At 46.5% G+C, this 72,089-nt stretch overlaps 1 protein-coding gene across 1 annotated transcript; it reads left to right on the top strand.

Annotated features, from left to right (window-relative positions):
- The first annotated feature begins 29,302 nt into the window (after positions 1-29,302).
- On the top strand, positions 29,303-36,243 carry FSHB (follicle stimulating hormone subunit beta). Its single transcript, XM_083165466.1, has 3 exons — positions 29,303-29,385; positions 32,814-32,973; positions 34,983-36,243. Exons 2-3 carry the CDS (start codon positions 32,815-32,817, stop codon positions 35,205-35,207), a joined length of 384 nt encoding a protein of 127 aa, XP_083021592.1. The 5' UTR covers positions 29,303-29,385; position 32,814; the 3' UTR covers positions 35,208-36,243.
- Positions 36,244-72,089: the final 35,846 nt, after the last annotated feature.

Raw genomic sequence — 72,089 nt, forward strand, 5'->3', positions numbered from 1 at the left:
ATATAACCTGCAATGATCAGTCACATTCCCGGCTTGGATGGAAAAGTGGGACCATAAAGGTTGCTGGAGTCCAATTTGTAATCCAAAAGGTATTGTTGGAGGTGACCCAGCCCTATAGAGGACTTGCAAACATGAGGGGATCCTCGTTAAAGTGCGCCTGTGCTTTGGGAGAGATAAAGTGCTCCAGATGCGGGAATGAGATGTAGTAAAGTCCAGACCAATATACAAGTGAGGTGCAGTGAGTCCAAGACAGGTCCCAAAAGGATCACCCACGCGTTTCGCTGTCACTCAAAGGACAGCTTTTTCAAGGTGCACCTTAAAAAAGCTGTCCTTTGATAGCGAAACGCATTGGCGATCCATTTTTTTAAATAGTGTACTTGGTGCTATCATTAAAAAAACGAGCGCTGCAACATCTTTTTTTGCTCACGCATATGTAAGGTTGCCTCAGAGCAACCTTTTGGATGCGTGTCTGCTCCAGTGATGTCAACTGCCCGCCCCCCGCCTGTCCATAATGAGCTCATTAGCATGAAACGCTGGGCGTTCCCATATGGTAATGAGGCAGCCCGCCACGCCTGCAAGGTTACTTTCTGTTCACTGTGGCCGCACGCAACAAGCGCATGTACGTGCGCAGAAATGCACTTGCGTATAGAAGAAACATCGGTCCCCGTGCGAACGAGCCCCTTGTGCGAATGGACCTGAATCAAGTCCTTAGTATATTTCTATGTATATAAAACATCTTTCTTTTGTGTGCAGTGATAATTCTCACTCGCCCTGTGAAGCGGAAAAGATATCTTTGATATTCTTTATTTAAACTGTCAGTTTTCAATGGGTGCTATCCTAGTGTCATTTAAAGGAAAGCATGTGTGAAAAACATCGTCAGGGGAACCCAAGATAGAGGTCGTGAATCTAAGCTTATGCACTGTTAAAATGCGCCTTGTTTTTGAATCCGATGGCTCAGTAAGTCTCCAGTCATATTGCCCAGGGGCCTGCTGAGTGTGTTCACACTTCCATAACAAGAGAAATGGCTGACTCATCGTGTCTGGAAATGTGATACAGCGCTGCAAGTATATTGCATGGAAAACACATATTTCTGTGAGGGGTAGCGGGAGATTTATTCCCTGTTGGAAAATAATCAGTGCTTTCAAAACAGAAGTATTATTTTCGGGGATTTGACTTATTTCTCATCTCCTGGCAATTTTACTTATGGCCTGATTCAGACCCTGTTCACCAGGTAGCGTATATTTGCAGCTACCACGCCACCGCACCGAACGCCCACCCTCCCGTTGGCTCCTGTGAGGGTGTATGGGCGTTCAGCAGCTTTCCCATACACACAACACAATGCAACTATATATCTCTAGATGTATTGGGCATCGGCTGTGTTGCACCGCCGGTGTGATATATCAGTGGAACCCCAATGTATCGGTCAGTGTGTATGCACCTCTAATTTTAGTACCCATTACAATTATTTCAATCACAGATCATTTTGATTGCCTCAGGATACAGCACAGCTCAGTTTTACTGTGAGTTTTATAATGGGTGTGGACATCTGTTCTGGGCAGGAGTTTTTTGTCATATCCAAGGGCAACAAATGTGAACAGACCTCTCTGTTGGATTTAAAGTGCAATGGGTGACTTTAAACATGACTTTGTCCAAGCAAAATCAATATATTATTTTACTGAAATAAATCCTGATACTTCATATAGGACGTCTGTAGGAAAATCTGTTTTATAGAAACAATAAGCCAAATGTAATAGGGTGTGAGAAGCAGAAAGTGAGAGATTTCCCATTTCCCACTGAGGTCATGGGTTCGATTCCCACCATGGCCCTAACTGTGTAGAGTTTGTATATTCTCCCCGTACTTGTGTGGGTTTACTCCGGGTACTCCAGCTTCCTCCCACAATCCCCAAAAATATACAGGTAGGTTAATTGGCTCCCGATAACATTAATCGTGTGTGTGATTGTGTGATTCCACTGGGGCAAGGACATAAACAGTGAAAAAAATAAATAGTGCAGGCTTGCCTACCCAGAATGGCTGGGAGCCTTCCGAAATTCGGGTCTGCCTCCTGGCCCCCTCAGGAAGGTAGGCAAGTCTCCAGCTTTCTGTTCAAACCCCCGTTTCCCCCCCCCCCCTCCTTGCCCGCTAGTTTAATTACCGCAAATCGCTGGTCTGTGGTGAGGGGGCAGGGCTTAAATGACGCAATCGCGGCAGTTCACATTATTTAAGCCCCGCCCCCTCTCCGCGGCCAGCGAATCACAGAGTTTTCCGGCATAGGGGGCAGGGCCAAGTGATGTCAGTCTTGCCCCCGCCCCCCCCCATACTCACACGCCAGGCCGTTCGCAGCAGGGAGGAAGGGATGGGGGCCGGACAGGGGCGCTGGGCCATGGGAATGGCCAGAATTTTATGAGCATCCCAATGTAAGCGCTGGGTGTTCCCATGTGTAAGCGGACAGGCCGCTTCCTGTCACATGACATCACCCGCCCGCCGTGTCTTCGCCCCGGCAACCGCTAATAAAAGTCAGTTGAGATTGACTTTTATTTGCGAAGGCAGGAGAATCATTCGATGGTCGGCCAACCATCAAATGACGATGTGCGGGGATGTTTCTTCGACGTTAGACAACCCCTCTCATGGTTTTGAGGGGAAACAACTTACTGAGCCAACCAGAATCAGGCGCATGCGACTGTATAATGCTGAATACAGGATAGATGGCGCCATGGCGTGCCGCCCATAGTACAGACTAAAACTATGTAGAGACGCAGACACAATGGTATGTCTGTGCGAGACCTGAGCGCACCAGTCACATCACCGTTATTACTCAGGATGTAAAATATTGTGGTAAGTATAAATGACAGCCCTTCTTGTACATGGGAATCTCTGCTGTGAAATCGTACTGGAAAGACTTCCCAGAGTGTTAATGACTTTAGCAGTGTCCCAATTATTTATCGACGGCTGTTGGTTCCCTCCGCAGACCAGTGGCAGTCGCTGCTTATTCTACCTTGGATGAGTAATGGCGATGCCCGCAGCAATGTGCCTACCTAAGTAACGCTCAATACTTCTTGTCAGATTTCACTAAAAGATGCACAAACTGCAGCCGTGGCTTTATTCCTAGATTCAAACGCACAGAAGTTGTAACAGAAGCAGACAATAAATAGTGAAGCTAGTAGCGATAGTTTGTGTAGCATAACAAATCCAAAAAGGCCCAGAAATGGCCGCACGCATGTGGACATATGTATACCAGGGTTGCCTACCCTCCCGGATTGCTGCCCCCCCCCCCCCCCCCCCCCACGATCTCGCTGCATTTAAATGCCGCAATCCGCTGGTCTCAGAGGAGGGGGCGGAGCTAAAATGTCACAATTGCATCATTTTAGCCCCGCCCCTCCCCTGGCAGAAGGAGGGGGTGCGGGGGGCCCCATTAAATATGGGAGGCTTGCCCACCCTTCCCGGGCCATTCCGCGAGGGTAGGTATTTGTTCATCTGGCCCTGATCCTTGGAGCGACTAGCACAGTGATAAAATTCTAGCAATCTCGACCAACCTTTCCTTCCATGATTCAAATGGTAACCTATTGCTTTCCTTCGCAGGTGGCCAACATCGGCCCGCTGGGTAGAACAATCTTTATGAAGCTTTGTTAATTAATAAAAAAAAAAAAAAAAAGTTAAATGGCAAATATAATAGCTCTTGTAATTTCCAGACAATAAAAAGGCAAAAGACAAACTGGTCTTTTTATCACCACAAGGAAATAATAGAATGTAATCTAGACTCTGTTGATCCTCCATTAACAGTCATTCATTGTTACACAAGCCGGCCTTAAAGACTGATATTAGGCAGAATATTTTAAGTGCCATATATAATTTAATGATCGTACTCTCAAGGGTAACGCTTTGTGAACTTTGGAAAGACTGAAGCTGGAGTTTCGCTAATAGAATTGTTTTGTTCTCAGCAGATTATACAGTATGTGATCTTTTTTTGACAACGCATCAAGCACTTGCCCTAAGCTATCATTAGTGCGTCTATGTAAACATTTGTGAAGCTAAATCGTGGCGCGGTAAAATATGCGATGCCTCACAGGAACAATCAGGCGCATCTCTCTCACGTTTCGCTGGCTGCATTGATTTATTTGGAACGGTGGTCAGCGGAACAGCGCTTACCACGTCTGTCAGGGCAGCTGGTGGCTTCTGCAAAGACAAAGCGGTTCCTCTCCCTTCAAGCCATTGTATTTATTCCATAGTCCGTTGTTTAGCTCACACGTTAAGATCTTCCAGGGCGAAAATGCAGACGTTAACGATGGATTTAGTGGGCGATTCACATCTGATCACTGAGGTCCTGTCACAGTTGGGGAACTAGTTTGGATCGTGTGGTGCACAGGAATTACTTTAGGACCAGACAGAGTAGGGTTAAAGCGAGCTGGCTTTATTATAGATGGTTTCATAAAGGAAATCAGATCTTCTTATTCAAATAATGGCTTTGACATAAGATACGTAAAGAAAAGTCCCAAATACTGTCTTTGAGCAAAAGTCTTTGAAAATAATAAATACAATAATTCTTGTATCACTCACGAGAGAGCCGATAATACTGAGGGAGAGCCAACGTACGGGAAGAAAGGGTTGATGATGAGATGGTAATGGCAGAAGACAAAAGATGATGCTGGTAGAAGAAATCCGGGACAAGACACAGGAAGAGATGGATGATGGAGCCAGAAGATATGTAGAAGACTGTGACTGGATAACCTTGAAGAACTGTATATCCCAGAAGACGGTGCAACAGGCTGGCGGGATACGGGGTGGTCAGGAGCCCCATGGGTAATCTCCACGAGATCCACGGGTGATGCCCTGGAAGGCAGCGAGAGGTCAGGAATCCTGGAGTCAGTAAACAGGGAGGACTGAAGAGTAGGCTGCAGAAGACAGGAGTAAGCCAAGAGTCTCCAACTGCACAAGGCTAGGAAACCTTTGCACTGACACCAGTTCACCAAGACAGATCCCCTAAATACATAGTGGGCGGCTGTCATTGGTTAATCAGGGCAGAGAGGGAGGAAACCTTTAACCTGGCGTCCAATCTGCATTTTGCCCACAACCAAGATGGCGGCGCCGACCTCCCGGTGCCGCCCCAGTCTGAACTCCCCCAGCACTCTCAGGGAACCGCCCCTGTAAGCCACACTTCCCAGCAGACCCGGACCCAGCAGGATGCCCGCTCCGGAGCCCCAGAACGGACAGGCGGCGGCGGGCACGGAGGGGTGAGTATCGGACCCGCCGTGTGCCGCCGCGGCCGTCCATGACAAGTCCGAGTTGGCCCCCAGTCCCGATTGGTGCATGCGTTAATATGCGCCAGGGGAGTAAACGCTCTTGCCGATGTTCACACCGTTCGCTCAATGGTGGGCGGGAAGGGGGGTGTGCATGGGGCAGACGCAGTGGACCGCCATCATTTTATGTGTGTGCACCCCACAAAAAGGTCATGGAAACCCTGAGCGTGCCCATGCAAATGCAGACGTGCCCATGCATCTTCGGGACGGGCGGCTGACGTCACACGATGTCAGCGCCAACCCCGAATTCAGGCAGATAGCGGTCGCTAGAGAAGTCAGTCCAGGCTGAATTTTCTTAGCGAAGGCAGAAGAGATAATTCGATGGTGAGCGACTATCACATTTTTTCTACTTGCGGCCGCATGGGAGGGGATTCGATTGGCGGGGGGCGTTCAGCGGAGTGGCATTCAGGGCTGCCACTAGGAATTTTGAGGCCCGGGACTGATTTTTAATCTGGGCCACCCTCACTTACCGCCCAGCTCCCCACTCACTTACCAGCCAATCAGAGCTTGCGTACTGTTAACTAATCAGAGCAGCTGCCTGTGGTACGCGAGCTCTGATTGGCTGCCGGCGCCTGAAGGTGAAAAAACATCCGGGACTCTGCAGGGCACAGCGGAGGCAGTGGTGGGGGGTGCGGTGGTGAAATCAGTTGCCCGGGCCCTTCCCTCTCTCTCAGAGAGGCCAGACCTGGGACAGCTTTACATTCTTAGGGGTCTAAGAGCCTTGGAGAGAGATAAAGTACATTAGTTCCCAACTGCCATAAGGCTCTGATAACATGCTCATATAGGCCCTTATTCTGATCCGTGCGGCCGGAGCCGATTATGCGGCCAGGACCGTGCGTGCGAAACCCTGCCTTCCATACGGATCGCCAACTCCGTCCGTATGCGGTAAGAAGCTGGCCGAACGGACCGCACGTGTATTTTTCACGGAATACGCCTCCTCCATCTAAGGGAACTTCCCCCATCATTCGATGGTCGCAGACCATCGAATGCAGGACCGAGTGCTCCACCAGCAGCCGCAACCTCAGACCACACGGACATTTTTCCGTGCAAAAGCAGGGATCTGGGCGGGCAGCTGACATCCGGCGATGTCATATGTCCGCCCCCTACACGTGCGTCACGGCCGCATTACCATACGTACGCCCAGCGTTTTCATGGCAACTCCCATGAAACGCGGGGCGTATGCATATGGTAATGAGCCCAAATAGCCCTTCACGCCCCTCTCCACCCCCTGTTCGGAGTGTTCACATATCATGCGGGATTTGGCCGTACGCCCCGCTCGCACATGCGCAGAGACGCCTCTGCACATGCGCAGACACAAAACATCGGCGGGCCGAACGCACGCGGATATATCCGCACCGATCAGAATAAGGGCCATAGTCATGGTCCCACACCTACTATACAATACTGAGATCCCCTTCAGTGCCGTGGTTGTGGCTGCAATGAAATGATTCAGTGCAAACATATAGAAAGCAAATGTCTGGACACTGCTGATGTACAACAGATATGGTTCACTCGCAAAACCAAATTCTCTCTCTTGTACTTCAAGCTGATATCTATATTGCAGTGTAAAAATAAAGCAACAATATTTACGACGCGCTAGAAACCATGTATAAAAATATGAATTTATTATGTAGAAACTCACTCAAAATCTGAGGAAGCCGCCGAGTCCCAACGGAGGCGGGGAAACGCGTCATTTGAGCAGATATATTTCTTTCATCTCTCCGCAAATTTTGGACGCTCCACTACCCATCACTGTGCAGCTGTTTTTCAACCCAGCGAACAGAACATCCCTAAAGGGAAAGAGCCCGGGCTCCCTACTATAAAAAGCCAGGACCACTACCTCTATTGACCGGCTTTTCCAGCTAAAGGTACAGGGTGGACGTCCCTACACTATAATAATTTTTATATATATTTTTTAATTCTTACAAAGACTATTTTTGTTTTTTTTTACTTTCGTCTGGCCAGATGTAATCAAAGAATCCTCTATCTGAGTGAAGTTCAAAATAAACACTCTCCCATTTTCCACTATACTGGGACAGATATTGAGGTCCTGGTTCCAAAACATCCAGGCGTGATACTTAGGTCTTTTATAATATTTTGATGTTACATATTTATGTCTTAGATGTATACACGTATAATGTTTTATAATTAGAGTATACTGTGTTCTATCACTGGCCAGTGAGTTTCTACATAATAAATTCATATTTTTATACATGGTTTCTAGCGCGTCGTAAATATTGTTGTTTTTTTCTGTGGTCTGTATCTTGGGGAGATAGGCATTTCCCTTTTTACACGCTGCTGGAACCTGCTGGGGCATTGTATGTCTATATAATTTTTGAGATATATATGCGCAGCAGTGTATATGGTCTACACCTAAACCTTCTAAATAAGAGATAGTGTGTCTGTTGGGATAGCGCTGATATTTTTCTGTAAAAATAAAGCAGCCAGTATTTACCCTGCACAGAAACAAAATAAAGCTATGTACACACACTTCGTTTTGCTTTAGATTCGATGTTAGATTCGATTTTCCATTAGATCTGGCATTAGATCTTCCCATTCAATTTGGCATTAGATCTGTACTTTTGCATTAGATATCGGTTTCGATATTGAAATCTATTTACATTCGATATTTCCTTTGCTGCACAGTCTATTTTTCTTTTTGATTTTGTGAAAATGGCAGCACGAATCAAATGCAGATCGAAAGTGTCCTAAAAACCATTCGATGTGGATTCGATTTTGCTTCTATAAGCAGAATCGAATCGAAAACAGGGAAAAATCGAAGCGTGTGTACACAGCTTAACTCCCACAACTCGTACCTGGCTTGTACATTATTGGGGGAGGGGGGCTGCCTCTGGCCGCAATGGGGGTACCGTGATTCAGGGACCCCCCTGTCACTGCAGCCACTGCCTCCTCTCCCCCCGTCCCCGGCGCCTTCGGTTTGATGACAGACGCCGGGACTGGTGCATGCGCAGTACAAACAGCTGTACTGCGCATGCTCCCAGCTTCTATGGGCTGCTTGTGCAAGAGTTACAGGCACTGGGACCAGTGCGTAAGCAGTACCGATATAGGTAGTGCGCATGCGCCGTTTTTGCATGGCAGCCCGCACAAAGGTGTCCCGGAGGGAGGGAACACCTCCCAATGGGACTGCCTTGGTGACTGGCAGGTCGGACTTCCAATAGGAAGTCACTGCCAGTCACAGTGAAGCCAGTGCAGTCTCACAGACTGCATCTGGCTTCACTGCAGTGGCGGATTTTACCTGGGGGGCTGCAGCCCATAGGTAAAATCCGCCACTGCATACCTCCCAACTTGTAGCTTCTGTGATGAGGGTCAAAATTAGGGGGTGTGGCTTGCTGTGGGAGGGGGCATGGCCTATAATTGCATCATCCCACGAGGTCACACCCCCGTTTTGCCACCGTGGGGGCATGAACCTCTAGCCGTGACCCAACCCCTCTGACTGCGGGAATAGGTGCTGTGCGCATGCACACAGCGCCTATTACCTTTGGCCAGCAACTGACATGGGGGACTCCCAACTTCTCCCCCCGCCGCGGGACACTGCCGAACCGGGACGTTCCCGCGGTAATTGGGACGGTTGGGAGGGATGGGGACCCTCCGCCAAGGGAGTGGTCACGGGAGACTGGTCACATTCCAGGAGACTTGTCACGTTTCCGGGGGCCAGGAGGGGGACCTGATTTCTAGAACCCCCCCCATCCATTGCGGGAGGGTAGGCAACCCAGATATAATCTAAAACACCAACTGGCTTGGAACGTCCATGGACTTCCTGTTCCTCATCAGTTGGAGTGTCACACGTTGCTTATCTCTGCTGCAACGCTAACTGATCTGCAGGAAATGAGACAAGCCCGGTATCTACACACGCATAAAATATGACATCACTTAATGGAAATGCCATTTATAAACCACATGCATTTATTGTGACACATTAAATATGACATTTGCAGCAGAAGTGAATTGATTATATGTTTAAAGCCTATTTGTGGTTAGATCGATGAGATTGATTTACTTAGCAACAATTTCCTTTTTTTCTGTCACTCTTACAGCTACTTCAGTATTGTGTTTCACAGACAAAGCAATAAACCCACATAGACTGTGTGTCTGTGAATCTACAACACTGACGCAAAGTGCCAGAACCTATGTAGTAATGATACAGAATCCTGTCCCACCCATGTGGCCCCACCAGGAGGAGGTCATACTCACCGAGAATAAGACATCATTGGATCTAGTTCATTTTGGTTATTACAATTTGGCAAATTTGCCCCATAGCCGCAAAACAATCAAGCGTATTGACCATCCAGCCAATCAGAGCCAGCCTTGGCAAGCCAATCATAGTCCTGTGCCAATGCCCCACCTCCTCCCTCCAGCTTATATTAGCCACCCAGGCAGGAACAGCTCATTACATCAAGACGAAGAAACGATGTTCCACCAGAAGGAAGAAAGAAGGCAGAGAAGAAGAGAGAGAGAGAGAGAATGAGGAAGTCCCAGTTCTACTTAAAGAGATGACACTTGTCCGCTGGTTGCACATTTTGAGGTCAAGCCTCTACGGGATCAAGAGATGATATGGCATTGGTGAAATGGTGGACCAGAAAGGGGAATTTCTGTTCCTTGAGAGGAAGGGCCTCAAAAAGTTCACATCATGGGAATATGTCCAAAACCCATCATTACAGGCTCCCCATGGAATGATTTTAACACTGGGCACAAGTCATCGAAGGCTCATAGTAGACAGTGGCTTACTCGGCGGTGCGATGGAAAATTCATTTCCGGCACCCTCACCTAAAATCCTCAGGCATTCATAGTGTTTTCCCGGGCACTTCCAGCGTTTGCCTAGGCACACCTGCATTTTTCTTAGCACTCCTACTAATCGTCCAGTTTCCGCCCTCAAACACCTACTTCCTATAAATCGCCCAGCAAACAGCTTGCGAATAGAAAAAGTAGCAGGATTTTTTCGCAGCCGTACGCAAGAGCAGTCTATCGATAATTGTGCAATCAGGTCTGAATTACCCTCTCTAACTGAAGCAGTTGGGATCATTTTTAGTTGTGCGAACACTTTAATCACAACAAATCGAACATCAACCTCCAACCGGAGCACACGTTTCAGCTTTATGCAGAAGTATTGAGTAGTTCTACTAATAGTCCACCTGAGAAAGCCTCACATTTGCCGTAAGAGGTTGTAATGGACAGATATAAATGCATTAGATTGGCGCAGGAATGTTCAGTCTCCAGTAATGGACATGTCTTCATATTTACACAGCCTAGAAGTATTTAATGCCATTAATCTACTTTTAAATAGTTCAATAAAATATTTTTGTCCGTTTCAGGATTAGTTTTAGGTGACAGAAAAACTTAGGGGTCTGTTTTTGCAACAATAAAAGTCCTGTTTCACAATGTACTAGAGAAAACACGGCCTTCCACTGCGTCCTGGTATTCAGGACGAGGGTTACTATAGTGATGTCTGGGATTTCCCCAGTGGTGCCCTGTTTTATATAACTATCGCTTTCCCATACACTGGGAGAGAAAATGGAAACTTCGTTATTCCATTTTACTTCACACTTTTATTTTGCCATCTGGAGTTACAGAAATATGTTGAGGCATCCCTCAGTTAGGTGAGAGGAGCAGTAAGGCATCCCTCAGTTGGGGGAGAGGAGCAGTGAGGCCTCCCTCAGCTTGGGGAGAGGAGCAGTGAGGCATCCCGCAGCTGGGGGAGAGGAGCAGTGAGGCCTCCCTCAGCTTGGGGAGAGGAGCAGTGGGGCATCCCTCAGCTTGGGGAGAAGAGCAGTGAGGCATCCCTCAGTTGGGGGAGAGGAGCAGTGAGGCCTACCTCAGCTTGGGGAGAGGAGCAGTGAGGCATCCCGCAGCTGGGGGAGAAGAGCAGTGAGGCCTCCCTCAGCTTGGGGAGAGGAGCAGTGAGGCATCCCTCAGCTGGGGGAGAAGAGCAGTGAGGCATGCCATACCAGGGGGAAAGGAGTGACGAGGCTTCCCTCAGCTGAGGTAGAGGAACAGTGAGGTGTCCCTCTGCAGGGTGAGAGAAGCAGTGAGGCGTCCCTCAGCAGGAGAGAAGCAGTGAGGCCTCCCTCAGCAGGAGAGGAGCTGTAGACTGTCTTGTAAAGTCCCCAACAGCGGACTCCTAAGTTCTTTGTGTACGTGTTTCAAATTACTATTCCCTGTTTATTTTTGTGAGATTTCTCTGTACTGTATTTTTTGTTCATTTGAAATTTATTTTTTTATATATATAATCATACCTTGGATTATTTAATTCTAGCGTATTCTCCGTGTCTCTTAACAAATCTACGAGCCTGTGAGGCCAAACTCTACATAAGTAAATTTTGCCATTATTGACCCTGGATGGAGGTAGCTGCAAATGACTATCTGATATTTATATTGATGTTGTGAATTCTTTTGCTGGTGGCAGTTACCCGGTTTTCATTAACCGTCTGTGCTGTGGTTCACCACTATATTCTGGTGGCCATTCTCAGATTGAGGTATCTGGAGAATTGGCGGGCTAGTAATCACATCCACACTCAGGGAGGGGGTCATTCAGGTTTATTCGCAAAGCCAACTTAACGCCGCCCGCATGAGCGTTTGCATTCGCAGCCTTGCATGCAGGGCCGAAATCATGCGATGGTCAACCACCATCGAATGAATTCTCAAGGGTTCGCAAATCAAAGTCACTCTCTGGTACTGAACAGGCCGGGCAGCTGACATCCGCTGCCCACTCCCAGCACCCGCATCACGGCGCCTTCAGCATGAGAATGCTCAGCTTTTGCATGGGAACACCGCATGAACCGCTGGGTGTTCCCATGGGCGCAACCCGTGCCCGCAGGCCCATGCCCCCCACCCTTACTGCTCTGTGCGAACGGGCCAGCAACTATACAAGACCCTGTTTGACTGCACCTTGGACCCAGGTAAATCCCTGGTGAGCCCCATTTATACAGAACCTGGGTCTGGGCTGCATGTCATTCACAGACACTCCCTGGAGACGGATCTCTGCATAAACAGCCAATCAGCAGCTTCTAAGCACGGCGAAAAGGGGGCACGGCCTAATGGAATGGAGGCATGGCATCACAAAAGGGGGCATGGTATTACACATTATACCACACACCGTAATGCCCATTGCACATTTTAGCAAACTTCGTAATACCCATTACACATAAAGCCACACGCCGTAATACCCATTACACATAAAGCCACACATGATGCCCATTACATACTGTATAACAAACCGTAATGCCCATTACACATTGTGCCACACATCATGATCCCATTACATACTGTATAACACCGTAATGTCCATTACATATTTGACACATAAGTGCAACTTACCTACATCATACCCTCCAACATGACCCATTCCATCAGGTACAAAATGCTCTGTTCTTGGACTTCCCTGCCAGTGGCAGTTGCAGAAGTGTGGCTGCAGCACAGTCCAATATTCAAATAGGGGAGCCACACCTACTGCCACGTCACACATCACTGTCCTGGACTTACTGGCAGTTGATGTGACCCCCCTCTTTGTATTTTGGACTGTGCTGGAGTCCAACCTCTGTAACTGCCACTGGCAGGGAAGTTCAGGAACAGAGCTTTTTGTACCTAATGGAATGCGTCATGTTAGAGGGTATGCTACATGCTCATTGCCAGGGGCTTCATGATCGATGCCAAGGGGCTTCATGCTCAATGCTAAAGGGAACTGAAATTGCTCATTGCCAAGGGGGACTGAAATTGCTCATTGCCAAGGGGGACTGAAATTGCTCGTTGCCAAGGGGGACTGAAATTGCTCATTGCCAAGGGGAGGGTGAAATCCTGCTGCAGCCCGCTTTGACAGCTGGGCAGAGAGAGCAGTGCACTGCCCAGCTGTATAGTTAAAGCAGGTCTGTCCACTGCTATTTTCAAGTCTCCTGCTGCTCCAATACGAGCTCGCAGTCCAGCAGCCACCAATGCCACTCCTGATTGGCTGCTGGGCCGCAATCGCCTATTGGCTTGTGGTCCAGCAGGAGACTTGAAAATAGCGGTGGACAGACCTGCTTTGTGTCCTGACTCCTGCGCCGCCCGGCCATGGCTCACACAGCTGATATTAGGAGCCATGGCCAGGCGGCGCAGGAGTCAGAACACAGCAGCAGTCGGGGGAGCGGGTGAGCTGGGTAGAGCAGGAGTCAGGACACAGCAGCAGGCGGGTGAGCTGGGTGGGCGGCAGAGTTTGTGGTGCACGGCTCCAGCGCCAGGTGAACTTTCGCTGCCTGGAGCTCGTGCTCCGCCGGCTCTGCCCTCGTTACGCTCCTGGTGTCAGATTGCCAGGTCACTCTACCAGGGTTATGTTCCCAAGGACCTTTTTCCACCAAGCTGTGACCTGGATAAACTGAGCAATAATTCAGGTTGTTGAAGCAGTGGAAAAGGGGTATTACTGATTCAGAATAATGCCGTAAGTTACAGTCAAGACCGGCGAGAGATCTATCCGGCTCAGATACATTTGTTGTGAATTTGGGGATCCAATCCGAGTTCTTTGCTGTTGCAGCGCCTGCTTAAGGGGACTTGGTATATCGTCTTGCAGATGTGACTGGGCCTTGGCAGCCTTGGCCCCAAAGAGGACCAGGCCAGTGTATTTTATGCCAGTGCTCACCCCACATGACCAAATTTACCCCATTCCGATGGTGGAGGGGGTCTGCACTTGCGCATGCCCCAATTTGCACTTGTGCACACCCCTTGTTCAAACACCTTCAGCGAGAACCACACTTGCTGAGGTAGGTAGAGGAGGGAGGGGGGGCGGGCAAGGTCAGACACCAGCCTGGAGCAGCATTTCATGAGCGTCTTCATAAAAACACTTAAGAGCTGTCCTTTGCAATCTGGCCGGCGATGTGCATTGGGTCCCAGTGGCTCCCCCCTTCCTCCCTTACCCGGCTGGAAGATGCTCCTGTTTCGGGGTGGGCTCTCCTCCTCCTCCCTGCACCCGGAAGAGGATTTACAGTGCAGGGAGGAGGCGGCTACTGGTCACTGTGCTGCCCGGAGACAGGTGAGGGGGTTCGGCGTGGGTCTGTTCAGGGTGGTGGTGGGTCGCGGTAGAAGCCCATAGGCTTCTATGGGGCATTACCAGCTTTTGCTGGTGATGCCCCCCATCATGGTAACCATGGTCTTTAGTGCATCCCACAATGCAGTAAAAAACACGAAAACTGGGTTTTTACTGCATTTTTTTGTTTAGAGAATCCCTCTGTGAATCAGGCCCCTTGTAGGTAAATCATACTGAACCCCAAGAGGTACATGTGGCTATTGTTAATGCAGTCTAGATGGTTTTACCGTGCTCTGGATAAACCGATGTACTTAGATTAATATGAATAAACGATTAGCTTGCATTATTTCTGAGTACAAACTTAGCGGAGATACAATTCTCCTAAGCAGTCAGAACTTTGCACTATCCATGTCACTGAGCAGGAGAATACAAACCTTTTACTCCGTCCATTTATTCCATTATATCAATCCAATAATTTAGATATCTCTGAAACTGTCCGTCTTCGGGTACTAAGAGCCAGAGTACACATCCTGAATGTAAAATTTTAATATGCCTCCAGCCAGAGGAAGGCAAGGCAATGCCTGTCTCTACTTATTCATCGTCTGCCATTATTGCGCTGTGGATAAGTGTCTCATGAATACCGGTGGTGTTTTCCTGTAAAAACAAGCTGTGGTTTATTTGTTTCTTGGAAACCATTGCGGTCTCCTTCTTGCTGTAACGCCGCGGTGAGAACCATTGCTCCAAAGTACAGGATCAAGTCAAGAGGAACGAACTGGGGCTAATAACCTAGTGAGGCCCAATTAGCGTTCTAGATCTATTTCACTGACTGAAGTAACGAGTTCTCAGCAAACTGTGCGTGTAACTAATCCTCGCATTTCTGTATATCAGCTGCAGCATGAACATCGCCGCCCCCGCCGTCGCTCCCTGACACCTGTCGGTGCAGCACTCTGCCGGATCCGATACTGGCGTTTAGTGTGTATGGGGCTTAAAAGGCAACATTTAAGCTTAACTTTACAGAGAATTACTGCGTAACTAAAGGCTCCCATTCACTTGTGTGACTCGCACCTTGGAGATTATTCTGGTTGACTCACAAGGCTGCGAATTTTCGAGTCCACAAGACGCCACCCACATGGCACCCGCTTTCCCCCTCGCACGCCGCGATCCCCCAAGCATGCAAATGGATGTTTTGCATAAACATCCACTCGCAGCCTTGCGTGTGGGGACAAAATAATTCGATGGTCGGCGACTCTGCGGTGTCTCAGATCTGCAGGAGCCCTGTGCTGCCCGCCCACCCACACCCGCGTCATTGGTGAATTACCATGTGAATGCCCAGAATTACCATGTGAACGCCCATGAAACGCTGGGTGTTCTCATGGGTGAATCCCTTGGCCCCATGCCCCTCGCCCGCACTGTTGTGTGTGAGCGCCTGGTGAATAATCTATTCACAGTGGCCGCTCATACACAGTGGCTGCACATGCGCGGTCGCAAAAAATCGCTCCCCTGCGAGTACACGCAGGGAAATGTGTTCATCGGAATAGGGCCCTGATTCCACTTGAACTGCCGGGGACCCTCCAGGTTGGCAGGATCACATGCGATATATCCTATGCAGTCCTTTTGCATGTGAAATATATCGCATGTGATTCCATGATCCAATGAGTTTTTGGATCTCTGCGGGATCCGAGAAATCTTACCTCAAGCCCTTGCTATCTCCGGCACTGATCCAATGTGCGCAGGATTGCGCATCGAAGCTGAATCGGATGTAAGGCACATGCGATTTTTTCACCGTATTTCTTGGTGCGATGCATCAGATGTAGGTGAAATGTGCCCACATCGGACAAGTTTATGGCAGGGTCGCTTCATTTTAGCCCTGCCCACCGCTGTGTAATGCCTGAAATACCAGCATTGCACAGCGGGGGCGGGGCTAAATGAGTTGCCCTCCTGTAGCTCCACCCCTTTTCAATCCCATTGGTGGCTGGCGGCCCTGCCTCACTGAGCTGGCTGCCAGCAAGTAGACAAGTATGGTTTATGGCCAGCTATAAGAGCTATAGGAGCCAGTGAAGGAGGTTCCCGTAACAGCACAGGACAAAGAACAAGGTAATGTCGACACATAAAATAGGTCGACATGGCCAGGTCGGAAGGTTAACACAAGCATTACGTTGACAATGAGAAGCTCGACAGTCAAAAAATTTTTTTTAGCCGACTTGTGCTGACAGGGGCACTTCATACCCTACCATCCACAAGGTGTGAAGGGAAAGTTAAATAGCGTGCCAAGCGCAGCAAGGCACTGTGCCCGAAGCATGGCAAGCGCAGCAAGCCATACGTGGTGATGCGGTATACTGATACGGTGTCCATGTCGACTTACGCCGAAATTGGGGAAAAAAAACTCATGTCCACCTTCCCATTGCTGACCTAATGCTTGTGTTCACCTTCCGACCCTGTCAACCTTAGCCATGTCTACCTATTTCAGGTGTCGACATAAACCCTGTCGACCTTTAGTGTTCGACCCTATGACCCATATCCATGGAAACATGGGAAATAGAGCTCTGGACCTCAGGGCTGCTAGGCAGTAAATAAATAACTCACCCAAATCTAATTCTCTCTGCACATCTGTTACATCTGCCCCACCTGCAGTGCACATGGTTCTGTCCATTAGAGAAGGAATTTGCCTTTGTGATACCGCTTTCAGATCGCACTCTAGACAAAGGTAATTGCCGTGTCCTTGTGGCCCCACCTCGGGTCGAGCAACACGGGAGTTCAACCCTGGTAATGACCAGGGTTAAACACGGCTCTGACCCGTGACAAGTGCAGTGTGAACGGACGCCTGGGTTGAGCGACCCGGGTCCCATTCACATTATGGAGGAGACAGCACTGTCAACTCCAAGTGCTGCCTCCTCCCAAGCCCCCGGTGATACGCCGCCGCTCAGCTCCACCCCTTGTGACATCACCGACCTGGCAATAAGCCCGGTCGGACGCGGAGCTTTCAGACCGCGAATGCCGTGTTGCTCTGTGGATGGGACCCATGTCCTATTCCCGGGTGTGACCCAGCATTTGCGGTCTGAAAATGGTATGAGTGAACCAGACCACTGACAACTGTGTAATGATATTGAACAATTGTAATTTTATTGGTTACATTGGATTTGAAAAACAGGATGTAAACTCATCAGCTTCGTTATAATATAAGGGTCACCTGTTTGGCAGAAAGTTGCAGAGGTGTAAAGAAATGAGCAATAGCCTGGACAGCCGTGTAAATTCTGTTGCCGTCTGCAGTTGTCCCGTTAAATGCACAGGTAGCCTCTGTACTTGATCACCATTAAAATCCAATCATAGTTGCTGATGAATTGCCACTTTATTTCACATACTGTACATGGCTCAGAATATAAATTTGCAATGCGCTGATTTTTTTTTTTAATAACCTGAGCCTGATTGCTAATTAGAGCCTTAGAGCAGAATGACCAATGTTAATTCACAGCTCAAATAATAAGATACGAAATGCATAGAAGTCAAAAGGACAGAAATGTTTTTAACAATGGCAACTAATTAACTATTTACATTTCCGGAAATGTGATAATACTTTAATAGTCATGTACAACAGCCTACATTTGACTCACGTTAGGCAAACACTACAGCATGAAGAAGGCAGCAAATTAACTAAGATCTGTGTTTTCGGCCGATCCGCGGTGCAAATGGATACGATCGGGATCGGCCATTATCGGCCAAATGAAGCATATGGCAAATTTATTAAGCTGCCGTATACTCCTGATTCAGATTTTCTGATGTCGAAGCAGTTAGAATTTGGCGGCCATATTTAACGGACGCTAAATACGTACGATGCGACAGCATTGCACGGATCACCTAGATATGTGCGCTGCTGCCCTGTGTAAAAATAGAAAAGTAAAATAGTTTTAAAAAACAGCGTGCAGTCTCCTCACCCGGCTATAACCAGCCCTGGCTAATTGAGCCGGTCCTGGTTGCAGAAATACAGGGGGGGGGGGGTTTGGGGTCCCCTTGTATTTCTATAACCAGCACTAGGCTCATGGGCAGATCCGACGTAGTTCCCAAAATATGGGGGACAAACTGAGCACGGGTCCCCTGTATTTTGTAAACCAGGCCGAAACAGCCAGCTCCCGCCCGTCCAAAGCATCCACCCGGGGCTGGCCAGCACAGGCCGGGACCCTGGGGGAGTGGGGACCACCCCAATAAAGGGGTCCCCTCTCCAGGGCACCCCCAGTCCAGACTGAAGGCTGTCTTCGGTGTCCCTGGGCAGTGGGCACCGGACTAATAGCCATAAAGTGTAAAAATAAAATTAATAAACTATTGGGTTATGTTGTGGAACTACAAGTCCCCACAAGCCTCCCCCACATGCAGGGACTTGAAGAACCACAAGTCCGAGCATGCAGGGCATAAAGGGGCCTGCTGAGTCTTGTAATAGTAGCCCATCCTAATGTCTCTCAGAAATATACAGTACTGCTCAGTGTTGCCCATCTTAATGTCTCTCAGCAATATATTGCTCAGCTTAGCCCATCTTAATGTCTCTCAGCAATATACAGTACTGCTCAGTGTAGCCCATCTTAATGTCTCTCAGCAATATACAGTACTGCTCAGTGTAGCCCATCTTAATGTCTCTCAGAAATATACAGTACTTCTGGCTCAGTGTAGCCCATCTTAATATCTCTCAGCAATATACAGTACTGCGCAGTGTAGCCCATCTTAATGTCTCTCAGAAATATACAGCACTGCTCAGTGTAGCCCATCTTAATGTCTCTCAGAAATATACAGTACTGCGCAGTGTAGCCCATCTTAATGTCTCAGCAATATACAGTACTGCTCAGTGTAGCCCATCTTAATGTCTTTCAGAAATATACAGTACTGCTCAGTGTAGCCCATCTTAATGTCTCTCAGCAATATACAGTACTGCTCAGTGTAGCCCATCTTAATGTCTCTCAGCAATATACAGTACTGCTCAGTGTAGCCCATCTTAATGTCTCTCAGAAATGTACAGTACTGCTCAGTGTAGCCCATCTTAATGTCTCTCATAAATGTACAGTACTGCTCAGTGTAGCCCATCTTAATGTCTCTCAGCAATATACAGTACTGCTCAGTGTAGCCCATCTTAATATCTCTCATAAATGTACAGTACTGCTCAGTGTAGCCCATCTTAATGTCTCTCAGCAATATACAGTACTGCTCAGTGTAGCCCATCTTAATGTCTCTCAGCGATATATTGCTCAGTGTACCGTTTTCATCAGCGACCAGCGATTTTGCAAACTATTCTGTCTCATTCTGTCTCTACCTCATTTTGGTCGCTGGTGCACAGGTGTAGTCAGGTGGTGCACAGGTGTAGTCAGGTGGTGCACAGGTGTAGTCATGTACGGCACAGTGCATTGTGCACCAGCTACCAGTGATTATTAGCTATAATCGGAGGAGCATGCTCCTGCGACCAGCGACCATTATCCTCTTGAGTGGTGGGTTTTTCTGGGGCAGGACAAACCCACCACAGAACTTAGGGGCAGCCACTCCCCTGTTGCCTACCCCTCACCACCTATTCTCACCTCCATCCAGTGCTGACTCCCCACCCCGGATCGCGGGGGTTTCCCTGTCGCTGTCCCCTCTGCCAATCACAACAATGACCAGGCGGCAGGCTCAGGGATGTTTGGGGCACCTTGGGGGGACTCGGGAGTTCGGGCGCCCGAGTCCCCCCAAGGTGCCCCAAACATCCCAAGCTACCCTGAACTTTGTCAAGCAGGGCTTGCTGTCTGCTCACTGCCACAAATGGCGGCAGCGGTAGCACTGAGCCCCGGCATACGCCGGGGTGGGTGAGATGGCACTGGCCGGAGCCCGGAGGTGACAACATGGGGGAGGGGGAGCGACGGGGGGGGGGTGCCCTTGGTGGTGGTGCACAGCTGGAGGCACCACTGGCGCACACATATCAATCAGTGGCATGCCCAGAATTTTTTCGGGGGCGAGAACGCACAGGCAGCACAGATTAGCCCGAGAAATTTCCAGGCATACTACCAAAGTGGTTAAGGGCGGGCTGCAGGAGCGCCCTCCTAGCGATTTATCTCCCACAACACAAAAACACACTGGCGATATGGTCACTCAGCGATCCTTTGGCCAGCAATAATGGCTTAAACGGCCCCGTGTACAGAACTTTTATGTACAATTGGCATCAGCACAGGTGATGGCAATCATAAATAAAGCGGGAAGTCATAGAATACAGCATTGTGCCCCTCCTGGAGAGGGTCATGTTGTGTGGTACAGTATGAGCTTATACTACCCAAAAAAACAGGACTGTCTTGCAAAAATCAGGACATTTGGGAGGTATGCGTATAGTGTATATCATTTCAAGGTGCTCATACTATAGTGACTTGGTATTATATGAATATAAACACCTGAGCAGTAATAATCAGCTCTTAATGAATCTCTTTTCCTGTCTACGTGTTCACTTTGCTCCCCCCTCCCCTGAGAGGTGCTCTCCTGGGTGCCTCACAAGCAAAGACTTCAGGTTTTCTAACCTTTCTCAGTGGCTGGGACTGTTCCCTCAGTTACCTGAGCAGATCCAGGTGGTCACACGGGAGCTGCTGCTAGTTACCTGGCCTCCAGATCAGCCCCTGCACACGTTGCGTAGTATTAACCCTTTGTATAATCTAATGGACAGCAGCACATACCACTGATCATGCTAAAACAAATGACAGTCGATATGATTCTCCTTACTGAACAAAACAATCAGACTGCACAGATCATTGTGGTTATAGCGTCCCAAAGATATCTGATTGCAGGCACAGCAGAAAACAATACTGTAACATATAGGCAGGAGGAATTTCTTTGCATTCAATTTTTTTAATAGAGGGGGCGATGTATGAAATCTTCAAGAGCAATAAAATGGAGAGATTAAGGGCTTACCCTGATCGCAGGATAAATTTGTTCTATAAATGGACAAAAACCATGCTGCGCTACAGGTGGGGCAGATGTAACATGTGCAGAGAGAGTTAGATTGGGTATAGAGATATTTTGTTTCTGTACATGGTAAATACTGGCTGCTTTATTATTAAGGCCCCCATACGACTTGTCCGAAGGCTGAGGCCTGTGTGCCCGCTGCCCGGCTTTCCCCCTGCCCGGCGCCGGGGGGAGGACGAAGTGATAAAATGGAGAGTGATAAACAGCCAGCCAATCTGCTCCTGCCTGACATTATTCAAACCCAGCCTGTGCCATGGCAGGTAGGAGCTGATTGGCTGGCTGTTTATCACTCTCCAGTTTATCACTTTTGAAGATAGTGCATCTCTGCCTCTATCTGTTATCTTCTAGAAGGTGATAAATAAATAAGAAGTAGATTCTGATTGGTTGCCCATAGCAACATCCCATCTTCAATAGAACTCCCATCTTAGGAAATGTATCCCATAACGTCAACAACACACTGTCATTTCTGGTCCGTCAAAAGTCGACATTTGAAATATGGCATATTCAGAATTCTCGTGGTTAGGTGCTAGTCGGAGGGTAGGGGATGGAGATTAGGGATAGGATGTGTGTGGAAGTCATGATTAGTAAACCAGGGGAGGTTAGGGTTTTGCCTGTAGGTCAGGGTTAGGCTGCAGGGGAAGGTGAGGGTTAGGATTTTGCCTGTAGGTCAGGGTTAGGCTGCAGGGGAAGGTGAGGGTTAGGCTGCGGGGGAAGGTGAGGGTTTGGGTAAGGCAGAACAAGATCCGGCCATCGCTGACCGGATTTCTAGTGTTACACAATGCGGAGCTGGCGAATTGTGTGTACATATACATTGATAGGTAGAGAATGTTGTCAGGCTGCTCTTATTGGGTGTAATTCACAATCCGAGTGACTCCTGCTCGAATGCCCCTAGAGTTGTGGAGCCCTGGTCAGCTGGCCAGTGTGCCTATACCTTAACATGGCCCTGCCACTTGGAACTATAGTTTTCATTAAGAGAACAAGGTTATATGAATGTCAAAATAACTTTTTCTATCACAGTAATGTGAGCGTACAGACTAAAAAAAAAAAAAAAAAAAAAAAAGACTTTTAACCCTTTCAGTGGTGTTTTTTTTTTTTTGGGAGCGCTCCCTAAAAATACAAAAAAATAAAAAAACACAGTGTTTCCCGAGGCCGCGCTGCTGAGCCCCTGGAAATCCAGCAGTGTGCTTCGTGACGTTAGCAAGGTCATGTCGCACACAGCCAGGGGAAGGAGGCAAGGCCGGGCAGCGGGTGAAGCTGAGCGCAGCGCTGATCTCAGCGCTCAGCGACGCAGCCTGGCAGGAGGGAGCGCAGGCATTGGCATGCCTGAGAATTTTCCCGGTTTGCCAGTCTGCTCAGTCGAGCATAGCCCAGAACATTCTCTGGAATACCAGCGAAGGGGTTAATATTGTATTTGATTTTTTTATTTATTTTTTTCAAAATTAATTGTTTGGCTTTAAAAAAAAAAGTCTATAAAATGGCTGTAACAAGGACAGGCAGAGACAACCTGTAATACATGTACATTGGCAGCATAATAACCAATATACTCATTAAAAATGTATAAGATTAGTCGTAATTTATTACATTTTATTCTTTACCCCCAAACTATCATGGACACTGCTTGTTTAAACAATGATGACTTTGTTAGGTAAATGCCTTTCAATATTTATAATTATCTAATGGTTTGTTTCTATTGATCTGCAGAAAAGACTGCTGTAGAAAATAATCAGATAGAACTTGTGTGACTCATTATCTCCCACTAGTGGTCACTGGGTTCTACTACATTTCATACAATGCTGGATAGAACAGCAGCTGAGAAGCCTGTAAGTCCAGATGTTGCTTACACACATTGGGGGTCTATTCCAAAGTGCGTAACAAAGTGACGTACAGTGCAAATTCAGCTCTTGGTCTGAAGAAGAAGGCATGGGCTTGCTGGAGGGGCCCGGCGGGGGCCCTGGTCCGCAGACCCCCCGTGCCGTCCCATCCCTCCTGGGCAGCAGCAGCACATACCTACAGCATGTGCGGCAGGGGCGGATCCAGGATAAAATGACAGGGGGGCACCATGATAAAAGAGGGTTTAGGTGGGGGAGGGGCGGTGTTAGTGGTGCCAGTGTACATGCTAAGAGAGCGGCAGAGAGAGGGTGGCAATGGGATTATAAATAGGCCCTGGCATTTAAAGTGCACAGGCCCACCATGGCAACAAAAGAGAAGGATGTAGTTGTGCGTGCGCCGAAGGCTCGCTCTGGAAAAGGGGGTGTGGCCACTCAACAGGGGGCATGTCCTTGAGTGTAGTGTACCACATCATATACAACTTCTACACATTATGCAACAAAATACTAGACCCCATTATACTTGCCCCTTACAGCAGGGGTGGATTTAGGAGTGAGGGCGCTCGTAGGCACAACAATAATGCCCCCCCCCCCTGCCTAATTGTATTATTTTTATTGATTATTTATAAGCCCTCATTTGATATAATAGAATAAGTAAGTAGGACAGATTACAGGGACAGTATCTGCATTCCCTATCCATGTACACTCTATACAAGATGGAATATGGAACAGTACAGTGGATATTGTGCAGTTACTGGTACATTTCAGGCTGACAGCAGCAACAGAAGCATCCAAGTGCCGCCCCCAAACATGTGCCGCCCCTAGGCATGTGCCTCACGTGCCTAATGGGAAATTCGGCACTGCCTTACACATGATGCCAAATGGAATGAGCCAAAATTCAAACAATGCCACATGGATTGAGCCAAAATTCACATAATGCCAAATGGATTGAGCCAAAATTCACATAATGCCAAATGGATTGAGCCAAAATTCACATAATGCCACATGGATTGAGCCAAAATTCACATAATGCCACATGGATTGTGTCAAAATTCACATAATGCCACACGGATTGAGCCACAATTCACATAATGCCACACAGATTGAGACAAAATTCACATAATGCCACATTGATTGAGCCACAATTCACATAATGCCACACAGATTGAGACAAAATTCACAATACGCTTCATAAACAGGGACATTGTCCACCAAAGGCTCGCATTAAACATTTACACCATAATGTCCATTGCACGTTAAGTTACACGCCATTATGTCCATTATGTATTATGCCAAACACCATAATGCCTATTAAAAATTATGCTACATACAGTAAGTGCTGCTTATCTACATGCTCATTGCCAAGGGTTCCATGCTCATTGCCAGAGGTTCCATGCTCGTTGCCATGTGGGATTACATGCTCATTGCCAACGGGGAATACATGCTCGTGGTAAATGGGGGACAGCCACCGCCAGGCAGAAGTGATAGCCACTGACAGGGGCAGAGCCTGGCTGTATTCCGAGCACTGCAGGTCCCAGCTATTTGAAATAATACCCATTTCACACCAGTAAATGCGTTCCCAGGTTGGCCCCTTTTACACCAGCCTAGTCCCTGCATTTTCTGGTGTGAGGGGCAGAGAAAACCACCCCTCCCCCCCTTTAACCAGTTATCTCATTTAACCGGCTATATCTTCGGAACTAACTGACCCATTTACATGAGACAAGTATCATATTGAAGAACTTTTGAGTGGGCTTTGAATGATTTTGGTCCAGTGAAACTGGAATGTTTGGTTTTAGAGTAATCTGCCCTCAAAGAACATGAACATCCATGAAATTACATTTCAAAGATAAAAAAAAAATCGATTTACATGCTACAGTATATCTCTGGAACCGATTGACCGATATGGACCATCCTGGTATCATATTGAAGGCCCAGTGATTTGAAATTGAATGACTTCAACCACAAGCTCCTGTGATGCCAGGGGGGGAACTGGCAGCCGTCGGAACCGGGTGGGGGTCGGAATTGACGGGTCCCATATTATCCTATGGGGAAAAAATGTTACAGCTTTGCCAGGCGATATCTCCGGTTCCTGGGGGGCTAGAGACATGGGACTGGGCTCGTTGGAAAGCTCTGGTCCTCATCTACAAAATGAATGACAGGGGGGGCATGTGCCCAGGTGCCCCCCCCCCCTGAATCCGCCATACAATCTTATACAATCTTTCATCGCAAAGGGGGGCAAAAATCGCGTCGCATCGCATGCCATCGGGTGCATGGCATGCTATGCAATGCGATTAAAACATCGCGCAATGGAGATCGGGGGCGCCGACAAAATACACAAGTACCGCATGTGCTATCACTGACAGCGTGAGAGCCCATGCTGAGCCTGCTGTATGTGTGTGCTGCTGCAGCTGAGGGGGGGGGGACAATACCAACAACCCCCCCTTGACTTTAGACTGTTTTTTCACCCCCTAAACATGTTGGGGGCATGGCCTAATCGTGTGGTCCTGTCTTCTGCAATTAAGCCACACCCCCAAAATTTTGCCAGGGCCCAGCATACCTATTGGCTGCCCTGGTTACCCAGCAAAGAAAGATGGGTACTTATATGTTAGTTGGGCGCCAACTTAGCTATTTGCTTAGTTTTACGCGTCCCCTCGCGGGGCTCACTATGCTCGCCACACTATATAAAATCAACTCCATGCCGACATGTTTAGTGGGGGTATGAGCTAAGTAACTATAGTGGGCACCCAACTAACATATAAGTACCCAAAGATGCTGTCCTATCTGTAAATAAAAAGCAGAAATCTAAGGGGCCCAATTATCAAGCAATATTTGCGGCTAAAACACACGTTTTCGGGGTTTAGCCGCAAATACTAAGTATCACCTAAATGTATTAAAGGGGACCGCAGCAGGAATCTCCTATCCCTGCTGCGATCCCCCCCTGCAGTGTTGCCGGCCACATCCCCCATAGGTTTCTATGGGGGATGCGAAGCTGCCCCATGTATCAACATCGGGCAGCCCGGCATCGCAGCCCTGGGCTATCGCCATTCTAATGTTGCGATAGCCCGTTGTAGCCTATGGCTACATATGTGGTACCCGGCAGAGAGTCCCTCTTATTAAAACGCGGAGGATTAACTCCGCAGCGTGGCGGGGGTTAACTGCCCTCCCCGCGGCTGCCGCTGCTGCTGAGACCAGGGGCGGGACTTACCCTGGAGATGAAAGAAGGAGCCCGGCCAGGATTGGAGGAAGCCGAAAAGGAGAGGGGTCAGAGGTCACCGGCGGGCGCGTGAATAGGCTGGACGGGGAGAGAGGAGCGGCAGCCAGAGCAGTGTCTGGCAGCAGAGGTGGAGAGTCAGGCTGCTGGACGGGAGCAGCGTCGGCAGGAGAGGAAGCACAGCGGCGGCAGAAGCTGGGCAGGGGGACGCGACAGAGACGGAGCGGTGATGGACAGCTCCTGTCTCAGCGTCCGGCGGCACATAGGACCCGCGCCCCGCAGTGCCACGCTACCAGATACCCTGGCCTCCGTCATCTACAGGATAGCCAGTGGGGGCCAGCGTCCAACTGTGAACACAGCAGCAGCAGCAGCTCAAGGGCAGTGACAGCCGGAGTGGAGAGAGCTGACAAGCCAGCATCCCAGGCAGCCCAGAGACACGTGAGTCGGCCAGTGTGGCCTTATACAAAATATTCCTAAGGGGAGAGCCATTGTGGTGCCCTTCTAATTACGTGCACCCGGACCCTGATTATACACACCCCCCCCCCCCAGCCGAGTAGACCTCACCAGGACCTGCCCTCATCTACCTACGCAGGGCAGGACTCCTTTAGCCCTCACTGAGCCCCGTCATACATATGACATTGACAAACAGCCACTCAGGCCCCTTCCCGACTACCAGGGGAATTGTGCCTCTGAACTGCCACTTAGGGTATAGTGACGCCACCCAGAATTGCCCCAGACAACTATACTACCTAGGCTATTGATCCGTAGGAAGGCCTACTTGGTGGTAACCCAGGCTACTAATCCGTAGGAAGGCCTGCCCAAGGTAATATCCCGGCTACTGATCCGTAGGAAGGCCGGGCGGTCTATTAGAGATGTTCCACAGGGAAAGTGTACATTTATTCCTGTTTACCGGCCGAGTCATAGACTTCGGTTCTGTAATGATCATTGGGTACCGGTACCATTGGTCCATGTGGGGTTAGGTACCTTGCATTATGTATTAGTAGTATAAGTTGAAATATAGGGGTCCGTTTAGTACGTTAACAGAAATGAGGATGTTGATTAGTCCCGTATAGGCTATTATTTGTAGCGTATCCAATGTATGCAAGATTGATACATTTATTGTTGTAAGATCACCTTGTTTATTTGTTTTACTGCAGCGATTTGTACGGCTGTCCGTGGGGAAGCTGTAGTCGTGATGTTTGCCTGTGCTGAGTGGCGAGTAATAAAATGTATCTCATTTAATTGCATTTGCTCCCTCGACTCTTTGTCCACTATTGCTGTCTAATCCCCTGGATGAGAAGTCACCCCCCAACCGTGCGGGTACCACACATATCGTGCTGCCCGAGCGGCAGTGCGGTCAGCGGGGTCGCGGGGGAGTCAGCGCATAACCGCGCATGCGCAGACCCCCCGGCTTCCGGGTCAGGGCTTCGCAGGGACAGGCTGTCCCTGCGCCCTGCCAGATGATACATGGGGGTGAAATGATCGCATTTTACAATGCGATCCTGGGCGGTAGTATTCTGCCCAGATCACATTGTAAATGTGATCATGACAAATGTGCCCCTAAAACTGATAAATAGCCCCCCCCCCCTGTTAAAATCCACCACATCCTCAGCGTTGGTGAAGCCAGCGGCAGTAACTGGCAGTTACTTCCTTTGGGAAGTCCTAACTGATTTTTGGGTACGTTCCTGTGTCCCGCCCGGGCATACACAATGTCCCCAGCAGTGCCATATATACGCATAATGCCACCAATAATGCCATATATACACATAATGCCACCAGCAATGCCAGTTACACAATGCCCCCAGAACCCGCAGTAATGTCAGAAACACAATGCCCCCCGCAGTGCCAGATAAACAATGTCCCCCAGCCAGTGGTGCAAGTCTAATAAAATACCCAGCAGTACTGTGTGCCAAAATAATGGGGGTAGCCACATGCCACATGGGGTGCTGCCAATGAAAATGGGGGTGTGATACACAATAGTGCAGTGCCAGATATACATATGCCCCCAATAGTGCCAGATACACATATGCCCCCAATAGTGCTAGATACACATATGCCCCCACAGTGCCAGGTATGCCCCCACAGTGCCACTGTGCCATGTATGCCCCCCACAGTGCCAGAAACAAATATGTCCCCAATGTGTCAGAATTTCCCGCCGCTTCCCTTCGAAGGGGAGGGCAGCTCATCGCTCGTCTCTCCTTCCCCTCACTGTGTCCCTGTGACTGGGCAGTCAGCCAATCAAAGTTCGTAGGCCGGCTCCTGATTGAATGCCGGCCCGTGAGCTCTGATTGGCTGACGGCCCAGTCACAGGGACAAAGTGAGGGGAAGGAGAGATGCGTGATGTGCTCTCCTCCCATCACCTCAGAAGGGAAGCAGTGGCCGCGTCACTTCGCCCATTGGAGGAGGAGACAGACAGCATTTTGGAAAAGAGCTTCCGGGCCAAAAATAACCCTTGTCGTATACTTTGACTCTGAATTACCTACTATTATGTGGTTCTTCAAATCGTATTACTAATACCCTTTGGTGTGCTGGGACCCCCCCAATAAGGACAATTCATGGTCCAGCAACCAGCCAGGAGCTACAGTATGGGCAGGAGCGGTTTAAGGGCCTGTTTCAGACCTGTTCGCGTGAAATCGGCAGCACAGTACAGTTTACTGCGCATTCTCCACTGCGCTTGCACAGCGCCATTTTCCCTGTGACTTTTGTCTGCAGCTCTGGCCAACACAGGACCCTGGAGAGGTAAGTATAATTACAAGGCGTTCATAGGTGGCCCCGGGAGGGCCGGTGTGTCTAACAACAGGTTTACTTAGCGCAAATTTCAGGATAGAGACGTTTCAAATAAAATGCAGAGAAAACAACACAGAGAAATATGACCCCAGTCCTGTTCCGCGGCTACAATATCTATTTAATGTGACTTGCGTAGGCTGCAAATGTCTGTGTCTTTCCCAAGGTCGCAGTGTCTAGTCAGTCTCTAATCCTTCCAACAGCCAATCCCGGATCTGTTACAGTTCCTGGTACATCCTCAAGGTGAGAGTCTTGTATAAAAGTGATTCCCCCATTCTCAGTGCCCAGGAGCTGCTGGCGCAAGACTGAAGGTAATGTAGCAACTCTGCTTTACTTCCCGTGATGTATCCACCCGTGTCAGGAAGTGATACAATTATCTTCTGGTGCTGTCCCTTAGGGTTAGTTCTATTGAAGATGGGATGTTGCTTTGGGCAACCAATCAGAATGGACTTCTTATTGATTTAGCACCTTCTAGAACAGGCATTCCGAACCACGGTCCTTAAGGCGCGCAACTGTCCAGGTTCTAGTGCAGGCATGTCTAAACTGTGGCCCTCCAGCTGTCAGGAAACCACACATCCCAGCATGCCTTGCCATAGATTTAGCATTCCCTTATAGCAAAACTGAGGCAAGGCATGATGGGACTTGTAGTTCCACCTGGAGGGCCATAGTCTGGACATGCCTGTTCTAGTGATATCCCTGCTGCAGCACAGGTGACTTAATTAGTACTTCAACTGGTTTTAATTTATAAACCTGTGCTGAAGCAGGGATATCATGAAAACCTGCCATGTTAAGCCCCGTACACATGGGGCGACCCAGCCTCTGTGCTGAGCGACGGGCTTAAGCAGGATCGCTCAGCAGACGTTGTGGCACACCTGTGATGTGTGCTGAGCGATCTGTGCAGCGCAGGCGGTGTCTATTGTTTATAGGCAAAGCCCAGTGACCTAGCAGTAAAGGCCAGCACTGTCTTTCCCTGTAGATGATGGCGACGTGCAGGACCGGACATGGTCATCACCTGGAGCTATACACACAGAGCGATCAGTGCTTCAGATCACTTAGAAATGGGGTGAAAATTGTCCCTTAAGTGTGCCTTGAGGACCGAGGTTAGGAACACCTGTTCTGGAAGATAATATATGCAATCTGATGGGTTGCGCATAGCAACCCATCAGATTCTAATTCTTGTTTATTTAGCACCTTCTAGGAGATTATAGAAGAGATTCTGATTGTTGCTATGGGCATCATAGCAGCTTCAATCGATCTCCCATCTTAGTATATTTACCCCTTAATATGGTGCCTGAGACTACATCACATTACGGTATACAGTATTTACTAATATACTTATAAAAAAGGAATAGAGGAGTTTCCAACGGCGACCAATCATATTGTAGTTATCAGGTTTTTGGTACATTTCAAAGAATGATAATGGTTACATAAGGGCAACACCAAAACTATTCATCTTTAAAAGTCTTAGTTAACTCTTGGTGAACTACCGGAGGGCAGCACAGCAGCTGATACACATTGAGATAAAGCAGTGGTTCCCAACCCTGGTCCTCAGGGACCCCTATAGTTCACATACTCCAATCCACGCCATGTATCACCATCTGTCATATCACCAACTGTCATATCACCATCTGTCATATCACCAACTGTCATATCACCAACTGTCATATCACCATCTGTCATATCACCAGCTGTCATATCACCAACTGTCATATCACCAACTATCATATCACCATCTGTCATATCACCATCTGTCATATCACCATCTGTCATATCACCGTCATATCACCATCTGTCATATCACCAACTGTCATATCACCATCTGTCATTTCACCAACTGTCATATCACCAACTGTCATATCACCAACTGTCATATGACCAACTATCATATCACCAACTGTCATATCACCAACTGTCATATTTTAAAAATCCACAGGTGACCTGGAAACATGAACTGTTATGCTGCGTTCTCATTGCCGCCCCTGCAAAATCCCGGGTTTTTGTTTCCATGTTTTTGGTGGGGCACAGAGCATCTCAGCTCTACAGACCCCATTCATACTGCACCTTAGACCCGGGAAATTCCCATGTCTGCCCCGTTCACACTGATTCCCCTGGTATGCCTGCCATCAAGTGTGTGGTATCTAAGAGCAGCTTTGATTGGCTGTTTAAAAAGCAGCTTTGAGCAATGCAATGAACTTGCTTTTTTGCATTTTGTGAGAAAAACCCAGGTCTGTGCTGTTCACACTGCCATACACCCGTGTATTGCCCAGGAAAAACCCTGCAAAAAAACTGTGTGTAATTCCCAGGGCATAACCGCCGGGAATTTCACAAAGACCCTTTCACACTGAGACAGGACACAGGAAATTACTGCTTGCCCTGGCAAATACACAGGTTTTTGCGGCAGTGAGAACGGGGTATTAGGGGGTAATTGAGGACCAGGGTTGGGAACCACTGAGCTTAAGGGTGAGAGGAGCAATGTTTCCCCTGCTGCTTTAGGCAGCAGCATAATGGGGGTTATTCTGATTCACTCAGAAAGGCACAATCCTTCTCTAATGAACAAAACCAGGTGCAGTGCAGGTGGGGCTGATGTAGTATGTGTTATATTTGGGTGTTTTATTGTTTCTGTGCAGGGTAAATACTGGCTGCTTTATTTTTACACTGCAATATAGATATCAGTTTGATGTACACCCCCACCCAAATCTAACTCTCTCTGCACATGTTACATCAGCCCCACCTGCAGTGCACATGGTTTTGTCCATTAGAGGGTGATTGTGCCTTTCCGGGTGAATCAGAATAACCCCCAATATCCTTGTGAATGAAAGATCCAAGTAGTATTAACCTCTGTACAAAACAATTTTTTTTACAGAACTCCGAACTAATAATGCGTTATACTGTATAACTCCCTTCCTGTCTATTAGGGAACCTGTTGATGTTGCTACAGTACCTGTGTCAATGTTTCATGTTTATAATATGCAGGGGCATAACTAGATAGTTGAAGGCCCCAGAGCAAAAGTTTGTAAGGGCCCCTATGTTCCAACTAATGGTGAAAAATGTATACAGTATAGCATATATATCTTACACAGTAAAGATGGGCCCCTTCAGCTCTGGGCACCATAGAAGCTGCACCCCTTGCACCTATGGTAGTTTCGCCCTTGTTTCAGTGGCGTAACTATAGTCCCGCAGCTCCCGTGGTGGTGGGGAGGCGTTGAGAGGGTGTGGGCGCCGGTGGGGCTGCGGAGCTATTGTTAACCACTGCCTTCTACCCCTGCCGCTGGCAATTCTGTCTGCGCCGGGTCCCGGCTCTCCTGTCTACTGCTGCTAATGTGAGTGACACTCAGAAAATGGCTGCCCCCATACTGAAGACAGTTTTTGAGGATGCTAGAGGAGGCAGCGGCCTGCTCTATGGGAACAGCCATTTTCCGAGTGTCACTTCTCATTAGTTGCAGTAGCCGGGAGAGCAGGGACTCGGATGAGGAAGGAGGTAACGGCCGAACGGGGGGCACAGGGGGGATGGGGGGGTCAGAGTGTGTGTTTGTTTACCCTAGAATGGGGGTGGGGGCACTGCCAACATTTTCGGCAGGGGGGGCGCAGAATTAAGAGTTACGCCACTGCCTTGTTTATATGTGGCCACTTGCGTTTTCAGCTGTCGTGGATGCGTATTCCACAAAGTATTTTGTTAGGTAGGAAATGTTGCGTCATTTTTGTTTCATTCACTAGAACTATGTTGTGCCGTTTGTTACAGAATGGAGAAGTTCTTGGTGTACGTTCTGGTTCTGTGCTGGAAGATAATACCGTGCGCTACCTGTGAGCTCTCTAATATAACCATTGTGTTAGAGAAGGAGGAATGTGGAACCTGCATGTCAGTAAATGTAACGTGGTGCTCCGGGTACTGCCACACAAAGGTGAGTCTGCCAAACCCAATTGTTTTACTGCAGCAACTGAGGGGGTGATTCAGACTCTGTGTTGGCTGAATTCGCTACCCCTGGCGTTTTTCTGGATTTGCCCGTATGTGTGAATGTGCTAGCGCCGGGAGCGACGCCTTTGGCGAGTTTCACACTGTTTGGGGTGTTTGCTCCAGGATGGGCGGACAGGGGGTGGACACAGGTGTTTCGATGACTGCTTGGGGTGGATGACACCATTTCGGCCATCTCCATCCAGGTTAGAAGCAAAAGTCATTCGATGGTGTGCGATGGTGTGCGACCGTTGAATGAGTTCTCCTCTGTGCGAGTAGATGCAGGGATTTGGTTGGCGGGGGGGGGGGTGTATTCATCTGTGCAGAGTTTACCTGTTCTCTAGGCAGCGTATAAACACTGCCTGGCAAACTGGTCTGAATCAGTCCTTTAATGAGTAAGCAACTGAATTGTTCTGGGAGCCTCTGACTGGCAGCTGCCCTCTGGTCCAGTGAACTGATTGAGGGCCCATATGCCCACACTACAACAAACCTGGTAGAAGAACTGCTACCACTGAGCCATGGGCAACATCTCATGGTCCTTATTCTGGTTTACTCACACAGGCAAATTCCTTCTCAAACGGACAAAACCATGGGCCTTATTCTAGTTCACTCTTTCTGACAAAATCCTTCTTAGATGGACAAAACCATGTGCACTGCAGGGGGGCAGATGTAACATGTGCAAAGAGAATTAGATTTGGGTGGGGTTTACTTCAAAGTGAGATCTATATTGCAGTGTAAAAATAATGCAGCCAGTATTTACCCTGCACAGAAACAAAAGAACTCACCCAAATCTAAATCTGTCTGCACATGTTACATCTGCCCCACCTGCAGTGCATATGTTTGGTCAATTTGAGAGGGAAATTGCCTTTGCGAGCCCATGCCCTTTACTTTCTTGTTGTGGCGGAAGCTGTAGTAATTTATACTGATGATTTTGTGGTAATAATTTGAGGTGCTGGCCAAGAGGAGGGGGGGGGGGGGTTTCCACCAATAGGAGGGGGTTCCACCAAGAGGAGGGGGGTTTCCAGGCAACAGACCCCTCCCTCCCGCACCTATGATATGTGACTCACCGCAGTTTGCATGGGCAGATCCAGATACAACTATTTAGTATTGTTCCGACTACGGCACTATGAAGTTTCTGTGACACGTTCCTTAGCAGAGCCTCAAAAATGTACACTGCTGGATTTGTCCCAGCAGGGCTGCCACTAGGAATTTGGCTACCGGGACTGATTTCCAGTCTGGGCCCCTCCAGCCCCCACTTCCCCATCTACCCCTCCCTTCACTTACTGCCCAACACCTGCTGCAGGTCCCGAAGCACAGGCTTCTTCAGTGACGGATGCCAGCGGCCAATTAAAATGCAGCACCGGCTGGTGAGCCAATCAGAGCCCGTGTTCCGGCTGCCACTCTGATTGGTAACCGTACACAAGCTCTGATTGGCTCAAAAGCCTGTGCAGCATTTTAATTGGCCGCCGGTGTCCTGCATTACAGAAGAAGGCAGCACAGCGGAGGCAGATGAGCTGCCTGGGCACTTCCAGAGGCCTGGGCCCAGGAAAGCTGTACCCACAGCACTCCCCTGTAGGCGGCCCTGTGTACCAGCATTGGGTATGGGTCATACACCTCTGGGTATGGGTCATAGGGTGGACAATTCGAAGATCAACATACATTAGGTCGACACATGAACTTGGTCGACGTGGCTAAGTTTGACAGGGTCGGAAGGTCAACCCAAGCATCAGATCAACAAATGGGAAGGTCGACAATCAAAAGGTCAAAATGCATTGGGTTGACCACTGGAGGTCGACAAGGGCCTAAATTGGATTGACCCAATGACCCAGACCGCTACTATTCTATATAAGGACCACAAAATATTCCATTCTCCTTTCAGTTGTGCAGAGATGAACCTCACGTCATATTGATGCCTGTATACAGTATATTATAGCTATTTATGCTCCTTGTTTTTTATAGGATCCAAACATGATGTACCCGCACAAATCAGAGAAGCAGGCAGTGTGCACCTACACAGACGTTACCTATGAAACGGTTAAACTCCCCGGATGCGCTGACAATATAAATCCCTTCTACACTTATCCGGTGGCGGTGGATTGTCACTGCGGACGGTGTGATTCTGAAACAACTGATTGTACAGTCAGGGGCTTAGGACCTGCTTACTGTTCTCTCAGCCAAGACTGAATATTGAAGATTATGGGATTATAATAAGACCTGTAAAACCGCAACGTTTGTATATAAATAAATAAAACCCACATACCTAAAGCTGTATAATAATAATGCATAGGTGGGGATGGTGTACAGTGTACCGTCACCTTTCTGCATGTGTTCTCGTCACCTTACAGGGATCTAGAACTCCCGGTATGAAACGTCTCACTTCTGTCTGTATTCAGTCATTGTCTGAGGTTTATCCAGCAAATGTACTGTATATAAAGTATATATGTTATTACCAGGGCCACATCTAGGGGGTTCATTTACTAAGGCTTCTAAAAATGTAAAGAGGAGCAACCAATCAAATTAGGTCTCTCATTTATCTTTAGCACACGAGAAAATGATAGGCAGAATCTGATTGGTTCTATTGCCCACTTCTAATGTTTAGCAGCTTTGGGTTCGGTATGACTTGCCGACGGTCGGAATCACAGTGGTCAGTATACCAACATCAGAATGTTGATGGACGATATGCTGGCAGGGGGAAGAGCGCATTACATCCTCTTGTGGGAGAATTGCCCCTGTTGGTCAGGGTTGCGACTGTCGGTCAGTTCTACAGTCGGGATTCCGGCGTCGGCATTGTGGCCGTCAGGATACCGACTGTTGGCGAGTTATCCAGCACTGGGTGGTCCCATTCCCTCTATGCGACATCATGCACTTTCAACCATTGGCCTAGATAGGGTAATTTGTGATAGGCCACTTAGACTGCACCCGGCAAAATGACCCGGAACTCAAATTGCCAGGTAATTGCTGGGTCGCATGTCCGAAAGTGGCCTATGTAACAATAAGTTGGTAAGTTGTCATGGTATTGGGTCACTTTGATGATTGACCGTCAACATGTTAATGACTGAACTGTAATGATTGATGTAGTAGCAGCTGGTATCAAGATGTTATTTTTATTGGTATCATTTTTGTACAATGTATTAGACTATATATACATTATCCTGAGCACTAAGATGACAAAACAATTGTATCTGTTTATGTTGATTTGTAATAAACCGATGTTACTGTATCATGCGCGCTGTGGATGTTGTCTTTTCACACTTATAATTATTATTATCCTTTATTTATATGGGGCCAAATGTATAAAGCCTTAGCAAAATACAAAGTGGAGGGTGGTAAAGGGCAAGATGCACGAAGCCCTGAAAAAAAACACACAAAAAATCAGCTCCTAACTTTCATTTTTCAAACATATCCTGTGACATAGCAGGTAGGAGCTGATTGGCTGGTGGTTTATCACTTTTTAAGCTTAGTACATCTGGCCCAAAGAGAGATAAAGTACATGCCATTCAGCCCCTAACTGTAATTTCTAAAAAAAAAAACTGTAGCATGGTAGTTAAGAACTGATTGGCCAGCACTGGTGCATACCTCCCAACTTCCAGGGAGACAGAGGAGGGACAGAGTGATGCGCGCCTACGGCGAGGCGAACATTTTGGGGGCGTGTCCTAATTTCGGGGGCATGGCCTATACTGGTGGCTCTCCCGCAAGGCCACGCCCCCAGTTTGACACTATGGGGTCATGACCCACAGGCTCTGTGAGCCTCTAGCCATGCCCCCAGCCCCTTGGCTGCGGGAATAGACGCTATGCGGGACTCCCAACAGCCCCTCAGACTCCCAATAGCCCCTCGCCGCGGGACACTGCCGGCCGCGGGAGGGCCGCGGTAATGTCCCCGAAAACGGGGACATTCCCGCGGTTTTCGGGACTGTTGGGAGGTATGCTGGTGTAACTAGGGCTTAGCAGCCCAAGTGGTGGCAAGGAGGAGCAGGCTCCATAGAGGCGCAGGGTCCCGGCGCTGTAACCTGCGGGAGCCGGAGGATAGATACAGGGGGAGGCGATGTGGTACCTGGGCTATAGGTGCAGCCGTGCAGCAGGCAGTCCGCAGTGTACAGGAAGTGCTGAGTGAGCGGACACTGCAGACAGCGGTGGCAGAAAATTAAAATGAAAAAGATAGGCTGGTCACTGATTGGCTGAGAGAGAGAGCACTCAGCCAATCAGCGGCCTATCTTTTGAATTTTCAAAATTTGCCACCGCTCCACTCAGTGCTTCCCGGAGACTGCACCCCTGGGTGCTTCACACTGCCCAGGTACCGTGGGGTACGCTGCCCAAGTCAGCACAATTAGTTAAGCAGGGTGCAGCTTACCAAAACATATAAGAAGGTACACCATCTTCTAGAATCTCAACAGTGCAAACAAATCATGTTTAAGTTGAGCGCAACCCTCTTAAATAGATGTCCAATAAACAATCAATATAACGAAAATGTATTTATTGTGACAAGCAAATAAACAAAAGACAAAAATGGAAGGATAATAAAGATACTTCCAACAAGATAGTAGATGGACTGCTTCATTGTCCATAGGTTATGCACAGGAGACAGTGACTTACAGGTGACTACAATAGAGGACAAGTACAGGACACATAACCATAGCTGCATCAGCAGAGGACACTGGAATAAGTACCAGCATTGCAGAACATTGCAGGGTTTGGTAAGAGAAGGAAAAGCACCTGAGGGTAGAGGGCCCTGTTCGTGAGAGCTTACATTCTAAACTTATCTGAGTAATCTACTTGTGTATGTGGGATGTATGGAATGGAAATATACCACACAGAGCAGGTACACTTTGGGGTCCGGGTGTGCTATAGCTCATACACAGTACCCTGCAGCTGCAGCATGACCGTCGTTAATGAAGACCTCCATCGTCAGTACATCCAGGCCAAAGGAGGGGGTCACTAACGCTGCATGGGAACACACATCCTTAAAGATATTTAGTGAACACCCTGGAAGATATAGTAAAAGATATCACTCAGATCTGAATGATGTATTTTACTATATCCTCTAGTGCAGGGCTGGTCCTCGAGATCTACCAACTGTCTACATTTTCCAGACCTCCTAGCTAGTGCACAGCTGTAATCATTACTAACTGTCACATTCCCCAGATCACCTAGCTGGTGCACAGCTGTAATCATTACTAACTGTCACATTCCCCAGATCACCTAGCTGGTGCACAGCTGTAGTCATTACTAACTGTCACATCCCCAGATCACCTATCTGGTGCACAGCTGTAGTAATTACTAACTGTCACATTAAACAGATCACCTAGCTGGTGGACAGCTGTAGTCACTACTAACTGTCACATTCCCCAGATCACCTAGCTGGTGGACAGCTGTAGTCATTACTGTCACATTCCCCAGATCACCTAGCTGGTGGACAGCTGTAATCATTACTAACTGTCACATTCCCCAGATCACCTAGCTGGTGCACAGCTGTAGTCATTACTAACTGTCACATTCCCCAGATCACCTAGCTGGTGCACAGCTGTAGTCATTACTAACTGTCACATTCCCCAGATCACCTATCTGGTGCACAGCTGTAGTAATTACTAACTGTCACATTAAACAGATCACCTAGCTGGTGGACAGCTGTAGTCACTACTAACTGTCACATTCCCCAGATCACCTAGCTGGTGGACAGCTGTAGTCATTACTGTCACATTCCCCAGATCACCTAGCTGGTGGACAGTTGTAATCATTACTAACTGTCACATTCCCCAGATCACCTAGCTGGTGCACAGCTGTAGTCATTACTAACTGTCACATTCCCCAGATCACCTAGCTGGTGCACAGCTGTAGTAATTACTAACTGTCACATTAAACAGATCACCTAGCTGGTGGACAGCTGTAGTCACTACTAACTGTCACATTCCCCAGATCACCTAGCTGGTGCACAGCTGTAGTAATTACTAACTGTCACATTCCCCAGATCACCTAGCTGGTGGACATCTGTAGTCATTACTAACTGTCACATTCCCCAGATCACCTAGCTGGAGCACAGCTCTAATCATTACTAACTGTCACATTCCCCAGATCACCTAGCTGTTGCACAGCTGTAGTCATTACTAACTGTCACATTAAACAGATCACCTAGCTGGTGCACAGCTGCAGTCATTACTAACTGTCACATTGCCCAGATCACCTAGCTGGAGCACAGCTCTAATCATTACTAACTTTCACATTCCCCAGATCACCTAGCTGGAGCACAGCTGTAGTCATTACTAACTGTCACATTCCCCAGATCCCCTAGTTGGAGCACAGCTGTAGTCATTACTAACTGTCACATAGTCAAAATTGCTGCATTCATTCCTACTATAGATCCGCAGGTTACCTGATATACATGAACTGTTGGTAGATCTTGAAGACAGGTTTGACCACCCCTGGTCTAGTGTATATAGGGATAAAGTGAATACTCAATTAACACCAAAAGGTTGGCATTGACAAAAAGTCAACATTCAGTAGGTTGATATTGCCAAAACGTCGACAGGAAAGGTCTACATGTGTTTATTTGATGTTAATGTCGACACTTGAGCACGTGGACCTCCAATAAGTGTAGAGTGCACCTTTGCATGGCATTCTTCCCTCGCCGTGCTTCGGGCTATGTGCCTCACTCTAATGCTATTGTGCTCAGCACACTTCACTGTTCACTGTCGGATCATGAAAAACTCATGTCGACCTTTTCATACAGTATGTCGACCGTTGTCATATTAACCTTTTACTTGAGTCAACCTTTTATCAAAGTTGACCTAGCACATGTGAACTTTTTTCAACCTATTGACCTAGACATTGTGAGTCATCTGGATCCCTTGGAGGCCAATATCAGTGTGAGTAGAGTGCCCCAATATCAGTGTGAGTAGAGTGCCCCAATATCAGTGTGAGTAGAGTGCCCCAATATCAGTGTGAGTAGAGTGCTCCAATATCAGTGTGAGTATAGTGCCCCAATATCAGTGTGAGTAGAGTGCCCCAATATCAGTGTGAGTAGAGTGCCCCAATATCAGTGTGAGTAGAGTGCCCCAATATCAGTGTGAGTAGAGTGCCCCAATATCAATGTTAGTAGAGTGCCCCAATATCAATGTGAGTAGAATGCCCCAATGTCATTGTGAGTAGAGTGGCCCAATATCAATGTTAGTAGAGTGCCCCAATATCATTGTGAGTAGAGTGCCCCAATATCATTGTGAGTAGAGTGCCCCAATATCAATGTTAGTAGAGTCCCCCATTATCAATGTGAGTAGAGTGCCCCAATATCATTGTGAGTAGAGTGCCCCAATATCATTGTTAGTAGAGTGCCCCAATATCAATGTGTGTAGAGTGCCCCAATATCATTGTGAGTAGAGTGCCCCAATATCAATGTTAGTAGAGTGCCCCAATATCATTGTGAGTAGAATGCCCCAATATCATTGTGAGTAGAGTGGCCCAATATCAATGTTAGTAGAGTGCCCCAATATCATTGTGAGTAGAGTGCCCCAATATCATTGTGAGTAGAGTGCCCCAATATCAATGTTAGTAGAGTGCCCCAATATCATTGTGAGTAGAGTGCCCCAATATCATTGTGAGTAGAGTGCCCCAATATCATTGTGAGTAGAGTGCCCCAATATCAATGTTAGTAGAGTGCCCCAATATCATTGTGAGTAGAATGCCCCAATGTCATTGTGAGTAGAGTGGCCCAATATCAATGTTAGTAGAGTGCCCCAATATCATTGTGAGTAGAGTGCCCCAATATCATTGTGAGTAGAGTGCCCCAATATCAATGTTAGTAGAGTCCCCCATTATCAATGTGAGTAGAGTGCCCCAATATCATTGTGAGTAGAGTGCCCCAATATCATTGTTAGTAGAGTGCCCCAATATCAATGTGTGTAGAGTGCCCCAATATCATTGTGAGTAGAGTGCCCCAATATCAATGTTAGTAGAGTGCCCCAATATCATTGTGAGTAGAATGCCCCAATATCATTGTGAGTAGAGTGGCCCAATATCAATGTTAGTAGAGTGCCCCAATATCATTGTGAGTAGAGTGCCCCAATATCATTGTGAGTAGAGTGCCCCAATATCAATGATAGTAGAGTGCCCCAATATCAATGTGAGTAGAGTGCCCCAATATCATTGTGAGTAGAGTGCCCCAATATCAATGTTAGTAGAGTGCCCCAATATCAATGTGAGTAGAGTGCCCCAATATCATTGTGAGTAGAGTGCCCCAATATCATTGTGAGTAGAGTGCCCCAATATTATTGTGAATAGAGTGCCCCAATATCATTGTGAGTAGAGTGCCCCAATATCAGTGTGAGTAGAGTGCCCCAATATCAGATGAGTAGGGTGCCCCAAAATCAGTGTGAGTAGAGTGATCCATTATCAGTGTGAGTAGAGTGCCCCGTTATCAGTTGTGAGTAGAGTGCCCCAATATCAATGTGAGTAGAGTGCCCCAATATCAATGTGAGTAGAGTGCCCCAATATCATTGTGAGTAGAGTGCCCCAATATCATTGTGAGTAGAGTGCCCCAATATCAATGTGAGTAGAGTGCCCGAATATCAATGTGAGTAGAGTGCCCCAATATCATTGTGAGTAGAGTGCCCCAATATCATTGTGAGTAGAGTGCCCCAATATCATTGTGAGTAGAGTGCCCCAATATCAATGTTAGTAGAGTGCCCCAATATCAATGTGAGTAGAGTGCCCCAATATCAATGTGAATAGAGTGCCCCAATATCAATGTGAGTATAGTGCCCCAATATCATTGTGAGTAGAGTGCCCCAATATCATTGTGAGTAGAGTGCCCCAATATCATTGTGAGTAGAGTGCCCCAATATCATTGTGAGTAGAGTGCCCCAATATCAATGTTAGTAGAGTGCCCCAATATCATTGTGAGTAGAATGCCCCAATGTCATTGTGAGTAGAGTGGCCCAATATCAATGTTAGTAGAGTGCCCCAATATCATTGTGAGTAGAGTGCCCCAATATCATTGTGAGTAGAGTGCCCCAATATCAATGTGTGTAGAGTGCCCCAATATCATTGTGAGTAGAGTGCCCCAATATCAATGTTAGTAGAGTGCCCCAATATCATTGTGAGTAGAATGCCCCAATATCATTGTGAGTAGAGTGGCCCAATATCAATGTTAGTAGAGTGCCCCAATATCATTGTGAGTAGAGTGCCCCAATATCATTGTGAGTAGAGTGCCCCAATATCAATGATAGTAGAGTGCCCCAATATCAATGTGAGTAGAGTGCCCCGATATCATTGTGAGTAGAGTGCCCCAATATCAATGTTAGTAGAGTGTCCCAATATCAATGTGAGTAGAGTGCCCCAATATCATTGTGAGTAGAGTGCCCCAATATCATTGTGAGTAGAGTGCCCCAATATCATTGTGAATAGAGTGCCCCAATATCATTGTGAGTAGAGTGCCCCAATATCAGTGTGAGTAGAGTGCCCCAATATCAGATGAGTAGGGTGCCCCAAAATCAGTGTGAGTAGAGTGATCCATTATCAATGTGAGTAGCGTGCCCCGTTATCAGTGTGAGTAGAGTGCATCCTTTATAATATTTTGGTATGTGTATAAGACATTTTGGGAGGGTGCGGAGGGGTACAGTGATCCCTGTTTTTTTAAACAGGGGCCCTCTATAGTCATCATGCAAATGTAATTACTGAAGGATGAAGGAAATTTTGAGTCTCCACGGAGAGCCCATTTATAAGCACGGTCATCCCACAGTGAAATTATAAAATAAAAAGTATGGGTCAGCGGCTGAGGTCCCTGAAGGCGGCAGGGGCTGCTGGGAGTTAAGGGGCGGAGCCAGCACAGATGCCAAGCTTCCCAGCTGTTTCTCATTTAAGTACTGATTACGCTACCCTGTGATGGCGAATCTGTACACAGCTGCGTTCTTTCATGGAGTGGACTCACCATATACCATTATGGTGACTGAATTCAGGCACGGAGTGGGGGTGCAAATGTAGGAGTCAGGAACTTCTCCAGCGTTACTCACTTTGTGAATAGCACTATGCAGCGACAACCCCTGTTTTCCACATGTGTCAGATCCCGTATCGCAATGTTTTTTTTAACCATAGATGATTTTGTTTTGATGGTAGTACTTTTACCATTCGATGGCGGCATTCCGATGTTTGCCGCCATCAATTTCATACCCTCCAACATGACCCATTCCATTAGGTACAAAATGCTCTGTTCCTGGACTTTCCTGCCAGTGGCAGTTACAGAGGTTGGACTCCAGCACAGTCTGAAATTCAAAGAGGGGGGTCCCATCAACTGCACAAACATGCACAAATCAAATTCTTTTGATGTGATGGACAGTTACCATTGCATCAAAAGATTTGATGGAGGAAACCTAGCCATCATTTGATGGTGGGCTTTTGTTGTCCAACCCTAATCCTGCATACGTGTGTTTTGAGTAACTATGGAGGATTCAGAGTCATACGGATCCCATCTGTACCACCACCTATGGCATAGTGATGTAATCGGCAGGACATATTAGTGCATGCACGTTGTATATGTGATCCGTGGTGTGTCGTGGACATATTAGTGCATGCACGTTGTATATGTGATCCGTTGGTGTGTCGTGGACATATTAGGTGGACTTACCCACTATTTAGAAGCTATCTTGCAAGGATAGGGCTGGTGCATGTGTGCTGTTTTTTTACATAATAAAAAATGTACTATTACCAGTTAGGGATGGCATCAACCATTGATGATCAAAATCATTGATGGTTTATGACCGATGTAGAATAGTTTTGCCACTGATGATGGAGAACCAGATGGTTTCCCTTCATCAATGTCAAAGCATAAGAGGTTTTATATCTTTACCCAAGGGGCCGGGACATGAAGCATAGCTCATCTGCGACACCTGTATGGCCATGCCCCCAGGTTCTGATTGGACCCCAGGTCAATCAGTCAAAGGGATGACCATCCATTCTTAAAATCATAGATGGTCATACATCACATAGTATGCTACCATAGCATCAATGACCATCCCTATTTCCAGCTGGAAGAGCACTAGGCTGAGAGGCTGTGAGACTGGGAGGTTTATCTCACCTCACTGTGGCTGCCATGATGTTAATACATCAGAGTTAATGCTTCCTCTGGCTATGAGGTGCTTTAGTAATACATCTTCATCAAACTTACAGGCGTCTATTACAACAATTCTTTTTAGCTATTGTACTGAGTTAACGCAGTATGGACAGTGATTGTTCTCTGAGTGTAATCCTTCATCCTAGACTAGAACACGCTGCCCAAGCTTTCCTGGTGCTTGCCAGACACGGCAAAGCTGATAAACCAATATGGTAAGCCAAGTTGCTCAGCTTACAGAACAAGACGTCACCGCTTTTCTCCCGCTCCAGCCTTGAGACAACCAAGGTCAATGTTGTTGCTTCAGTTTGCCGTTAGCTAAGCTCGCAGACAGTAATATCTCTGACATATTTAATGAGATTTAAGGTAGATTAAGTGCATGTTCAAAACCAAAACACCTGGATTATTCGGGTTGTGCTAACATAATGCTTGGTGACATTTCACTCAGGGTCATAGTAACGAAATATTATATTATTAGTAACCTTTTCATATTCTAATCAGGGGTGTAAGAAGAAGAACTTTATGGGTCTCATAGCAACATATTGAATGCGTCCTTGTCCCAATGATGTTTACGAAACCCCTCTCTGCAGTGGTTATTATTTTATGCCCCAGAACCATAGTAGTGCCCTATTTTATATTATGCCACATAGTAGTTGCCCAGTTTACAAGGTGTCACATTGTAGAGCTTCCAGTAGACATTGGGCCTTATTTTGGTTCATTCTTTCTGACAAAATCCTTCTTAGATGGGCAAAACCATGTGCACTGCAGGTGGGGCAGGTGTTACTTGTGCAGAGAGAATTAGATTTGGGTGGGGGTTTTAGAAGTGAGATCTATATTGCAGTGTAAACATAAAGCAGTCAGTATTTTCCCTGCACAGAAACAAAATTACTTACCCAAATCTAATTCTCTCTGCACATGTTACATCTGCCCCCCCTGCAGTGCACATGGTTTTGTCCATCTAAGAAGGATTTTGTCAGAAAGAATGAACCAAAATAAGGCCCATTGTCACACAGTATAACCAATTTATATTATGACATAGTGCCCCAGTTTATATTATGCCACATCAGTGCCCTCTATTCATACTGTGCCACATTAGCATGCTCTCCAGTTCAATTTATGCAACGTAATAGTGCCTCAGTTCATACTAAGCCACATTATAATCACGTTCATACTGTGCCACATTAGACTGCCCTCAAGTGCAAATTGTTATATTACAGTCCCTCAGTTCATATGTTACATAATGTCTCCTGTTCATACTGTGCCACATTAACGTGCTCTCCAGTTCAATTTATGTAACATATTAGTGCTCCAGTTCCTACTCTGCCACAATAGAGTGCCTTCCATTTCAAATTATGTGGCATTACAGTGCCCCATTTATATTATGCCACACCACAGTGCCTCCGTTTCATATTGTGTGACACCCAGGAAAGAGCTGCGAATGGAAGGGAAGTATACTTTTACCTGGTGGCTGTAATCTCTGTTCTACTTACAGGTTCCTGGAATCTTCTACAGAGGAATAAGAAAGATAAGTTGACACCAATGATTTTATTAAGAATTTGTCAACTGTTAATGTAAGAGGGTTTTCTCTACAGGAAACATGCAATACATTGATGAACACAAGCTTTTAAAATTACATTAAAATGACAATTGTACTTTTAAAATACAAGAGAAATCAATACACGTTTTCATAGCTCTGGTACTTCACTTCATAGAGGTGAGTAACTACTATTCAGCTCTATGAGGTGGTGAAGTACTGACATTGACCACTAGAGGCCACTTGACACACCAAATTACTCCTTTGTGTGCTAAAAAGATGTTATAACAGAAAGTGAAAGCTATTTTTGCAGGGACACTAATCTGTTTCAAATTTGATGGACATGGAGAGAGGAAGCTGTGAAGACAGAGGGCAATATTCAATAAGTCCAATTCGCCATGTTTCACGGCGAATTTGAGCTATTTTCAAGTTGGAAGGTGATTTTTTGTGTCAGAAAGTAAATCACCCTATTCAACGTGCAATATTGCCGTCTGCGAACAGTGAATGGCGGACAGTTCGCCGTCTGATAGTCTCCGCAATTCGCTGTGGTTTTTCAATGGGTTTTTGAATGTGATTCGCCATGAGTGTATTCAATGAGAAGATGGCAAATTGCTTTCTAAGTGATTTTCGCCGTGTGTCACCGTGTAACAATCGCCATATTTTCATGGTGAAGTGGAATGTGAACTTTTAAAATAAAGGTTTTTTTTTTTTTAAATTTGGTGCAAAAAAATCAGGAGGGGCATGCTATTTTTATTCATGTGCTTACAGCACATGAATATATATTTAATTTTTAAAAAATATATTTTTTTTTTTACACAAACAGGACCCAGGCAGCGTCTCCCTGGGTCCCGGGGAGCCCTCCTACCCCCCACATACATTCTGGGGCAGGCAGGGAGACTTCCATCTCCCTGCCTGCCACCGTCCCCCCCGGCTCCCTGCGGCGTCCACCACAGGGGTTAAGATTCGCCGTCAGGGGCAGCGAGCCCCTGCGGCATTGAATACTGTGACAGCAAGGGCTGACAGCGAAGGCACCAGCCCTCTGGAACACGACGACTGTGCAGCGAATCCTAAACAGGATTTGCTGCACATCGCGATTATAGTCATTGAATATTGCCCAGAGATTGGAGGTAGGAGCAGATAGGGACTGGGTGTGAGGTGGAGAAACTATCACAGCTGTGGTGGCATTAGCTGCCTTATATATAACTCAAGCCCCTTGTAACGTCTGTATGAACTGAACAGGACTTTGGGTTTTTGTTTTATTATTCCTGTTGTATTGTGTATGTAATTCCTGCATAAAGCAATGAAGAAATACAAGTCTCTTGGAAGAGAAAGCCTTTCAAGGGTGTAGAGACCCTAGCTGTCCAAGGCTAGAAACCCCAGATTGTGTTTCTGCAAGAGCCAGAAGGTTTCCTGGAACCCAGCTCTATACAAGGTGACACAAATTAGGGCTATTCCAAGCTGATAGAGTTCATGTTCGTGTCTGGCTTTGACATCGTACTTGGGTTACACCATGTCTGGTCAACATGAACCTTGGTGACCCATATAACACGACTAGTATATACCTATCACGGATTAGAGTTTGAATATTTCTTTCTTTTTCCGCTGAGTGAGATATTTCTTGGGGTCCAAGTTCCCAACTCTAAGTCTACATTGTGGCAGTTCAATATAGAATGCTTTTAGAGAGCTGTTCATTTTCTTTGCATCGACTTTGTAAGAAGGATGTTTCTTCTCGGGAGATGATGTCTTGATTAAAACTGGCATCTCCGCATGGGGTTTCTCGGGACCTCCATATTGTAGGAAGACAGCATGGACTTGAGGAACCTTTAAGCAGTCTCTTTTGAACCCGCCCTTTTTCTTTGGATGCAAGGCAAACACTCCATGTTGGCCAGTTGTCTCCTGAGGGTCCACCTTCTTCACACCACCCTGGAATTCCCTACTTGACATTTGTAAATCAAACTCGTTCAATTGCAAGTTGTAGCTTGCACAAAGCCTACATTGTTGGATCTGATCCATCTTGATGGGCTTGGTGTTGGAGAAGTCAGGATGGAGATTTGGTAGCGGTAACACTGCTCTCCTTTGAAGGTAGCTGGTGGTGGGTGTAGTGCAGGGAACAGCAGGGGGATTCCATTCTCTTAGAAGTCTTTCAACTACATTCCTTTGTGCATCATGATAACGCCATACATCCCGTACAGGCATGATTCATGTCTTTTAGCACCTGCAAATGAAAGAGAGATCTCATCTGAGATATGGAAATGAATAGGAGACAAAATATATAGTATATTTATCGGTGTTGGTGTCAAAGTGCTCTATTAATTTATGTACCTTCCTTTGCACCGTATATACTAACATTCCTGCAACTTTTTCCATACATTGGGATTTGATTCATCTTTAGAAGTATAGCAAAACTAAGCAAGCCAAAGTAGTGCCAGTTACAGGTGTCCCCAGTAGTGCCAGTTACAGGTGTCCCCAGTAGTGCCAGTTACATATCATGTCTCCAGTAGTGCCAGTTACATATCATGTCCCTATTAGTGTTGCTACAGATGTCCCCAGTAGTGCCAGTTACATATCATGTCCCAGTAGTGCCAGTTACATATTATGTCCCCAGTAGTGCCAGTTACATATCATGTCCCCAGTAGTGCCAGTTACATATCATGTCCCCAGTAGTGCCAGTTACATATCATGTCCCCAGTAGTGCCAGTCACATATCATGTCCCCAGTAGTGCCAGTTACATATTATGTCCCCAGTAGTGCCAGTTACATATCATGTCCCTATTAGTGTTGTTACAGATTTCTAAAGTAGTGCCAGTTACAGGTGTCCCCAGTAGTGCCAGTTACATATCATGTCCCCAGTAGTGCCAGTTACATATCATGTCCCTATTAGTGTTGTTACAGATGTCTAATGTAGTGCCAGTTACATATCATGTTCCAGTAGTGCCAGTTACATATTATGTCCCCAGTAGTGCCAGTTACATATCATGTCCCCAGTAGTGCCAGTTAAACATACTTGCCTACTTTTGAAAACAAGTTTCAGGGAGATTATAGTTGGCAGTAGAATTTTGCACTGTGCCCCATTAAGGGGGTGTGACATGCTCCACCCAAAGGGGCGTGTCTACTTCCATGTATGAAGAGATTGTAAAAAGAGACACAAGAATCTTTTAAAATAAATTATATCCAAATGTAGATAATCTCCAAAGCAGTTAGTAAGAGCTACTATACTTGGTAAAGTGCTGGGAAATGGTGCTAATGATTCAATGTAAATGTATATATCTCTCATTTCTTTTTTTCCCCTAAAATGTAACAGTGTATTGTGGGTTAGGTGAAATGAGGGAGATTGCTAGACCAATGAGGGAGAGAGGGAGATTGTTGCTATTTCAGGGAGACTCCTGCAGAATGCAGGAGGGTAGGTAACTATGCAGTTACATATCATGTCCCCAGTAGTACCAGTTACATATCATGTCCCCAGTAGTGCCAGTTACATATCATGTCCTCAGTAGTGCCAGTTACATATCATGTCCCCAGTAGTGCCAGTTACATATCATGTCCCCAATAGTGTCAGATGCAGATGTCCCCAGTAGTGGAAGTTACATATCATGTCCCCAGTAGTGTCGGTTACATATCATGGCCCCAGTAGTGCCAGTTACATATCATGTCCTCAGTAGTGCCAGTTACATATCATGTCCCCAGTAGGGCCAGTTACATATCATGTCCCCAGTAGTGCCAGTTACATATCATGTCCCCAGTAGTGCCAGTTACATTTCATGTCCTCAGTAGTGCCAGTTACATATCATGTCCCCAGTAGTGCCAGTTACATTTCACGTCCTCAGTAGTGCCAGTTACATATCATGTCCTCAGTAGTGCCAGTTACATATCATGTCCTCAGTAGTGCCAGTTACATATCATGTCCCAGTAGTGACAGTTACATATCATGTCCCTAGTAGTGCCAGTTACATATCATGTCCCCAGTAGTGCCAGTTACATTTCATGTCCTCAGTAGTGCCAGTTACATATCATGTCCCCTGTAGTGCCAGTTACATATCATGCCCCAGTAGTGCCAGTTACATATCATGTCCTCAAAAGTGCCAGTTACAGTACTTATCATGTCCCCAATAGTGTCAGATGCAGATGCCCCCAGTAGTGCCAGTTACATATCATGTCCCCAGTAGTGCCAGTTACATATCATGTCCTCAGTAGTGCCAGTTACATATCATGTCCTCAGTAGTGCCAGTTACATATCATGTCCTCAGTAGTGCCAGTTACAGAAGTCCCCAGTAGTGCTTTAAGCAAATACAAGTACATTCCGAAATTAACCAATACCTGGATAAGGGATACTCAACCTGTATTTACGTTTATAAATAGTTGTTATAGTAGTTATAAAAATTTGGAAAAACTAAATTCATAATTCTCCTTATTTATATTACTTTGTGGCCTAGTGTTTGCCAGTTACCTGCCTTCACCCTATGGCCATGATTTTCTGGTTCACTCACAACAGCAAATTCTTTCTTAAATGGACAAAATCATGTGCTAATATATGCTTAAGTAGACAGTTTATTTAAAAAAAACATAGAAACATTGGTTAACATCGGTTTCAGAGTACCGATGTTTAGATCTATATGATGTTTTGTAACCAATGTTGAAAAACATAATTTAACTGATGTTTTCTTAGGATGTCCCATCCCTAGTTTGTACTTCAAACTGATCTATATTGCAGTGTAAGAATAAAGCAGCCAGTATTTACCCTGCACAGAAACAAAATAACACCCAAATCTAACTCTCTCTACACATTACATCCGCCCCACCTGCAGTGCACATGGTTGTGTTTATTAGAGGTCCATTGATCATTCAATATTTGGGACTAAATCCGTTCAATTCAGGGGTTAGCCGCAAATACTATCTATCACCCGAATGTATCAGGAGGGACTGCAACAGGAATCTCTCATCCCTGCTGCGATCCCCCCCTGCACCGCTGCCAGCCGCATCCCCCATAGGTTTCTATGTGAAGCTGCCTGATGTATTAACATCGGGCAGCAGCAATTCGCATCCCTGAGCTATCGTCATTTTGAGATGGTGGTAGCCCATTGTAGCCTACGGGCTATGGATCACACTGCCCCGGCGGGGTCAGATAGGAGTCAGCGCTAACCGCACATGCGCAGACTCCCCGCACTGGGCTCAATACATCACAGGGAAGGACTCTTTTCAGAGCCCTGTCTCTGCGAGAGGGGGTGATACATTAAGGTGATAGGGTCGCATTTAACAATGCAATCCTGGGTGGTAATATCCTGCCCAGATCGCATTGTAAATGTGATCCTTGATAAATGGGCCCATCAGAGAGAGAATCTGATTTTGCGAGTGAACCAGAATCAGGCCCTTTATGTCAGTAGAGAAAAGGGTACTTGTTTCTCAGCACGGCGCCAGCGATTTTAATTGCAGGCATCGGGACCCAAAAAATCACGTCGATCGCATTGCATGCAACCAAATCGCATGCGATGCGATCGACGCAATTTTTACATTGGAATCAATGTAAAATGGTCCCTGAGACCCAATTTTACATTGGGACCAATGTAATATACACCCTAGACCCCAATTTTCATTGCATTCCCCCCCCCCCCCCGCATGGGTCAAATGCCCCCCATTGTTAACGCCACCCCACTATTGACGCCAACCCGAAGTTTAACGAGCGCAGCGAACCCGCAAGGGGCGGCGGTACGCATCCTCCGACCTTTTCATACCCCCACTATCCACGTCGGCGTGGAGTTGATTTTATAAAGTGTGGCGAGCGCAGCAAGCCACCGAGCCCGAAGCGTGGCGAGCGCAGCGAGGGGACGCGCATTACTTCACAGGTATTACGCGTCCCCTCGCCGGGCTCACTGTGCTCGCCACGCTTTGGGCTCAGTGGCTCGCTGCGCTCGGAGGACACGTACCGCTGCGCTCGCCACGCTTCGGGTTGGCGTCAATAGTGGGGTGCCGTTAACAATAGGGGGGCATTTCACATATAAATTACCCATAAGGGTGGGTATACAATAAAAAAATCGGGTCCATTGGGCCATTTAACATTGTACCCTATGTAAAATCGCGTTGATCGCGTCGCTCGCATCACATGCCATTATAATGGAATGCGATGGACGCGATCAACGCGGTTTTATCATTACCGGCAAGAAAGACTCAAAATAGACAGAAAATCGGGTCCATCGTGTCCATCGCATACCTTAAGTTAAGATATGTGATGACCCACGACGGGCGCCTTGCTAGGAAACAAGTACCGAGAAAAGTTTGGTACGCAGCACAAACAGGAACAAATAGCTTTCCATTACAGGGTTACATCTCACAAACACACATACATAAATAACCCTTTAAAATGAAGACATTTTGAACTATGGTACCGCCTGGAATGCATGTGTCCTGAATTCATTTCTTAGTATTGATATGTTATGTGAGTTATGAGTAGACACTTTTTAATCAATAATTCTTGCGAGGCAAAGTTATATATTGTACATAGACGAACTTTCCATTAGTATTCCTGTAAAGTAAAAGTTCCCAGTGATACTCCACCTCCAGCCACACAGCTAGAGAGTGCGCGGAATGCAGGGAGGTGGATGGGCACAGGTGTGCTAATCACTCTTACTTGTGGAAAGTGGTAAATCATTGTAACCCTCTCCTTACTGTGTATAAAGGAAGCTACAATACGTAGTGGACCTTTTTCTCGTGCAAGAAGCCGAGTACACGCTCCGAGCCTTGTAATCGGTGGGTGGAGTGGGGAGTGGGGTGCTGGGCTGGGCCATTAGCATATGTGTACGCCCTGCATTCATGGGCGTTCCCATTAAAACGAGGGGGTACATATGCTAATGCGGTCGTGATGTCAGATGCCCGTCCAGTTCCCCTGCATTTCTTCACTTATATGTACGGTCTGGGCCACCCTTACATATGCGGTTGCCTTTGCCATCATTCGATGGCCGATGACCATCGAAAGATGGCCGATGACCATCGAAAGATTGCATGCGAATGGATGCTCATGTAAAACTTTTGTTCGCAAACGAATTTGGCGTGCGAATGGGTGGTGCGGGCTAACCATTCGCAAGGCGGGGTTTGGGTCATCGCAAGGGTGTGTGCACGTGTCCGAGCGAATGAACCAGAATAAGGCCCTCAGAGCAGTGTTCTCAGCACTGCTCTGTAAGCCCATCTCAACATCTCTGCTATATACTGACTGAGTCTAAGCGTGCGCAGGTGTGCGTGACAATACAGGGGCCCCGCAGATGCACCTGCATGCACGTAGTTGCGCCATTGCTTGCTCCTTCCCCATGGCAGGTGCGATTCTGACGGCTGACCACGACCTCCTGTGTTGGCACTACTGCTTTTTAATACGCGGTCACTGTCCGCAACACAAACGCCAACCCCTGTCTGCATGCCAATAGGGGGAGGTTCTGACATCAGGTGACATCAGCGCCTGCTCGAATTCGGAGATCAGCGGCCATCTGAAAAATGAAGTATTGACTTACCTTTCAAACGGAAGGCTGCAGAAATAATTAGATGGCCATTGACGAAGGGTTCCTTCTCCATTTGTCCACATGCGAGGGGATGTGTTACTGTACACATGTTACCGAGGGGATTTGGGCACCTGGGGGGGGGGGGGGGGGGGGTATGGGCTGTGTGCAGGTTTTACCTGTTCGCTAGAACAAGTCTGAATCAGGCCCCTCCTGACACCTCCTCCCGTGCTTACATAACACGTCTTTCACATACACCTCATTCATAAAACCACAACACATTCCCGTACATGAAGCGACTCTCTATCTTATTCATCACACAAAATCTATGGGATCTGACATTACCCCAGCAACAACATGTTGCTTTAACCACCTTCTGTAAGGACGGACGAGTAAATATTATGGGAGTGCAGATTAATCACAGGACAGGTAATTGTTTCAGGCTGTCTGTGGAGCTGTACAAATCCTCCCACATAACAAGCTGGTGAATGCTGGTGCATGCCCCAAATCCGCTCTCGTTTTATCTGATGTTTGCTTTCCTGCAGTGCTGAAAACACATCGTCCTCTGCATGAAAAACTAAACACAATTATACTGTATCCCGCACATTCTAAGGGTTATTTATCATGTGGCACAATTGTGGATATACAGTATATAATATTTAAGGGGATATTCCTATACGATGGGAGTATCTCCATTCAGACGCTTTGCAGGCAGTTTTCTTTTGGTACTTTTAAATAACGTCTACACTTACTTTTCAAGCAGGGTTCCGAAAATCAGGTCCCCCCTCCCGGCCCCCCCGGAAGGGTGAGCAAGCCTCCCACATTTAACTGCCCCCCCTGCATTGGCCCCCACACCTCCTCCCTCTGCCGTTCAAATACCGGCATCCGCGGCTCTTTTGGGGTAGGCTAAAATTTAGCAAACCGCATCATTTAGTACCACCCCCTCCCCAAAGAGCTGCAAATAGCAGCATTTCCTGGGTGGGGGTAGGGCTTAATGAAAGTAAGCCCCACCCCCTGGAAAAACTGCAGAGAGTCTCCTCTCCAGGCTTTTCCCGGAGAGGAGACTTTCAAGGTCGGCAAGTATGGCATGGAAAAGCATGCGTTTGTAGGGGTAGCATTACTAGTTATTGAGATTTTTCACCATACAGAAAGTACTGTCACATCCACCATGGCGCTTGCCTAAAGATCCCTGTACTGTGCCCAGCCCTGGACCCTCTAGGTGCACTAGAAACCATGGCGCTCACCTCTGTTATGTCTCTGGCTCCACTGGGTTACATGTGGCATACTTGCCGACTTCTCAGCAGCCATTTGCGGGAGAGAGCAGCTTTTTACACTAAATAGGGGGCGTGGAAGCTCTGAAATGTAATTTGGATAGCTCCGCCCATGGCACCGCCCCATTTATGGCGTGTAAATTGGGCGGGGCCATGGGCGGAGCTATTCAAATTACATTTCAGAGTGTACCATTAGCACTACATTGTGGAGTGAAGGTGGGGGGTGGACAGCATGAGGAACCGTAATAAAGAAATCAGCGGTGAGAAAAGTGAGAGAAGCAGGAGGGAAGCAGCCAGCCGCTAGCTTACCATCTGATCTGCAGCACTGCCCTGTGCTGCTCTCGCTCACACCCCATGCTGCGCTGCTGCTGCCGCGGGTATGACCGTGTCCTGTGCAACAGAACCCCGGCCGGCCACTGCTGCTCCCACTCCTGCCTCGTGCTGCGCTGCTGATGCCGCTGCCGGGGCTATGACTGTCTGGTCCAACAGAACCCCGGCCGGCATTTAATAAGACAGCGGCGAGGTCGCAGTTAGCCCCTGCACTACGTGACTTGCGCATGCGCAGTCACTATTTCCCCCCCAAGCATGCTAAAAAGCGGGAGGATCCAACATATTACCGGGAGACCGGGACATAGGATCAAAAAGCGGGATACTCCCGCTAAATGCGGGAGGGTCGGCAACCCTGACATGTGGCTGTGTTGTCATCGCGTGGTGACACTGGTGTATTGTGCTCCAGCTCCATGCAGGACATGAGTAGCATATCGCCATGTGTGTTTGTGCCTGGTCTGTGTCTGTGTAAAGGCCGGTGCTTGTGCAGCTGCATACAATCAGGGCTTCCCAGCCTCTCCTGCACAGCTCCTCCTCCCTCTCTGATTGCCTGACCAATCCCAGCACAGCTCACCTGGTAAGTACTGGCTGCTCAGGCTAGTCCAGCAGTCAGTACAGTGATGTCGATCCCGTAGCATCATTGCTCCTACCTGGCTCTGTAGTACTCACTACAATCCTGAGCTTCCGCTCTCACCTGGCTCTGTAGTTCCCACTACAATCCTGAGCTTCCCCTGGAGAAGATCCTGCTGGCCGTTTACTGCATCAAGTACCACCGGACTCTGCTTACCGCCTATGTGGACAGCGAGGTTAGATCCTCAAAGGGATCTCATCTTGCTATACTACCGACGGTCACTTCCAAAGGTTACCTCTGGCAGCAGCCACGACCATATACTGCAAGGATTCCTCTTCTCCAGTTAACTTCATTTATTATCTTCAAATCATCATTCACATCACCCAATCATCCAATCTACTAACCTTCATCCAATCATCCAATCTTCAAATCCTCATCCAATCCTCCAATCCGCAACCAATCATCCAATCTTCAAATCATCATCCACATCACCCAATCATCCAATCTTCTAACCTTCATCCAATCATCCAACCTTCATCCAATCATCCACATCATCCAATCTTCCAACCTTCATCCAATCATCCAATCTTCCAATCTGCAATACAATTTTCATTCGTTCTTCAAGCCATCCAATCCTCAATTCCTTCTGCAACCCTTAATAACTACTCCGGTTTATATTCTATTCCACTCTTCAATTATATTGCAATATTCTTCAAGGACCAAGCTTCATAATCTATTATAATACTTTCTGGACAATTGACTTTATATTTGCATACTTGCCATATACCGTTTTTATCATCATTATCACTGTCTGCAATATCTTCATTAAATTCATTATATTTTAACCTCCTTGTTTCACTCCCTTCTGTCGTGGATGCAACCACCATACGTTAAGCACCCAGCCTCCGTCACTCTCCAGCTGGTGCTTCTAAGAGCGTGACAAGTACTATGTAATGTGAATCAAATAAACAGTACATTTAAAAGAGGGGGGGGGGGGCAGTAATCTGGAGTTCCGCCCCTTACAGATCAGCAGATTATCTGGCCACTTTACACATGAATCAGGTTTCTGTATTTGGGTGCAGTATTCAGCCTGTGCGCTGTAGTTTGCTCTTCCCATCCGAAGCGATTTTGCACATACATTGATCTTATCAAATAAACGGTCGGTCGTATTACACGATAACTTTTTCTGCTGATTATTACTCCGGCAACAACAACAAAATATATGAACAAGGGTTTTAGGTTTCCCTTATTTAAGACACGGTCTTGGTGACGTTAATCTCCTTACCACTCAAACAGGTTATTGCTACGAGGAAATCATTGCATGATATCAGTATCCGATCCTTCTATAATACTTGTCATACTAATGATCAAACAGCTTCTGAGTATCACACAGATCCTATGTACATGCAATATTTGTCTTAGTAATGAAATGACCACGGGCCACTCTTAGGGGTAGAAGTGTAGTAAAGAGCAGGCATGGCGGCCATTTTCCTGGTGTTTTTCCTCCTTAGCATGGGCAAAAATGGAAAATGGCCATTGCACCATTGTCCCAGGGACTTCACCAGACTCCAGAGAGGTAAGTATTGATAAAATGAATACAGGGTGTACCCCCAATGACCCAGGAAGTGACCCAGTCCCCAAGCCATATGCAACAGTGTCAACAGGAGCTCACCACTGCAGCTAGTCCATTTGGAAAAGAGCTACATGATCTGTCTGTGTAATGAGATAACTATCTGCCCGATGTGAGTGTGGCCTTAAGTCTTTGGTACATAGAGCACAGCATCCACACCATACTGCTGCCTTCTGAGTAATCCGTGATTGGGGTTTATTCCCTCCATAGCACTGCCCCACAATGACAGATGGCATCACGCTTGCCTCTGTGCCGCATTGCCCATGTCCATTTAACACATATGGGGCAGGGCAGTGGACATTTCGGGAACTTGGTAGGCAACTGTGAGCTGCATGTAGGAGAGGTGAACCCCAGAGGCTAGCCCCATAGTGGCAGCACACCCTGTACTCATTATAGTTTCTGGATTTAGGGAGTCTTTCTTGCAAGCTTCTTCACTATATGATCCAAAGATGTGTCCAGCATATCTGCCTGCATTACTTTAGTGCAGGAATGTCCAAACTGTGGCCCTCCAGCTATTTTGAAACTACACATCCCAGTAATGATTTGCTATAATTATAGCAGAACTGTGGCAAGGCATGATGGGACTTGTAGTTTCACAACAGCTGGAGGCCCATAGTTTGGACATGCCTGCTTTAGTGTCTCTCTATTTACTCAATGATGTGTTTCATGGTCTTAGAAGGAGCCCAGGACAGTAGCGTTGGATAGAGAGGATCGCATGTGGCCCTCAAATATATGCAATTATGATACATTTAATTAAAGTAATGTGTTTTCACCCAATAAACCATTGAATTTACAGTCACAAATGGTTTATATCTATTCATTCACGTTTTAACATCTCAATAGAAAATATATCTATATAAAATATCAATAACACAATGTACATTTGTTGTAACCAAAACATGAATAACACAATGAATACCTGTACTAACCAAACACCAATAACACAATGTACACCTGCACTAACAAAAACATCAATAACACAATGTACACCTGTACTAGACAAACACCAATAACACAATGTACACCGGTATTAACCAAACACCAATAACACAATGTACACCTGTATTAACCAAACACAGATAACACATTGTACACCTGCTCTAACCAAAACACTAATAACATAAATGTATACCTACTCTAACCAAATCACCAATAACACAATGTTTACCTGTTCTAACCAGAACATCAATAACACAATTTACACCTGCTCAAAAAAAAACACCAATAGCACAATGTATAACTACTCTAAACAGAACACCAATAACACAATTTACACCTGCTCTAAACAAAACATGGTACTTGTGAGTTATCCGGGCTGCCGATTTCTAAATCGGGTCGGATCGGGCACATCGCATCGCATCGCATGCGACCATCGGATGCGATGCGATGCGATGCGATGACCCGATTTTTCCATAGGAATCAATGTTAAAATGGACTGAGTCCATTTTAACATGGAATTCAATGGGAAAAAGGGGTCCTTTTCATACCCCTACTATCCAAGTGGGCATGGAGTTGGATATAAACCTGTGGCGAGCGTAGCGAGCCACCGAGCCCGAAGCGTGGCGAGCGTAGCGAGCCCCGCGATGGGGACACAGAATACCGTCCCCTCGCGGGGCTCGCTTCGCTCGCCACGCTTCGGGCTCGGTGGCTCGCTACGCTCGCCACAGGTTTATATCCAACTCCATGCCCACTTGGATAGTAGGGGTATGAAAAGGACCCCTTTTTCCCATTGAATTCCATGTTAAAATGGACTCAGTCCATTTTAACATTGATTCCTATGGAAAAATCGGGTCATCGCATCCGATGATCGCATGCGATGCGATGCGATATCGCATCGCATCGCATATGATTGTATGCCTTAACTTAAGGCATACAATCAAAAAATCGGCAGCCCGGATAACTCACAAGTACCCAAAACATTAATAACACAATGAATACCTGTTCTAACCAAAACATCAATAACACAATGTACACCTGTACTAACCAAACACCAATAACACAATGTACACCTGCACTAACCAAAATACCAATAACACAATGTACACCTGCTCTAACCAAAATACCAATAACACAATGTACACCTGCTCTAACCAAAACACAGATAACACAATGTACACCTGCTCTAACCAAAATACCAATAACACAATGTACACCTGCTCTAACCAAAACACAGATAACACAATGTACACCTGCTCTAACCAAAATACCAATAACACAATGTACACCTGCTCTAACCAAAACACTAATAACATAAATGTATACCTACTCTTATACCCCTTTCACACCACACTTGTTAAACTGTATATTGCCGGGTTTTTTTCACATTTCAAAACGTTTAAGGCAGCAGTGGGAAAGATAACCGGTATTTCAAAACATTTAAAAAGCAGAGTCCTACACGTTTCAGAGCCGTTTTTTATGCAGTGAGAATGGTTCTGAAACGGTATTTAGTAAAAACAACAGATTACAGACCTGTGATAGGCTGTCCCCTGCATTCTGCCTTAAAACGTGTTCAGGGGATTAAACGGGTTGACTGATGTAAATGGTACTTAAACGGTATTTAAAACGATAATCTACTGCAATGTGAAGGCTCAGACCCGTTTTAAATACCGTTAAAAAATACCGGTTTTTGAAATGTTTTGGCAGTGTGAAAGCGGTATAACCAAATCACCAATAACACAATGTTTACCTGTCCTAACTAGAACATCAATAACACAATTTACACCTGCAATAATCAAAACATCAATAACACAATTTACACCTGCTCAAATAAAAACACCAATAGCACAATGTAGACCTGCTCTAAACAAAACACCAATAACACAATTTACACCTACTCTAAACAAAATACGAAAAACACAATGTACATCTGTTCTAATCAAAACACCAATAACACAATATACACCTGTTCTAACCAAAACACCAATAACACAATGTACTGTATACCTGTTCTAACCAGAACATTAATAACACAATGTACTGTACACCTGTTCTAACCAGAACATTAATAACACAATGTACACCTGCTTTAACTAAAACATCAATAACACAATCTGCTCAAACCAAAACATCAATAACACAAAGTACACCGGCTCTAACCAAAACACCAATAACACAGTGTACACCTGTTCTAACCAGAAGATTAATAACACAATGTACACCTGCTCTAACCAAAACATCAATAACACAATGTACACAGGGTCTAACCAAAATATCAATAACATAATGTACACCTGCGCTAACCAAAATATCAATAACATAATGTACACATGTTCTAATCTAACCAGAACATTAATAAACCAATGTGCACCTGCTGTATCCAAAATATCATTAACACAATGTACACCTGTTTTGACCAAAACATCAATAACACAATGTACACAGGGTCTAACAGCAACATGGCCCAGCAGCTTCATGATTACATCAATAACTGAACAAGTTATGTTCTGTCCTTGAGATTAGAAAGAGCCCACAGTAACAACTACATGTATAAACTGCAATCTTTTCAGATACTTTAACGGAAACCTGCAACTCACAAGCCATAGCTGGAAAGAATAGAATACACAACACTATAACTATTAAATGTTTCAAGATTTGCAAAGACCCCTTGTCCTCAATGTAGATAATAAATGAGGTAAACATACGGTACCATAAGCTTCCTCTCCTGGTATCCTCCCTAAGTCATACTTGGCATTGTGCTACTTGGATCTGTTTGCAAGGTGTTTGTTGCCTTCTCTCTCTATCACGTTACTACAATGTACTTTCACCAGTCATTGTACTAAAATAAACGACAAGACAAATTACCCTGTTCGCACCTACCGTAACTACTCTGTGTCTGTTTGCTAAAGGTGGATATTGGACAATAAAGCTGTGAATTGTTCATTTTCTCCAGGGCAGGACTGTCAGGCAGAGGCTGTGGAAGGTTTGTGCATTGTTTTTATTGGCTGCAGACTTCTTATCATTACATTTATTATAGCGCCACACTCTTATGTAACGGCTTGGTGACCGCGAGCATTTTCTATACAAATGATCAGGCCACATTTCAACGTTTTTCTATGTTTGTCACTTTTAACGGCTTTGTCTACCATACTAAGGGCCCAATTCAGGGGTGCTCTGTAAGCTGCGAAGATCGCAGCTTATCGAGCACCGGACACGCCGCCAGTCCGAACCTCTGCTCCGCCACAGGTGATGATTCCCCTCATTAACATGGCAGCGTACACATGGGAATGCCGAGTGTGTTCCTGGGGATGCACATAAAATGCTGGGCGTTACAATAGGCGATCCCCATCCTAGCCGCCGTCCACCCCCTGCCCTCCCTCCCCATGGCGAGTGACCGTTCGCTGTCAGGTTGGTGCATGCATACAAATGTGCATGCTAAACCCCAACCATCGGGGCAGGGCCTGAATTCACTACGAGTGATACAGAATCGGCCCATAAATGCTCAATATTTAAAAGGGTAATTATTTTACCAGTAACGCACGGCTAATAAAATAATTGCCCCTTTAAATATCAGGCATAGACTACCACTGACGGCTGGATCCAGTCTACAGTCTCCCCAGCATGGCAGTGCTGACAGGTGGGGGAGATAGAACTTAGGGGGTTATTTTGGTTCTTAGAAGGACAAAACCATGTGCACTGCAGGGGGGCAGATGTAAAATGTGCAGAGAGAATTAGATGTGGGTGAGTTATTTTGTTTCTGTGCAGGGAAAATACTGACTGCTTTATTTTTACACTGCAATATAGATATCAGTTTGAAGTAAACCCCCACCCAAATCTAATTCTCTCTGCACAAGTAACATCTGCCCCACCTGCAGTGCACATGGTTTTGTCCATCTAAGAATGAATTTGTCAGAAAGAGTGAACCAGAATAACCCCCTTACTGCAGTCCAAGGGATCGCAAATCACTATGATGTTACTGTTGTGACCTCACGGTAATTCCTGTCATGCGCAGGGAATGCCGCGCTATCCGCTATCCTCGGATCTGATCAAGCTCTATTTAACATAGAGATAAATAGAGCCTGATTCAGACCTGATCGCACAGCTGCTAAGTTTCAGCCCAGCGATCAGAAATATGCCGCCCAGCCAGAGTGAAATTCCGCCCCGTACAAGCCTGCAAATTGCTCAGCACAGAGGTGGATTCCGGCATAAGGGGAAAGTATGTGCCTACCACACAGCCACAGATCCCTGCTACCCGCACAGTATGGGGGGGAAGGGGTACAGTTGCTGTATAAATTGACGGCCGCTGCTGCCAGCCCACTCACTGAATCATTGATTGCCCCCTGGGAGCAGGCTCTAAAAACCTATTCTCCCTGCCTGGTACTCCCATAACATGCTGCTTTTAGTACAAGTTGGCACCCTCCATCCAATGGGCACCTCTTGTATGGCAGCCTCCCTACTGCCACTACATGGTTCATATATGTGCCCAAACACACACACACACAGGATGCTTATTGTACTTGTTTGAACACTGCTATTTGGTCTAATGTGAATTAGGGGCACTAGGTGCAGTGTAATGTGAATCAGGGGCACTACGTGCAGTGTAATGTGAATCAGGGGCACTACGTGCAGTGTAATGTGAGTAAGATTGTGCTACTGTGTGGTGTAACTTAGTTTTGGGTATGTATGGGATGGATATAAATTGTATGTTAGAAAAGAATATCTTTAATGGTCTTCTGAAGGAGAGGGGGGTGGGGGCAAATTCCTACCATGGCCTTGACATGAGGTCAGACAACCTTCTACAGGGGCACACATCTTTGGCACTTTGCTGGGTGCAAATATCAATATGCTTGAAGTTGGGAGGTACAGTTTGCTTTATATAGCCTTTACTCACTCCCATATCCTGCAGTAATTTAATGTCATGATCTTCCACACGTGCTGTCTTACACAGTGGACAAGATTTCCATTCTAATAGACAGAACCCTGAGACCGCCCAGCAGTACACGGTATGAAACGATGGTGCTCTGAGAACCGTACACGTCACACCTACAGTATATCTGGCAGCCCGTACCGCACTCACCAGGAAAGGCTGAGCACTCAGGGACAGCTGCTGTTATAGCATAGTGATCTGCCCACACAATGCCAGTGTGATTCACCTGTCTATGTCAGTGAGCCAGACCAAACATATTCAGCAATGACACCTGTTATGTTATGGGCACAATAGATTGGGCATGTGTGTGTTATTGCAGGGCAGAATATGTGTATGTGACTGTAGGGCTATATGTGCATGTATTACAGAGGGGCTGTTCATGTGTGTTCTATCATGGCTGGATCAGGGAAAGCCACTAGAGATTCGGGGGGCTAATAACAAAATAATGGCCCTCGCCTATACAATGTTACCCGACAGCGTTGAAGGCAGTTTCTGACAAAACAGATCCAACTTTAAAACAAGCCGGATCTGTTTTGTCAGAAACGGCCGCGGATTGTCGAAGTTACGCCCGTTTTCCGACAATCCGTGGCGTGGTTTCGCCAATCCACTGAGTTTCTGACACTCAACTGCCGGAACATTCCATTTCAGCTGTCGAGTTACAGTCGAACAGAATGAAAACGACCCGGGAATCCGACTGTCAGGACGTTCTGACAGGTGCAATCCCGGATTGAATATCCCCTCGCTAACGGGAGTATAATAAATCTTCTTTAATTATGTGGCAGAGATCCAAGAGCAGTTTTTTACTTTACTTTCATCAATTCTTATTTCAATTGTCCATTAAAAATAAATTGCTATGGATTTCCCTTTGGATCACAAATAAAAGACAATGACGTCTTGAAGATTCTGTTCCCATTCTAATAAGACAACTTGGATGGTAAAGTTTCCTATTCAGAAGTCACATTGCTCTCTTTTCATTAGCCCTGTAGGGCTGTAACCACAAACCGAGGATTCTGGGAAAATGTCCTGTGCTTTTGGGCACTTACTGTAGCTGGTGGTCTTTGGACGGGAATGGGGCTCTTTTTTTGTGCAATTATTTTGCCCATAAAGGTTCCAAACTTATGCTGGTTCTAACTATGATATTTCGTGATAAAATATCGACATAATTATCATGTCTACCAAATGTTCCTGGTGGGCATAACGTGTGTAAGGTGCACTACTACTACTCTGAGGGTATAATGTGTGTAAGGGACTCTACTACTGTGTGGACATGACATGTGAGCACATACGGTGTGTAAGGGGCTCTACAACTGTGTCGCCACATATGGGAGCTTATTCTGATCGGTGCGGCCAAACGTGCGTACGTTCCAAAACAACGTACGCTATCCGTACGCGGCCGTTGGGGTTAAGTCCACCCACAACTCAGCCGCATACGTACGGCCAGAAACAACGTCGAAGGGGAGTGGCGTACAATTGAGCGTACGCCAACGTACACGGACGGACCGGCCCTTACACTCCGACAACTGGCGTACAACTGAGCGTACGCCACCGTTTACGGACGCCGACTTCTTGCGGAAATCTGAGCGTACGCCAGCTTGCACGGACGGGTCGCTATTGTTTTCAATGGAAAACTCAGCTTATGTCACCGCTCGTGAGAGTGAGCGTACGTCCGTGTACGCTGGCATACCCTTCACATATATGGACCTGCAAATCTTGTCTTTCAACTACAATTCTGACAATTAATTAATTATTCTATTTGTTATTCAATTATTGTTTTCTATTAACTCAATTGTCTACCTTAATAAAGACCCTAATAAAACAACATTTTAACCCTCATTACATGTATATTTGTTATGTTCTAATGTGGCATTTTAATCACTATCTATGTGTCCCCATATTGCTGTTACTTTTAAATCAAGTTATGTTGGTGTTTCTGTATATGTACTAAATTATGTCCATAATTAGTTTGTCCAAAATGTGTAACATGTATACCTACCCTGATGTTATGTGTGATGTTTTAATCGAACAACATTAAACATTCATGCATTTTCACTATGTGTTATTTTACTCAAAGACACACACATTCACACATCAATCATTACCCCTCACCTCAAATTACAAATATAACTTACATTACACATCTGTATGTACCTACCCTTACAAGCCCTCTAACATATTTATTATTAAAAACACAGGCAATTTCTAACAGAATCGAAACTTTTATTTGTAACAAACATAATAAGGGGGGGGGGGGGATAAAAATAAATTAAATGAGGGCCTCCAGTTGCCCAAAAAGAATAAATAAATAGAGGAGGGTCAGGAACATTTCCCTCATGATTCTGGCCACCTCCTCCTGGTGCTGTTCAGTGTCTGTAGTGAAGGGATAAAAAAAAAAAAATAATATATAACATACACAAATGTTTGTTGTATTTGTACATAATAAAAAGTTGTGAGTTATGTGTGAAGGCCACATACATTTTTAAACTACATTGAAGATGGGTCTGCTGTAAACACAGTACTAAAAAATAATATGTTAACACACACATACTGTACATAGTAAATAACATTAATTAAATTACTCCTTCTTGGATGAATGTATGCTGTATCCCAATTGGTATTTTGGTTTTGGGGGACTCTCCTCTAACCTCACAATTAGGCTGTGCTATTTAAGGGTTATGACATTGTTGCAGCTTAAGCACTCCTTACTATTTTAAATTTAGGACATTGCTGTACAAATTATAGGCCTAAAGCTATGTTTGTAAAGCATGCATCCGCATGGGCTCACACACTATTAACAAAACAATCTATAAATTTATGTTGCACATCATGCTGGGAACTGGAGTTACCCAACACCTGGAGCCACATAACTACAACACCACTAATGTCGGATATCTCATTGGATGTACTGTTATGTCAATTATTCAAGGGGTGAGGCATGGCCACACTCCAAAAAACCACCAAGGGGACCCTTGTTCCTGGAGAAGGACAGGCCACACCTCATGGTCGCCCTGCAGTGATATGTTGCAACTAATGTTGATGTTGGATACACATATGTGGTTGTTGTGATTGTTTATGTGTAGAAATGTGTAGGTAAACATTAGACACATTATTTACTTACGGCTACTTGAGCCATCCTGGTCGCCGCTGGTTGGGTGTGCGGTGGTTGGGGGGTAAGTAGCAAGGGGGATGGGATTGGACTTTGGATGCTGGTAGTGGGTGTGAGTGGGGATTGGAGAGGTTTGGGGGTGGGTGGTGGAGAGGTGTAGGGGGGTTGGAAATGGGGTGGGGAGGGGGTGGGGGTTGAGGAGGGGGTGGGGGTTGGGGAGGGGGTGGGGGTGGGGGTTGGGGAGGGGGTGGGGGTGGGGGAGGGGGTGGGGGTTAGGGAGGGGGTGGTGGTTGGGGAGGGGGTGGGGGTTGGGGAGGGGGTGGGGGTTGGGGAAGGGGATGGGGAAATTTGGTGGGCCCCAGCTTGACCCATTGTCTCCTCTTCCTCCTCCTCCTCTTCCTCCTCCTCTTCCTCCTCCTCTTCCTCCTCCTCCTCTTCCGGCTGCTCCTGGGCTGCCTGGTCACGGGCTGCCTGCTCCCGGGCTTCTATGCTGGCTCTTGCCCGTGCTGAAATGTTCATGTTGATGGCATAGAAATCGAAGATTGGGTTTCATAAAAAAGGGGGAAAGAAAAATTCACATTAGTCATGCTCATAACCTTCCACATTATCATTGCTGTTATATTTCAGACATTTATCATGCAAACTAATTGATATGCTACACCCAAAAACTGAGCAACTACTTAACCCCCCCTATACACCCCCTATACACCCATATACACCCCCTATACACCCCCTATACACCCCCTATACACCCATATACACCCCCTATACACCCCCTATACACCCATATACACCCCCTATACACCCCCTATACATCCCCTATACACCCCCTATACACCCATATACACCCCCTATACACCCCCTATACACCCCATATACACCCCCTATACACCCCCTATACACCCATATACACCCCCTATACACCCCATATACACCCCCTATACACCCCATATACACCCATATACACCCCCATACTCAGGAACATATTTATAAAAAGTACAGAAAACATTGCAAAAAAACGCAGTCATACTAGTAAATAAAAACTTACATCGGGCAATATGGCGGCGAAGTGAGCATAGCAACACTGGCTGCCGCCGGCGCAGGTCAGACCAGCGCCGCTCAAGTTGGCCCAGGTTTCTGTCGACGCCGGTCCGGGCGAAAATTAGCCGGCGGGCAGCATTATATGCCCGCCGCTTGTCAAGATTTGACACATAAGGGCCCCTGGGCCCCAGGCGGCGGTCCATGACCTCAACCAAGGCCAATAGCTCCTGGGTAGAAAACGCCCTAGCCCTGGTTGAAGTCATAGTGGCAATGGCGCAGTTATTAATTGCAGGTACATATATAACTTTTGGTGCTTGCTGATTGGTGTAAAAAATTGTTTGTTTAGTATTAACTTTATTAATCCTTCTTACATGAACAAACTGGATGCGAATAGAAACTTACGCGGACCGTTCCGATATACACACACCATAACCAACAGCATGCATTCAATGTATAGAGAGGAACTGTATATACAGTGTGCGAAAAAGAATACACGCAAGCGTCTACTAATAAATACGCTGCTAAAAGGGGCCCAATGCAAAATGTTGGTGTATGACAATTTCAGACTCATTACATATGTAAGGAAAGCATTATAACGTGATGTTTTGAAATGTGACTCACAAAGCATACACAAACTCAAACAGATACCAGCTGACAACACTCATCATTGGAATGACAGGTGCACACATTTCACGATGTAGCACACAATGCTCCACAACCTGTGTATGTGCATATACAGGTGATTGATCAGGTGCGTGGAGACCTGCGTAATTTAAGCGGCAATTATCGGCGGGAAATATCGGCGTAAATTAGCAACTACATTGCGGGGAAAAATATACGCCCCCTTGTTCATGGCGGGAGATTAACATATAAATATTCAGTCAGATGCAGGCCAGAATTGCTGCAAACATGTCTAACTCAGACGATTCCGCAGCTGAGGACGCTCTGCAGAGAGCACAAGCAGAATCCCTGCTTGAAGCGTTACAGAAGAGGGAACAGGAGCGGAGAAGGAGGGCTCAAGAGAGAGGTAGCCTGCCAGACCAAGCGGGCCCCTCACAGGCCCTGTTCAACCTCCACCAGCTCCACAAGGGCCAAGCAACCAGCCAGAACAAGAGGTTGCATCTCTCCAAACAGGTGTGACCCAGCAGGTGCATGGTGAGAGAACTGGGGCCACCAGAAAACGAGCTGCAACATCTAGGGTGAGGACTGAGCAGGATACCACCTCCAAAAAGAGAAACCCTGCATTTGTAGAGGCAGAATTAAGAATTTTAGTGCCCAGAGCACGTGAATGGATAGAATTGCCAATCAGGAAGCCGGGTGCCAGTGCAAGGAGAAACCTTTGGGACAAGATAACAGAGGAAGTGAACCAGGTGTCACCAGTGGTCAGAGATTGGCTATCGGTGAAGAAAAGGCAAGTGTGTTTGTCCCCCTGATAATGTCATATGTGTGTACATATGTTACATGTATGTTTTGAGAATAATAGAAAGGTGTGTTTGTAGATAGTGCTACACTTCAATGTCACATGTGAACACAACCATGTCTAATAACCCACATTGATATATGAAACATGCACCATTGGTGTGATGTGAGGTTATGGGCACAGTTCTGCTCATGTGAAGTATGTGAAGTATGTGATGGGACAAGAGAAAGTGTGTTTTGGAAAGAGTTGTTGTAAAGGTGCCCATACACGTTACAATTATTGTATACAATATTGTATACAATATCGCATCTCATAGCATATCGGTTTAGCAATGAGTACAAAAAGTATGTGCAGCACATACTTTTTGTACTAGATCTCATCTAATCTGATCTCATCGCAAAACCGATATGCTATGAGATGCAATATTGTATACAATAATTGTAACGTGTATGGCCACCTTTACATGTTCCATATGATGCAACTGAAACAAGAATGAGCAAACTGTGCACATGTAGCTGGTGAGAAACTACACATCCCAGTATGCCATCCCATAGTTAAATGACTCCATAATAACCACACTGTCAAGCTATGGTGGAATGTGTAGTTTCACAACAGGTGGAGGTGCCTAATTTGGCCAGGGATGATGTCATTTCTGCATAGTGATCTATGTATGTGCATTTAGTGGCCTAATGAATGAGATGAGACACTGAAATGCCTCCTAATGGAGACATTAATGTGTGTGTGGGACACATATGGCTAAAAAACATAAGATCACCCACACTAGGAAATGTAACGTAGTCATGATGTTCACTAGCACAGTGGTGCACATATCTCATGGTGATATTTGTATTTTTAAACTTGTAGGTGGACCGACTTCAAAAGTACACTGAAGAGGAAGATGACTGACCGGTACAACCACAGCATGTCCACCGGGAGAGGTCCTATGCCCGATACTTTGGAGTATACCCCCCTGGAGCAGGACGCCTTGGACGTCATTGATGTGGCCGAGGTCAGGGGGATCTCCAATATGGACAGTGAGCTCCCGGCGGAGGACTTTGATGCTGCTTTTGATGGTAAGTCACAGTAATGCATTGTATTTTGAAAGAGATTTTTTAGTGCGTATGTGATGGTGACATTGTTTTCAATTATTATCCTAGCAGAAGCAGAAACCCAGGATGTACCGGCAGCATCTTCCTCTGCAGAGCCACAGGTGGAGCAAGTGGTCCAGCCTCCACCAAGAAGACACCCCCAGCCCCAGCCACAGGAGACATGGGATGAGAGCATGATGGTGATGCTGGAGAGGATCGAGCAGCAAGGGGTGGATGCTGTGCTCCGTCAGCAGCAGATTGGGGAATTTTTGGAGGATTGGAAGGCCACAAACAGGCAGCAGTGTGAGGCCTTCAACCGCATGAATGACACTCTGGCGGCTGGCATGCAAAACATTGGCCAACACCTCAGCCGCCTGAATGACATTCTTGCGGAGCTGCTGCCCACCGCCAGGTCCCTAAGGGACAATCCCCCATCTGCTGGCCCACCCCAAGCTGCTCCCCAACCTTCCACCTCTGCTGACCCTCCTGTGTCCACTAGGGGAAGACGCCGCAAGCCATCTGACCCAAAGGCCCCTGTCCCCAAGGCCCCATCTAAAAGGGGGAGAAAAGGGCCCAAATAATGAGACCTGGTTCACTTCCTCTGTGGTTGGACCCCAAATGTTTAAATTGCACTGGACATCCACTTCCTGAGTTGGCCATCTATCCATTTTCGTGCCATGGGCATTAAAGTTCTTATTTTGACCTCTACAAATGCAGGATAAATTTTTGGTGGTGTGTATCTTGCTTAGTATTCACCCTGGTTGTTGCAGTACGTATTCTGGTGTCCCCATTTCTTTCACCATTGCATTTGCAGGGTAACACATGTTTGGAGATATGCAACCTCTTGTTCTGGCTGTTTTTTTTATTTTTGTGTCTATTTTATTTGTTTATTTGATTTATGACATGAAAGTGTCTACTAAGCTGTGATGCTGAACAGCAAATACATTTATTTTACCAATTAAAACAAAATTGTTGTATGTGTAATTTCTTGTGTGAAACAAATACTAGATTTATGTGTACTTACTGACCAGGGTATTTTTGAACATTTGTTGAAGTGTGGTTGAAGTTTCCCATGTGTAACCCTCTCCATGGTCATTCCCATGTTCCTATCCAACTTTTCCCTGCTAATTAGTTTGTGTCAGCACATGTGCAGAGCAACTTAATAGGTGAGAAAGCAGTTTGTGTGCAGGTGAGGTAGCTCCTACAGTAGTAGGTAAAAGCAGGTCCAGAACAATGCTTTCCTCATGGAGTGAGTGAGGCAGACAAACAAGGGTCAAAAGGTACATTTGTGTAGGAATGCATATGTGTCCTCCCTAAAAAAAGTGTGAATCGGCCAAACATGATAACATTGCTTGTGAAGAAACATGTATAAGTTTTTAAATATATATGATTTTACAGTGTCATAAGCAGATGTAGGAATCCTTTGTTAGAGAGATGTGAGTGCAATAATGTGATTGGTGGCATCTTACATCCAGAGTGTAGTCAAATCCAATTCATAGCAGATCAGATAGTGGTACAGTTCTGTATTTTGGGTACTATACAAAGATTGTGTGCAAAATAGTGGGCATGGGCTTAAAACATTGCTGAAACATCCTTTGTAGGTGTTAGATGTGGTTTATGTTATTGTATCATAAATACAAAACCTATGTTTGTATTAGAGTGAACACGTTGACACATGTCGACATGTGTAGATTGAGTGTGCTACTGTGTAAAGTCTATGAAAGCACGTAGTGAATGTGTCTAACTGTTTAGCAAATAGCTACCTTAGCATATATAAGCAGGTCTTAAAAAGATTCTTACCTTAAATTAAACAAACCTTTAAATGTCGAGAAGTATAGAAAGATAAGCTTCCAATGTGTTTGAGTGCTGTGTGTGGCTTGCAGGTAGTGAAATCATGGTTTGGACTTAATAGACTGCAGCATTGCTTATTACTTTCAGGTGTATGTGTTTGAGTAGTAATCAGCGTAAATTAGCAAACCCAGGCGCACGCTGGCATGCGGTATCTGTAGGGGTGGTTTGAGATGGCGGTTGGCGGCCGCCTGTTTTGTGTCCGAAATGAACGGTGCCTTAGTCGATCGTGCGGTAGTAGCACCGCTCATTTTTGGTGCACACCCCCGTGTACGCCCATATTTACGCCCATTTTCCCTCATTATTTCGGCCGCTCCCCTCTTCACGCCCCTATGCCGCCCCCAATGCCCGTACACTCGCGTATAGGTTTTTTCGCACGTAGAGACCCGTCCGTAAGCGTTGTGGAGTGTTCGCGCCTGCGCATTAGCGAATGTACGCATGCGCAGATCATAAAAAATCCCGGGACGTACGCGTACGGCCCGGCCGCTCCAACCAGAATAAGGCCCATGGTGTGTAAGGGGCTCTACTACTGTGTGGGCATAGCGCATGTAAGGGGCTCTATACTGTGTTGGCACTTATGGTGTGTAAGGGGCTCTACTACTCTGTGGGCATAATGTGTGTAAGGGGCTCTACGATTGTGCGGGCATAGGGTGTAAGGGACTTTAATAGGTTGCATAACGTGTATTAGGGTAACTAGTTTTATGGCATATCATGTATAAGGGGTACTACTGCATATCATAATGTGTATAAGGGGTACTACTGCATATCATAATGTGTATAAGGGGTACTACTGCATATCATAATGT

Source organism: Crinia signifera, chromosome 11 (assembly GCF_055691185.1).
Source record: "Crinia signifera chromosome 11, ASM5569118v1, whole genome shotgun sequence".
Taxonomy (NCBI): domain Eukaryota; kingdom Metazoa; phylum Chordata; class Amphibia; order Anura; family Myobatrachidae; genus Crinia; species Crinia signifera.

Excerpts from the sequence above, each read along its gene's own strand:
- FSHB (XM_083165466.1), top strand. The coding sequence starts at position 32,815 with ATGGAGAAGTTCTTGGTGTACGTTCTGGTTCTGTGCTGGAAGATAATA. Across the intron at positions 32,974-34,982 it reads CCGGGTACTGCCACACAAAG|GATCCAAACATGATGTACCC; the intron begins GTGAGTCTGCCA and ends TGTTTTTTATAG.